Consider the following 71213-nt stretch of genomic DNA (forward strand, 5'->3'; position numbering starts at 1 on the left):
CTGAAGCTCACCATTAATACAGTAGAAGGCCTTCACGAATAACACAGGTGAATGGTGCTTTAACACCCCTCACCCCAGAGCGTTGCTACAACCTGCTGTGTCTCCTGAGGCACTGTCTGATCACGTAAGAATAAAACGGCAATACTGCTTGTGGTTATTGGGGCATTTTTGCGCGTACAGCTGGGGAGATTTGAAGACCACGTGGGAAACATCCTTACACTGTATGTAGGGATATTAGGCTACGCCATTCTACATGAATTAATACACTTTTTATGAGAAAGCTTAATAAATGTGTTCCAAACCAGGGGGTCTTCCATAACATAATTTGCATGGAACAGAATTGACCCAGAAAATTTTAATCTAAATCCCAATCTGATTAGTATGAAGTAATTTAATTTCCTCCAGAGTAGTTATATGGATTTTATCAATTATACCAATTAAATTGTCAAGCAGATTTATTGACCAGTCATCTACAAGACACTTTCTTTGATGTACTATTCTGGTATCATCAACTGGTCATGCATGTCTAGCCTTAGTTTTTGGTGTCATTATGTGCAGCTGAATACTCAAACGAGAAGGTTCTAATAAATGAGTGGTGTGAACCAAATCTTGACATGAGGATGGAAAGCTCCTTCTTCTGAATTACAGACACAAAATTACAGGTAACGGCAGAAGCAATAATTTAGATGCTTAGCCATCCTATGTGGAAAACACGTTTGATATCTGATCGCAGAGTTGGACCTCAGTTAGAGATCTCCATGTTAATAGCTATTATCTAAACATAATCATTCTTGCAAAACGCACAGCCAGCTAATTTTAAATATAAAAACTGAGGCATAAAATTAAAGGTTGGTTTTGAACTTGGCAACCTGTGTTTTTCAGTACACTGGATTTTCTCTATTGCCTGCATTCCAGACAAGTGGCAAATCTTCCTGAAATAACCTTATTATCCATCTTGAATAATTTCATTATTAAAATAGATTTTAATTTGTCAGAAGAGATTACTAGAAGCAGACACCTTGCTTCCATTGAGTGAGTCACAGTGCAACTTCTGATTTCTTTGTAACCTTTTTCTAATTTCCTTCTACAAGTTTGCCAAGAAAATGAGAATAATACTGGAAAAAGAGTCAAGAAGTTACAGATCTTTGTCGTCGAGGAAAAACCAGAAGTATGCAGTTGCTAAATAAGGGGATCACTGTGGAACAGATTCAAAAGTCTAAAGAAAAGAAGCAAATGCAAATAATGAACTGGACACCCACTGGAGTGTTTTGGTCCCCCTTTGGTTACTGCAGCTGGACAAGGTACAATGGCACGCGGCCTCCTCTCCCATTAGAGATTCAGAGAATATACACCATAGCCCATAGCTTGTTTGATCTAGAATATTCTTCTATAACTAAGGTTTTTTTAGAAATACTAGGCACCCAGCACGAATAAGAGAAGATAGAGTTGTCTGCCATCAATAAAACTAAGCCCTGTGGTGTTGGTTGCAGGGAACCACAAATCTGGTGGTTGGTATTATCTCATATTACAAGTAAACCTACAATTTTTCTTCTCACCATTGACATAGGAAGTCTGAATCTTTGGTTCATGCCACGGTAATGCTTCAACTCTTGCCTTAAAATATTTTGAGAAGTTTGTAAAAAGCAATAAATGGCGTGAGATGGTAAACAGAGCTGATAAGTGAAAGACAAAGACCTTTTGGAAAGAAAATAGCTAGTCGAAGCATCGAGGAGCCACTTGGACTGTTTCAGAAATACTTGGCTACATGCACAACCTCAGTATTTTTGGTAAGCATGAATGTATGCTTTAGCCAACAGCTCTGTTATCAGTCTAGTGAATGATGTCATGAAAGATATTTCAAGATGAATATGAAAGATAAATAGCAGCTAGCTATGTCAGTGCCAAATACAGACCAAATGCACCTCCTGAGCTGCTCAATGGCTCAGGGTTATTTCTCTGTCACACTTACCCTTTCCAATTCCATATCCGTGGTCCTTCCTTTTTCTCTTTGGAAGCCCAAACATTTCTTCAGCCTTTACGTACATTTGAAAAATAAAGAATAAGGGAACAAACAGGTTAACACACAAGCAAACAGCGTGGGAGAAATTTCTCCTTTGGACAGGTAGCTGGTTGCTGACTGTTGTGAAAACAGTCTGCTCGAGTCCAGGACAGCAAATACAGCTCCATCCAGGACTATGCTGAAGGCAGTAGCTCAGATGTTGAGCTGCATTAAAGCCACGCTAAGCTGGTCAGGAAACTGGAGGAAAAGTTGACCGCAGATGCATGGTTTCCCTTCCCAGGACTTCAACCACCAGTCTGGTCTCCAATGTAGAGTAGCTGTTTTACTCATGAAGCACCTGAAGGTGATGCTGGTGGGTGGAAGTGTGCAGGGCAGTGAGAAGCCACAGTTGTGCTTGAACAGAAGAGAGTCATTATAAAACATATATTCCACATGGTTCTCTCCACTTTGCCATCTGCTTTGCGTAGCTGGAGCAGCACAAAGCTGAAGAAGCAGAGGGCGACCTTTGGGCCTGCACTGGGGCACAACGCAGACACGATGTTGTGGAATTACTGATTGTTTTCAACCCCTCTGGGAATCTTTTATATATGTCAGGCTGCAGATTTTTCATCCCATCTAGGAATCTTTTATATATTTCAGGCTGCAGAAACTTAAAGTAGACAGATAGTGACTACAGCTCCCTGGTTCGTGAGTCAGACGTATCACCTTGAGTAAGGCAGCAGTGTTTTCACCAGTTAATTTTGTGGTGCTTTCCCATTGAAAACCAGGGGCAGAGAGCCAAAACATACACACCAAAATGCAGGGAGTAACTGAGCTCTTGTGGTGCAGAAATCCAGGCGCTGCAGCAGGGACAACAGGATCAAAAGTGTCATTAACCTAGCTGGAGGGTGCCCTGCCAGAAAAACAATACTTTTCATTACAAAGATGATACCATAACACCCTGCATCTTAGGGAATATTATTTTTTAGCTACAGTAATTGAATAGTCTGGGTTTGATTTCTGGCCTTCAGTGCTTAACCTAGCTGTAATTACCCAGGACTGTGATTTAAGGAGACAGTGTCTCGTTCCTTTCTCCTCATCTAAGAGTAGCTTGAAAAAAGTATGCATTATTTAAAATGGAGTCAAGAACATCCTGGTATCACCGGAATGACCCGAGGAGCAGATATGGCAGAGAAGAATGACCTATTATTAAATGGACTCTTTCATCAGGTGAGTCAGCATCAGGTGGGACACCGTGGGAGGAGGGAAGCGAGGTCAGGATAAAGGTCCTTACTTTGGCCATGAGATCCTAGTCCAGAAAAAGACTGACAGATCTCATTCAGTCCTGAACAAAGCCATGTGGGGGATATTCATTGGCAGCAATTCCCATCTCCTGCTCTGCCAGCTCCTTTCAACCAGGAACATGGGTGATGCCGAGCCTGCAGCACCTCGGTGGGTTACCCAGCAGATGTCTCTGCTCCCTGCACCGACCCACGGGCCCATGAGGGACAGTTTCTTTTTTCATTGCCTCCTGTGAAGGGCCGTGCCATTCAGACATTTAAAAACGTCCCTTTCCAGGTGACTGAAAAAAAGCTCCAGGTTCAAAACAGCGACAAGTTTTCGCTGATATATCCTTGCTTTAATTCTCTAAAGAAGGAGAAGGATTTTGAGAAGTGCTTAAGAAAGTGGTGGTTCTAACCTAATTATGGGCTTCAAAATCAATTTTATACTCAGGAGTAACTTTTAGTCTATTATTTCTATGGATTCAATACACACTGAGACACAAGAGAGTGATTCATCCAAGACAGCATTGGCACATAGATGCAGGTGGCAGCCTCCCTCTGCCACTAGCAGACCCTGTGTGCTTTGTTGGCTCTTCAAATATTACTGTTATTGCTATTGTTATCATTCTTGTTGGTATTTTAGCGATAGCAACCATGTTAAGGGTTTTAAAAGAAATATGAGGTGCAGGATCTCAGCAGATATAAGGGGGTTTAGCTTTTCATTTTGGCATGTATAGCTGGTGCCTTCCAACACACTCATCACTTGGTGGAATTGGTGCAGAAGATGTTTTGCAAAAGGTTTTCAATGTGGCAATGGTGAATTGTTTTGTGTAAGTCATCCCAACCACAAAGGACGCTATGGGAGAAGACAAACAGGTGCCTGAAAGAGATCGATACTGATGCTGAAAACATCAACAGAACATAAAAAAGAGATGCTACCCAAACAGTGTCCAGTTAAACATAATATTAGCAATGCCTCTGTTTGCAAACAGCTTCCAAGAGAAAAGGCAGTATGATATACATACGGCTTCAACATACATTATGTCTAATCACAGTGAAGATCCAGTCATTGCAAAGGTGACAGCTGTTGTACCAATCTAGATCAATATGACATTTTCTACCTTCTCCACCCTTTCTCTGGGAGCATCCCAAAGCCAAACAGGTTGGATACAGTGCATTGGTGGCACGTAGCAATCTAGTATGAGAGGTCCATGAGTCATACAGATTTAATATATTAAAAAGGAAAAAGAGACAGAAAGAGATTTAGGAACCTTTAGAATGTTTTAAAGATACAGGTAGAAAAAAATGTAAGCAGCAATAGGAACTGAATTAAGTTTCAAAAGTTACTCAGGCAACTAGCAAAAATATAAATGTAGCTTGAGTAAGAAACCTCAGAGCTGAAATCTTTTATTCCAGGGATAACAAAATATTTTGTGACAGATGTATTTTCCTAAATGTCTAAGAATCAATCTTTTGACCTGGCATAAGCCTCTGCCTAAGAGAAACTGCCATGTTCCAGTTGAAATCTCCAGCCTAAACTAAACTCCTAAAATTGCTAAACTATTTAAGACCGAAGTAAGTTTCAGAGCTATGTAACTCTTCCTGTTCCAGCAAATCCACCTGAGTCAAAAAGTATTTGTCATTTAGCCGTGAACTCTGTTGACAGCTGGATACTATCTTTCTAAATGCAGCAGCTGCAGAATACAATGCAATCTCCCCTTTCGCCTTGCACTATCTTGCCTTTCTATCCTGGGTTTCTACAGCCTCAGTGATAAATTGTGGCTGGCAAATCACTGCATCAATAAGTAAAGAGAACCCAAATATAAAAAGATTTATTTCTTCCAGGAGCTTTAGATGTACAGCAAACAGATCGTGAAAGCACCAAGAGCTCTGTCTTTCCTATTTTCCTTTACTGTGGTTGTTAGTAGCCAACAACAGCACAGCACTTCAGGCTATCAAGATTGTCAAGATACTGACTGCATCCAAAAAGTCAGGACCGCTTATCACGTCACATATCCTTGGATCCCACAGATGCCACTACCACAGAAGTGACAACTTCAACTGAAAAAGAAGTGGAAGTGTAGTCCTTTCTACCCATAAGTGCTAGCCCTGTGTAGTAGGCAATGGCTTTTGTCCTCTTCCCTTCCCAATTCCCAAACAAAGCCAACTCATTCCTGCTACCTGTGTCAAATTATTTTATTCTCTGCGTTTCAGTATATTTTGTTCTGCTTGAAATTGTTTAGAGGGCTTCCTCCCTGGATTTTTTTTTTTTTTTCATCTTCTTCTCCTTGGCTTTCAGCTGGTGTCCCTGCTGGGCTTTTTCTTGACGTCTTTTAGCTTTGGGTGTTGGGCTCTTTTTTTTTTTTTTTATATGGAAGGATCAATCACTTCTCATTTATCACCCTCTCCAGGAAGAAGGCAAGTGTTCCTCAGGTCACAACTGTTATTTCCACTAGCCCTGCGCTCTGAGTGTGTCTCTGTATGCGTGTGCCGTCTCCTGTTCTGGCACATGCCATTGTGACTGGGTTGGTAGGAGGAACTCCTGCTGAGCCACAGCCTCAGCTGGTCCCCAGCTACCTCTGAAGAAGGAAGAAAGCATTAAGGCACAGATACAAAATAAGCATCTAGGCACCCAACACCCATCTGTACAGGGCTGCTACCGACTGTCCTTGCACTGACATCCGTCGGTGTAACGAAAAGTTGCCCACAGAAGAACAAAGGGTGGATTTTCCTGAATGGAGGCTACTCGGCCAGGGCAACTGGCTTCCCTCGTGGAGGATGGAGAGGGAGCTGGATCCTACCCAGGCACATCTCAAAGAAGGCAATGCTGGACTCGGGAGGGCTGCTATCTTTTGAACTGTATGTCAAGGAAGGGAAACGATACCTTCCTGGTTTTAAAAGGAATTGATATTTATTTTCTTTTCTCTGGATGGTAGAGAGAAATACACTTAGTAGGTGGGCAAAGACATCGGTCAAAAGAGAAAACCTGAGTCCATCGCTTTCCTGTGGGAGCCTGCTGTGCGTACGCAGAGCACCAGCGAGGGGGGGGGGGGGGCAGTCCAGATGAGGGTTCGGAGAAGGAGAGTCAGCAGCTTGCTTAAGTTGTCAGGATGAATCCAGGGGTTGAGCTGCAGAAAGCACGTGAGTTGCAGCTTCCCATCACTTCTTGTTGCACGCTTAGCTAGTTGAATCTGCGAATGGCTGGCGCGATGTCCACAGGACACAGGACAAAGCTTTTTACATTTTCAGTGTCTTGAACCTAAGGTCTTTCTGTGTTAAGAAATAGTTGACTTTCTGTCCCTGAGTGTATATATCTGAATATATCCTCTGCAAGGGGATGTAGTGGGAGACGAGGCATGAGAGCATATACACGTTACAGACGTGTTTAGGAGGATTTAATGAGCCACTCTCCCATGATCTGTGTCCAGCTCTATAAACCGCAGCCTCAGCAGCACTAATGCAGCTATTTCGGAGCCCTGCCAAAGGATTTGTAGTAAGAGATGAATAAGATACATGATCCATCCAGGTATTTATATGACTATTTCACTGGTATAGTAGTATCTGTGTATCTGGCATAAGGGGAGTTGGTTCAAGCTATGTGATAAAAGTGTAGAAAATTGGGTCCCAGATGTGTGCCCAGCGTGTGCCATTTGATTCAGAATATGCCAGATCTGGCTACTGCAGATTCATTCTCTTTTTCTCATGTCTGTCTGCACAAACCTTTACTAAATTATTTTTACCAAAGCACAGAGCAAATATTTGACCAAAATTAAGAAAGGATATTTTTTTTCTATTTCTTTTATAGATAATACTGCTAGGACTGATAACTGAAGCTCCTTATGCACAGAAGGATTCGCAAGAGAGTGGTTAAAACCAATGCCAGTTGTAGGATCTCTTATGCAGCAAGAAGGATGAAAGTAAAATTAGAACAGGGGTACCCATTAGGAAAGTAATAAAAATATTGCTACTTGGTCACAGTCGGGATGACATACTAATGGGATGGCGCAAAAACAATCAGATAATGAAGTAGGGAAATGATTACAGTGTAAAACTAGGTGACAAATTCATGACATTCATATGTTTGTGACTCTCAGTACCTGTGTACTCCGAATACGGGTTCGAACCTAAACACTTGCATCATTGTAGATAGAGGCTGTGAGCATTTCTACTCTGTCACTTGGCCTCCACCATAAACGCTCTTATGCTAAAGAGCCTGTCCCTCCTTTTCAACGCTGGCATGAAGCACAAAGGCATGCTGGGGAACAGTGCACCCCTCTAACACAGCAGAATCAATACCAAGTAATTGAGTAACGTATTTATTAAAGCTGATGTTAATGCTTCTCTGAGAGAAGATTATCTATGAATTGCTTACTTTGATTAAAAGCATGTTTCACAAGAAGTAGGTTTATAAATTGAAATAATTAGAAATGATGCATGAAATGTCACATGGAAGAAACTTTGCTGATGTTTTATCGAATTGTTATCAGAATTTAGCAATAAGGAAAAAATGAACAGCTATTTCCCAGATTCACTGGATGTAAGACTAGCAGAGTACTTGAAACTATCAAGAGACTTCTCTGGAATGAATGACTACAGACCCATTTAGGAGCTGTAAACAGCTGAGATGTAATCTGAGCTCACCTGAAGCTCCGTATACAGACACATATGCAGCCCTTGTTCCCCAGTAATTCAGAGCAGGAGTCTGGTGAAAACACTGTGGCTCTTACCAGGCTGCACGCCCAGCTTTCCCTTCTGCGGAGACGCGTCTGGCGGACCGTATGCCACAGGGACCGACTCTCCTTTCCATTTGAGTCACTCAGGAGAAACTCTGCAAAGTCGCTCTATTGCAAATTGAGGGAAGAAAGGAGGCGGCCTTCATTTTCACCTCACAGCATTTTTCACAGACTCAGGTCAAGCCTTTAGTTAGGATTAGAGAAGTTGGTTGTCTCTTTTCCCTGATCAATGAGCCGCCAGAGCAGAGCAAACTGATATGAAGTGTCGCATTTGCTGTTGTGCTGAACTTGATTAAGAGGTTTGGGAAGATCTCTTGTTTAAGGGGTTCATGCTGAAAGAAGCGATCATGCTATGACACCATCTATGTAGTCGTCTTTGCATTGATTTATCAGCAAAGATGCACAGAAATAACACCGACTTTGCAGATCAGGATGAGGGGCCGAGTGCCTTTGTAGGCAGAGTGTCTGACATGCAAAACAGCCACAGCATTAACTGAGAGGGCACACGAGCTCTCTGGCACAGACACCTTCTCGGTGGGACACTGCTAACTGAACACACCCTCATTCATCACTCTTTGAGTGCAGGATTTTAAAGTCCCGAATACGGGTAGTGAGACACCTGAACAGGATCCCTAAATCTACCACTGTAGCATCTCTTGTGAGTGAAGGTTATCTCCAATTTAAGGTGACTGGTTCAGACAGAGGCTTCAGTCCCTCTCTAGTGGTCCATATGCACTGCTGAGGGTCTTAAGGACCACGATTCAAAACTTCGTTCAGATGAAAAACTAACAGCCAAAAGCAACTGCAACAGTGCAGAGCTTCAGTACCCTCTTAAAATACACCACCTTGTTTAAGGAGAGGACTAAGCGATTAAATGGTCCCGTTAAATGTACATCGTTGTAGTGGCCCACAGTGGCCACAAAGAGGCTCTTGTCTCCCTTGAGGAACGAGGTGTGCCAAGCTGCAGGCCAAGCACTGGGCCAGGCGGGAGAGTGCCCTGGGCTGTAATACAACATCTGTGCTTCAGGTAGTACTGGAGATACACTGGGCATCGTCACGGAAAAGTTAAAGGAAACATAACACTGGTTTCTAGCCCTGAGATGTGCTCAGACATCCCCCAAGGTCTTCTCCCACAGTATATCCACCAGCATCTCCAAAATACGTGCTCCTTTTTTTCTCCATCCCTTGCAAGAAAATCTATAGGCTATATTCAGTTATCATATATTTTCTTATGATTCAAAGATTTGATCTACAAGCTTAAAAATTATGTGCAAAGATTTTGATTGTGCTGCAACAACACCAAAAAACAGGGGTCAGCACCTGTCCTGATTTGAGCGACACACGACTAATTTCTCTTCTAATACTTGGGAAGACTGCGCTTTTAGAAGAATCTAGTGTCTAAATCTGTGAAAATATTTACTTTGTAGCAAGCTATGGTGTGCGGGTTTCAAGGTCTCAGTGTTTTCGAGCTTGCCAGGTGCAGGGATGAGGAGTGAGACCCGGGCACTTGGCCCAACATGGCCAACAGGATTATTTCATACCATGGACATCACATTCACTATAAATTAGAAAGTTTGATCTGAAGTTTCTCTCTCCCTTGATGGCTGCCATCCTGAGAACTTCGTGCCCTGGTGCCGGACCCCTGAGCCCTTCCCTTCCTCCTGAAGCTGTAACGCTCGTGGTGTCCCACATCTGCTGTCCACTGCTGGGAGTGCACAACTTCCTACTGATATAATTGGCTGAGTATAATCTTTGCATATTCTGCATTTGTATTGGGGTCAATATCGGTTCTTTAGTGCTATTAATGCTAGTTATCTAATCTTACTCTATTAAATCTGTTTATATTTCAACTCCCGGGTTTCCATGTTTTTTCTCCGATTCCCCTTCCCGGGTGGGGAGGGGTCACCAGGTGATAGAATGATTGTCTAAACAACAATAAATTGTTTTGGGTTTCTCAAACCATAACAACACCAATGAATAACATGGAATGTAAGGACTTGTGGTGGTCAAGATCTGTCTTGGCATTTGTGCAGTGAATCATAATGTGTAAATGTATTTAGCTTAAGAGAGATTTAATTTAATTTTGCAACAGCAAAATCAACATTGTTACCTTCAGTTACACTTCCACTTAGAAAGCCAGAGATCTTACCCTGGCGTGGAAAAAAAAAAAAAAAAAAGCTGGCAGCAGAAGACTGCATCAGGTTCCAGTTCATCTGGATTTTGGAAAGAAAACTGTTATTTTATTGGAATTCAAGAAACAAGGCACATGAAAACGCGAGGAGTATTGTAACACACCCATTGCATAGTATCACACTGGACACAACGAAAAATGGAAATGTCATCCCTGATAACAGAGAAATGAGAAACTGTACCCGTTACACACACGGTTATCACTGAAGAATTGACACTTTCAGGTCTGCACCAATAGCCTTATGCCTTGTAAATGCCAAAACAAGTCTGAAACACTCTGATAAGTAGAAAGTGATGAGGAGTGATAAAAGGCCTTTTCAGAGGACAGAGAGAACGAAACAGCTGGAAAAGATACCCCCAGGATGTGTGAGAGTAAGTTCGGGCAGCGCTAAGTGGATGCATTGAGGAAAATGCAGTTCAGTGGGTGGGAAAGCAAAGGCATTGGATAAAGGTTTAGACATCAGGTTGATTTGTGATTAAAACCTGTACCTGTATTTTTTTTTTTCTTTTCTTTGGGGATTCTTAAAACCGGGGGGGGTGGGTGGGGGTGGGGTAAGAATCTTTACTACCAGAGGCAGGCAGAGAATCCCTTTGCATAATTATATATTCACATATATAAATAGAATTATATTTATATTATAATTTATATTTTATAATTACATTATATAATTTATAATTACATTTATATTTATATTATATATAAACATATAATTGTAAATATATAATTATAATTTTTTAAAATTTATTTTATTTCCCCCCCCTATAGCTACCGTGCTTCCTAACTCGTCTCCTTTATTTCCAGCCCTCTCCGGCAACCGAAGGCTGTTACCCGCCCCGGGCCCGCAGGAAGCCCCCAGCACACAGGTGAGGGACGCCCGGCCCCGCGGAGCGGAGCTCGGTTGGGCGGCGGCGGGCTGCGGGGGGTGCCGGGGTGCCCACGTCCCCACGTCCCGCGTCCCCATCCCGCCCCGGCGCCGCCTCCCGCCCGAGGGGACGGGCCGGTGCGGCGGCAGGAGGAAGGGGGGGAGGATGGGGGATGGGGGGGGAATGGGGGATGGGGGGGGGGATGGGGGATGGGGGGATGTTCGCGGAACGGGGCCGGGGCGGAGGGACGGCTTTCTGCCCGGCTGCGAGAACCGGGGCGGCGGTCGGTCTCTCCCCCGGCCCGCCCCCACGCCCACGCGGCGCGTCGGCTGCGTGGGGACAACGGGACTGCCGCCGGGCAGCCGCGGCTCACTCACCCCACGAAGCCTCCTCGGGCTCCTCTGACAGCCCCGGCGGGTCCCTGTCCCGGTCCTCGGACCCGGGGAGGTCGGCGGCGCCCGGCGCTGCCCGCCCCGCCCGGGGGAGCCGCCCCCGGCCCCGCCGCGGGAGGAGGATGGGGCGGCGGCGGCCCTGCGCGGAGGCGGCTGCCCCATGGCGGAGGTAAGGACGGCCCCGGGACGGCCCCGGGGTCGGGGGAGGCGCGCACTATCCCGGCCGGGCACCGGCAGCGGCGCGGCGGGCGCCGGGTCTGCCCCGCCGCCCCGGCCGAGCGATGGGGGGGACCGGGGAGGGCGGGGATGCGCCCCGCGGCGGTCGGTCGGTCGGTCGGTCGGTCGGTCTGTCTGGGGGTGTAGGTGGGGGGCGAGCTGTGGGGACGCGAAGGGGGAGCCAGACTCCTCCCCCGCTCCAAAAATTGAGGGGTGACACCTCCAGAGATCTGCGGGTGGTCTCAGGGCTGGTCCCTGCCCCCCCGCCCCCACCTCCCCCGGGGGTCTCTGGTCCCCGGAGGGGGTCACGGGCAGCGGGGAGTGAACGCAAACTAAGGGGCCTGTTGGTGCTGCGCAGTAACGCCGAAGCCGTTTGCTAACGGAGCAACTGGTGGTGGCTCTCCAAGCCGCCAAAGCGGGGTGAACCCTTCAGAGGTGCCCTGGCCAGGGCCCACGCGTGGCCCCAGCACCGCTCGTCACCGGCAAGGCCGGGAACTGTCACTTCTGCTCAGCATTTCCTCCGGAATCGCCTCGGTTTTCTTCACGTGGGCGCACAGGCAGCTCCAGAATGTCACAGGGCTGCAGAAACGCAGCTTCTCCTCAAGTGCATCGCGATGAGGGGCAGAATGTCGTAGTCCGGTAACTACACGTGTCAGGAACATTCCTTACATCTTGGCGTCCTTAACCATGCCAGGGCTGATCTCCAGCCTCACTGTATCTGCCTCTGTTGTCAGTGTGGCACCTTACACGCTCGGGCAGTAAGTGGCCAGCAGCGATGGCTGGTTTCCCAATTTCGGTCATGCAGCACGCAGTCCTCACTGCGCATCTGTCCACGTACACCTGCTCAGACCCTCATCCCGCGCAAGAGCTGTGCACATCTGTAACTCGAAGATTGGCCAAGCCTTTTAGGTGCAAGGACTGCTTTTCTGAGTTTAAGTCGCTAGTGGGCATAGAGTTTCATTTCTCCTGAGCAGTTTGTGATCTGAGAGTTCTGTGATACGCTGTGCAGATAAAAAAGGTACAGTAAAGCCCAGGTGATGGTCCTGTGACTCAAATGTTCAGTACATTTTGAAATACAAAGTTGAATACCAACATTTTTCAAGTTGGTTTTGAACCATTATGAGTAGCTGGCTCTCATTTGACTTAAAGGACCAGCATCAAAACAATTATTAAATTTGTCTTGTATGTTAGTTTTTCTTTTTTTCTTTCTTCCTCTTCTTTTTCTTATTCATTTTTGGGGTGGTGGTGGTGTTTTTTTTGTTTGTTTGTGCATTTTTTGATATTTTTTTCTATTTCCCCATGTGTTAGCTAGCTTTTTTTTTTTTTTCTATTTTTTGTCAGGTAGTTGCAAAACTAGTTTCTACACCCAAACTACAGTTTCTGTGGAGAGAAGATGATTCATTTCTTTGCTAAACATAGGACTGGGTCTCCCTCTTAAGCACGTTTTATTTAAATGAAAGAATGATTGGAGCAAGATAAGGCAGTATAAAGTTCTTGACCTAAAATGTAAATGGACTTCTAAGTGAACACCCCCCCACCCCGTGTCTATTCCACCAGACTTCAAAAGAAGTGCATGACAAGTTGAAAACATGAAACAGAGGAAAAAGTTGATCTTTGTTTTAAAGGTGACCTCTGTAGGTTTGAATAAGTCCAATTGTGCTGTCAAAATGTTATTGTAACAGTATAATGGATTTCAAAGCGGTTCGGCTGATTTATAACCTTCATTTTGCCTTTTGTAAAAATAGAGCTGAGCTATTTTTAGCATTGGTCTTATCCACGCTAGATCAGGACGAGGAGTCTGTGTAAACAGATGAAAGTGATTGCTTTGTTCTGCTCAGTACTGTGGGATTGTGTGGCGTTGGGAAAAATTCACAGCTGGATTCACCCACCCCTGGATTAATTTTATTCATTGGGCTCCAGTCCTTGCCGAGAATGTTGTTGGCAACACGCTGCGAGCTGTTGATCCTTGTCCTTGGGGAACTGGTATTTATAACCACTCTGGAAGACAACCGCAGATGAGAAAGAAAATGAATTCAGTGGCTGGAGCACGCTGAACCCTGTGGGGCTGCCTGGCCTATTTTTCTGTTCTGCACCAAGAGGGGGTGTAGTGCAGCATTAGGACAGCCTGAGCACTTCGTCTCTGACAAGGACTAAAGCAAACTGGTGGGCTCCTACATTTAGCTTTCTGCGTGACAGACTGGGATCAGCCCGAATCTTTGTATTCAGTGTGTTCCCAGCGAACTATTTCATTCAGTCCATTTCTGTAACCAAACATAAGATTGCTGATGAAATGTAAACCCCACAATATTTTGTTGCCTTAGTAATAAAAATATATTTTTTTAAGTATTTCTTCCGAAATACACCTTTTATTGGAGAAAATAATCATATGATCTCAGAGTCTTGCTACCCGTTTTCTTAGATGGATGCAACAGGACCAGGGACAAAGAATGTTTGTATCGGAGCAGAGACTACATTTTAAAAAGTTATTTGTTCTGAATCCTATACATAATTCACTGTCCTGTATTACCTACAGCATGTCATAGCGGGTGGTTGGTAGAAGATGTGCTCATATGTGTTAGGATATTAGTGTAATGCCTCTGTGCTGTTCTAGTCTGGATCAGCTACAGCTTAACAACCCTTTCTGTGAAGAACTTTTTTCTAATGTTCGTCCTAAACCTCCCCTGGCGTAACTTGAGGCCATTTCCTCTTGTGCTATCACTTGTTACGGAAGAAGAGACCGACCCCCACCACTCTACAACCTCTTTTCAGGTAATTGTAGAGAACAATAAGGTCTCCCCTCAGCCTCCTTTTTTAATGGAGCAATTTAAAGCTTGAGAACTAAAATAAATAAACTGTAATGTAGAGTAATTAGAAGACAGCGTGTGAACAGCACACGGGAGTAATCAGCATGAAAAATTATGTTGCTTTGCAAATAATGGTGATCGTATACCTTTCCTCCAGTAATAAGATATTTGTAGAGATAACTGGGAGTCCGACTGCAGTGAAAGGGAGCTTTGCAGGGACCGGTACCCTCTGCCTCTCGGTGCTGTCTGTACACCCAGGCAAACCACCCTGTCTGATCTGTTCTGTGGCGGTGAGACCTTTCTGTTACTCCAGAGCTAATTCAGATCTCTCTGTGCATTAGTTGCCCTGAGCTGTGTAGTTTTAGCCCTGTTCGCCAACTGCACACTGATGGATAGCTGAAAACAGTTCGCCTACGCTTTCTGCTGCTCCTACAGAGGGGTCTTGTTTGCCTATCCAAGGCATCGCCGTAGACCTGTTACTCTTTTCATCTCATCATAGGTTCTGCTCCCCTGTTGTGGTTTGGGCTGAACCGGCCACCGGGCGAGCGACAGATGCTCCCCCACACCTCCCTTCAAAGAGAGAGGCGGAGGAGGGAAAAAGAGACTTAGGAGTTTAGAAGGGACTCAACTACTTTAATGAAAAATTAATAATAAAATAAAAAGAAAATAATGAAATAGATGCAAAACCTTATCAGGCTCCCTGGATGATGGCAGGCACTGGGGAAGTCCCAGACTGGACTCGGTGACGGATGGGAACTGGATTCTGGATCTGGATTCAGGATTGGGATCAAAGGCAGACGAACAGAAAGAGTAGATGCCGACCATTAAAGAAAGGGCACTGACCCCTTTGATCCCTCAGCTTTTATACTGAGCATGAGGCAGATGGGGTGGAATACCCTGTTGGTCAGTTTGGGGTCACCTGTCCTGTCGGCTCCTCGCCGCAGGTGGGACCCCTCTGCACTTTTCCACTGCCGACCCTCCAACGGGGCCCATAACAGTGTTATCTGGCCTTGGGGGTTACAGCAATAAGTATAAGCTGGAGCCTCTCTGCATACCATGCCCTGGCATCAGCTATAAACGTAGGTCTTATCACTCTGAGAGCGAGCAGTGTCTGTACAATATGCTGTTCATTTCAGGAGTTAGAAGAAGCCCAGCTAAAAAGTAAAGTTATTGAACAAAATTGGTCCTGTTTTACCTCAAACCAGGACATCCCTACGTGTTTTTTTATCGATAACAGATAATACATGGGTGGGGAAAGCAAGGGGAAGGGGTATGTGGAGGGATAGTTTGATGTACTGGCAGAAAAGGACCTGGGGGTGTTGGTGGACAACCGGCTGAGCATGAGCCAGCAGTGTGCCCAGGCAGCCAAGAAGGCCAACACCATCCTGGCCTGCATCAGGAATAGTGTGGTGAGCCGGACTAGGGAAGTAATCATCCCCCTGTACTCGGCACTGGTGAGACCTCACCTCGAGTACTGTGTTCAGTTTTGGGCCCCTCACTACAAGAAGGACATTGAGGTGTTGGAGCGTGTCCAGAGAAGGGCTACAAAGCTGGTGAAGGGTCTGGAGGACAAACCTTATGAGGAACGACTGAGGGATCTGGGGTTGTTTAGCCTGGAGAAGAGGAGGCTGAGGGGAGACCTTATCACCCTCTACAACTACCTGAAAGGAGGTTTTAGAGAGATGGGAGCTGACCTCTTCTCCCTGGTGACAAGTGATAGGACAAGAGGAAATGGGTTCAAGTTATGTCAGGGCAGGTTTAGATTAGATGTTAGGAAGCATTTTTTCACTGAAAGGGTTATTAAACATTGGAATAAGCTGCCCAGAGAGGTGGTGGATTCACCATCCCTGGAGGTGTTTAAGAAAAGGGTAGATGAGCTGCTTAGGGACATGGTTTAGGAGTGGTGGTGTTTTTATCAGGGTAGGTTAATGGTTGGACTTGATGATCTTAAAGGTCCCTTCCAACCTCACTGATTCTATGATTCTATGATTTTATGTACGGCACACCCAATTTATGCTGAGATCTGTACTCCAAAGTACTTAATTGGAAACTGAAGGCTTTATTTTTTAATGTCATAAGAAAACTGCCAGAGCAAGCAACGTCCTTGCAATTAAACGTAGGGCAGGCCACCCACAAAATCATACTGTCTCTCACTTCTGCATTGATTCTTCAACCACTATAAGTAGATTTTACATAAATTACCATTTTTCATATGCCAAAGACTGACAAACTGAAGCTGATAGTTGACGTGTGGTAAGTTGTACCTTAGGGAAAGGGCAGATGCACGGTTAGAGCCCTGCTGCCTACAAGGCTGATGGATAATTCACTAAATCAGTCTCAGATTGTGTTCTCTAGCCTGACTGAAACTAGTAAATGGCAGAAGCAAGACTAGAATTTGAGATACTTTTTTTGGTCTGGGGGGTTTTTGTTTTGTTTGGTTTGTTGGTTTTTTTCTTTTTTTTTTTCGTGGGGGAGTTTTCGTGTAACTCTCCTGCCTTGTGCTTGTGCAGAGATCCTTCCAAACGCAATGGAAGGTTTTCTGCAGGTAGGGTTGCAGTTTACCGTTTGTAAACAGCCTGCTGTGGGAGGTGTGAACTTCCACACCCTCCAGTGGTGGAAGTGGAAAGGCTGCTGCAATAAATGGGTTTGGTGGTACCAGCAAGTCTCCTACAATGAGCGAGAGTCAGTCTTTTTCTCTGCACAGAGACCACCCACCTGTGGTCCTGATCTGGCTCTTGGGCTCACAGTGGTTTTATTATAACTCAATTACTGTTTCTTTTGCTACCGTTAATGCAAAACAAAGCACAGGACAGAAACACTGAGTGCGGCAGTGCAGTACTAGGTAAGTAGTATTTAACTAATCCCTTTTGTCTTTATATGTATATTCAAACTGCAAAATTAAGCTATCTTTAATGAAATGCCTTATTCAAAGACGTGGTTTGGCTGTTTCTGGGGGAGGCACCTCTCCTGTTCTCCCCATAGCAGTAGCCCAGCAATCAATCCCAAGTGATGCATGGGCATGGAAAGAAGTATTTGGCTGTTGAGCAGTATTTTTCAGCTGTTCTTCATTACTGGGAAGGACTAACAAGCTGGTGGGGAGTGTAATGTCAGAGAGTAAATCTTTAACAGCATAATCCAGGGCATTTTTGTTAAAAGCCAAAACCGAGAAATTAAGGGGGAAAGGTTCTGCCTGTGTTACAGGATTTCCACATAGAGCATTTCACTGAAATGGTCCCGTACATAGAAATTGGTGCTGTGAACAATCTTACGCACGCTATATCTGTATCACCACTGTTGTGAAAAGCTGGTCACAGGGCCACGCTCCTTCAGACACTGTCCTGGTAGCGGTGAAAACAGTTTTTTTAAAAGGATGGATAACTTACTGCAGTAATAATCAGTGCGAGCAGGCATGAGCGTATTTTAGTATCATCTGCTGGAGGAAGAAATGGTGATAGCAAGACTAATCTTCAAAGCCACACGGTGCAGCATTATTAAGCTCATTCAACGGAGACGATACATTCCCTTTGGTAAGTTACAGTGAGCGGTCATGATTGCAAATGTGAGCCCCTGCCTCCCTCCCATCCCCGCTGGCACCTCCGTTCACATCAGCAGGAGCTTTGTGCGAAGATCAGAGGGAGACTCTGATCTCTGTGCTACTCTAAAGCTAAAGGATTGTTAGGACAAAATGGCATGTGATGCTGTTAGTGCAGTTGGTGGCTCTCAGCCACACTGTCTATGGCTTAGCAGAGAAAATAGTCAAAGCCATTATTTTCTCTTAAAAGATACATAAAAATCAATGCAGACTCCAGATAAATTCTACAATTCATGGTCGGAAGTAGTCCCTGTCTCCTTAGTGGTCAACAGCTCTATGTATTGATAGGAAGAGACCAAAAAATTCAGTTGTCTCTGACTTCCCGCGGAAACTGAAGCCACAACACTCTTGCAAATTTCTATGAACTTTGGGAGCATTTAGTTTCTCTTAAGAAAGGAGCCGTCCCATCAGGCAAATCAGAAATTCAGTTGTCCTCACAATGGTGCTGGGAAGAACCATCTCCATCGTAGACTTCAGCAGACTGGTATCGTCAGCGGGCAGATACCCACCATAAGCAAATTGAACTGAGAGGGTTTCAAATGATCTGCAGGGCACACAGTGCGCTCTTCACAAAGTTACCGCAAGTTTTCTTTTCCCTGGCGGTAGGATGGGTTTGTACCCCTTGTAATTTTAATAGGAATCATTGAGTTCTCACCCATATACTTTCTGTATTCAAAACCAGTGCTTACAGTTGGGTTTTTTTGAGGCATCGCATTATGGATACCACATCTCTAACTGTTTCCTGCATTTGATTCTGCGTCAGCCGGTAGAGTAATGAATTTGCTGTGTTGTTCGGGAGCCGAATACTCTGCCATAGCAGCAGCGGCGTTCCAGGGCACTCAGCTCAAAAGGAGCTGCTTAAGGTCTTTAATAGTGACTCATTGACTTCTTACCTGCTTTTATGATGACGAATTTTATTAATTAGGATGTTAACAGATCATATTCCTTGGATAAATATTAGGTTGGTTCTTTGTAAAATTCAAGGCTGGCGCTGATCTTGCGAACGTGTAATTACGGGACTAACTTCATGCCTGTGAGTAGCTCCATTGGACTTGTTGGAGCGTTTGCACGCAGCTAGTTGCCGTGCTCTCAGGGTCCCGTACACTAAATTCCCTCTCCTGCTGTTTTACTATATAGAGGAAAACTGTGGGTTTGTGTGGGTGTTTCGAAAAGTAAATTTGTTTGCTCATATTTGGCAATAACAAGTCATCTGGTCATTTCCAACTGTAGCTGACAAAGAAGACACTATATTGGAATATAATTCTTAATAGCTAGAAATTGTGTTGGTCGTCATTGAAGGAAGGTACCTCTTCCATCAGAGTGATAGAAGAGTGCTCTGTATATCTATTTGTTGTTACAAATGACTGTTTATAAAGTTAAAGTTCCCTTCCAATGCTTGAAAAAAATTACAGAAAAATTGAAAGCCAAAAAAATTAATTTTCAGAATTTATAAATAAATTTTAATATAATTAATAAAAATGAAATTACTATTACTTTATTTTCAAATTACATTTAATTTTACTCCAGAATGCTATTTTTAAACCTTTTTACATTTAATTTTTAATGTTTTGTATGAAGCAATAATTAACAAAAAACTCTTCTACATTTTGATGACTATTACAACTGCAGTCTTTATAAAGTTTATGCTTTCATATAAAACCTATAAAGTGAATTTGTTGTGATTTTTAGAAGAGAACAGTAACTCATTACGTTTGCTGCTGTTGAGAGCTTGTCTTTTCTGCTCCTGCCATAGCCTTTTGCTGGGGATATATGGAACAAATGCAGTGCAGCCATTTGGTTTTCTGGCTTCCATTCCTCTGAGTTTCACATTTTAATAACTCAGACTTGCCCTATAGAAGCTGAAATAGCAAAGTTTTAAAAATTTTAAATATGCAAACCCCTTAGCAGTGATTTCTTCTTACCCTAGCAATACCCCAGCCCTATAATAAAAACTAAAAAAGTCTGATGATATGACTATAAATAAAAGATAACTGAGACCATTAAATCAGAACAATTTCATTGTTGGAGATTAAAAAAAATCCCATCATTGACTACATAGAAGTGATGGGGAAACAGAGCCGCTATTACAATACATGTTAATGTGATTGGTTTCCTGGAAGAAAAAGTGAGGGATTTTGCTATCTGGCCGTGTATAATTGCCTATTTTAAGATTTCATCACTGAGTATATGTCTGGCTTGTTGCGAAATGACATCCAAAAGACAGCAATAGCCAGGACTTCCTATGAAATCACATCACCATGTGTCTGTTTTAGAATAATTTTGTTTCCAGTGTTTATGAATGTCCATTTCTACTGCAGATGGGTTCAGTGCCTGGGCACCAAAAGAGGAGGAGGTGTTTGCGCTCCTGAACTGACATTGGTCTCATTCTGCCCCCAAAGTCTACACAGAGGCAGTTCCATCCACATGAATGAACCGTTCAGTGTATATTTTATTGGAAATCCTATACTGTAAAAAAATAAAAAAGGTGTGTTTTAAAGATTAATTTTGACAGCATAGAATCACAGAATCATTTAGGTTGGAAGAGACCTTTAAGATCATCAAGCCCAACCATAAACCTGGCACTGCCAAGTCCACCACTAAACCATGTCCCTAAGTCCCACATCTACACATCTTTTAAATACCTCCAGGGATGGGGACTCAACCACTTCCCTGGGCAGCCTGTTCCAACGGTTGATAACCCTTTCGACGAAGAAATTTTTCCTACTATCTAACCTCCCCTGGTGCATCTTGAGGCTGTTTCCCCTTGTCCCATCGCTTGTTACTTGAAGTTAGCATGTTAATAGCACTGTTATGTTTGTGTCTTTAGGATGTTGACCTGAAAACATGTCAGGAAACTTTGGATGACTGTCGTCCACACCAAGGAGATGATCAGCTGGAACTGCAAGAGGAGGAGGAGAAAGAAGACGTAAATCAAGTAAATGATGAAAAAAAGGGAAGAAGGAAAAAAAAATGGAGGAAATATGGGAGAACATAGGTCTTATCACTGACATAGAGAGTAGTGAAAGAAACAGAGTGAATGGTTTTGAAAAGAATATTTTATTTCCTCTTTTCATTTGGGCGTGTCCTTTACAAGGTGGTTCCAAGTTATTTCAGTTTCATTTTTCTGTTCCACCTTCAAAACTTTTGAAAGAGAGAAAGGGGAAAAGTACTTTAAAACCTCTCATCTATCCAGAATCACATAAACCAAATAATGACTTAATGTTTATTTAATCTTGTTACAGACATCATAAACGAGAATTTGTATCGCAAAAATCAGAGTAGCATTTTGTCTTTACTTGTTTCTATGACTTGTAAACTGAATGTGTTATAAACAACTGTGGATTGTGGTATTAATCAAGACTCAGTGCTGTGTATGTGACCCCTATAGAAAATCATGAAATTTTACTGTACATTATATGGATTGATTTCTAGTCCTTACTGCAGAGCTACAGTACCACTATAGTCTGCTAGTAGAAGGATGAAGGGAGTAATTTTGGTGTGGTGCAGTGTGTGCCGCATACATGTGTATATATATCTTTGTTCAGAAGAACACACTCATATAATTACTTTCCTCTTCACTAAAGTCTTACAAGTACCCATAAAGAATGTGCTTATAGCTGATGAAAAACATCTCCCTGATCCCCTTCTTGGCCTCCAGCTCCTGCTCCACTGCACCGCAGAAGTTCCCCAGGGGAACGCTGGTAGTTGATGCCACCAAGCAGGAAAGGAACACTGACTTCGGACGGTACTTTGTAAATGATGCCCTCATACACCATGAAAATTTCCCCCTCCGGTATAGTTTATGTAGTTGAAGTGTTCTAAAGTTTACAGAAATGACTTGCAACTAACCATTTTTCAACTGTTTTTTTTTTTTATTATTTTATTTTCTCCATTGCCACAGTATTGTGTTTGTGTGCAAGCATTTCCTTTTTGGCCACACTTGAGAGGTGGATGCTGAACCATGCTGCTTTCACATTAATGTAGAGATTGCTGCTCAGATGTAGAGTTGCATTTGGGAAACTGGATTGTTCAGATCTTAACACGTGCATTGTAACTAGAGAAATAATCTCAATGGGGTTAAACCAAAACGGGTGCACTTCGCCTTTTGTCCTCTCTGAGAGCTACAATGAAAAGAGCATTCATTGTTCTTGAGACCTGAGGAGAGCTGAGACCACCGGATCCAGGTTTCTTGCCAGCCCCTCTGTTCGCCACTGCCCTGGCAGCTGGCTTTCAAAAAATACTTGATTTTTCCACAATGGAGGTGCAGCCTCAGAGAGGCGGAAAGCCCAGTTCTGCTATTGTGGGGAAGAGTAGGGATGCTCCTCCTGTGGAGTTCTTCTGCTTCTTCTAGCAACGTGACATCTCCCGTCAGGATGAAGACTTGATGGTGGGGTCAGCAGCAGTATGTCACAGAGCTGTGCTCTATTTCCTCTCGGACTTTGATTTTTTGCCTCTTTTCACGTAAAATAACTGTGCTTTTCAAAGCGTTTCTGTTTCTTTTCTCACAGAGCAACCGCAACCATGTAGATTCCCTTCTCTCCTCAGAGGGCTATTTACAGCTTCTGTCGTCGCAGGTGGAAAACATGCTAGAGGTAAATGAGAAAACACATGTATCTCTAATAGATTGGGATACAGTCAGTGATTACTGGATAACGACTTACCCTGTTTTATCTAATGAAAAAACTTCAGGGAATATATCAGCAAATCAGTGTAGTAAAACTTACCTGAAGACGTTTAAAGATGCTACTGTCCACCTTTTACAGCAGCTGTCATTAGCTGTACTTGAAAAATTTTCCCCAGTAACATGTCTGGGATATGAAACTACAAAGTCCTGTCTTTCCTGTGACCTGGTGTTCAAAGCTGGATGGAGCCGCTGTACAACTTAATTGCTTCAATTAATAATTCCCTTTCTCAAACCTAATGCGGACTCATATTTATAGAGCAGCTTTTGGTATGTTTCTCTAGAGCAACACCGAGTTATTAAGCACTAGCAGCTATTAAGCATTTGTGGGTGAAGGGTTTACAAAGATACTACCCTCAAGAAGAACAGACCCCTCTTTGCTGCAAATCAGGTCAGTCAGCATTAGCAGCAAACTCATTTTGTTTTCTTTTGTTATCTTCTGGACTTCTGATACTATTGTTTACTTTCTGGGTGCTCCTCTTCACAAAAAAAAACCCCACAACAATTCTTATCTTAATTGGAGTCTCCCTCCTCTCCCACAGGTCATACCTGCAATCACTAACCATGAAACTACTCCCTATGTTATTTTTTTGCAATACTCCAAGGGCATCTTACATACGATTCCCATTGCAGGAGCCTTCCAGGGTCATTTGTGTTTTCTGTTTAACTTCATGTTTATCTCTGGAACACGTAGTTTTGGGGATCTCCAGGTTGGATAGTGCCTCCCAGCCCATAAATTAGCCCGCTCCTCTCTTCAGCTTTGGTAATGGATTCCACACTAACAAGGTTCAGAAGTTCATCAGTTTTTAGTTTTTTTCTGCTCTTTTCATAATTTGAAAGGAATTTGGCTGTAGCCTTTTTGTAGCTACAACAATACACGGTTGCATATTTTATTTGAGACTATTAATGCACTGCCATCTTGTGACAATCTATCGGTTGAAAAGGGATTGCTTGTTTTTTCCAGGTATCGAGTCTTTACCGTGTGGGGGATAGTTAACTAGCTAAAAATAGTTCTTTTCAAGGGCTTAATTGAAAATACCAGGTCTGTCTCACAGACTACAGGTTGTCTAGTACATGGTAACTCCCTAGAAGAAATAAAACAAGACCTGATCTCCCAGTAAGCATAGTAGGGAACTTAAGACATCCTGGTCTTTATGGTACATCATTCCTCCCCTGTGGAAACTGCTTTTTACACTGTTTGTTCAATGAACCACAGTCAGAAAAGTCCTTTCCCGCACCACAGTAGGGATGCTCAGCTACAGAGGCATCATATCACAGGCTTCATACTTGACGTATCTACATTCTTGATTTTTTTGTATCCGTGTATTTTATGACCGCTCTACTTGTCAGCAAGTGCCCTGACATATTCTTGCGCAGCGGCTTAGTACTTCTAGGACCCAGCAGATATAACCCAGGCCCACAAGAGGTGGGCCTTAACGCTACCGCAGCACTCGTTTATCATCTGAATTTCAGGGCTGAGGGATCATACAGCAGCTTTATTTTTGTAAAGAAAAACTGAGGAGTAGTTTAAAGTCAAAAGACATCCACAGGAGGTGTGATTTGGGAGGGGGATGTTTCATCCAAACTGATTAGTAAAGGAGTTGAAATCTGAACACGATAGACCTCAGTTAAGAAGGAACTAAGCCAAATGTGGCAGCTCACAGCCACCAAAGCCTTATAACCTGTGAAAGAAAAGCAGTGAGACTGCGACAGCACGACCTTAACATTCCTGTCCTTCCCCCTTTGTTTCTCACACCACTGGTTAACTCCTGCAGGTGAGCTATTTGTCTTCTTTACAAGATTAGTTTTCTAACAGTTTAGCACCCTGAACCAGCTCACCCTGGAATCAGATGATTATCAATACCAGGGAAGGGGCAGGACCATCCCACCTAGAAAGACGTTTTCTTAGACTAACTCAGACATAACACGCAGGCTGTAGTTTGATGCACACTTCGCATCAGTCCCATTTCCACCTCTTAACACTCAACACGCTGTCCTTCGTGAGTCCTCCTCCTCCCATCCCTTCAGTCGCTTTTCTTCTGCGCTCTTCCTGCTTCCTCTTGCCATATGCCAACACAGGTTATGCTTTGTACAAGTGGAAAACAGTATTCAGGATAGCTAGAAGAGCTTAACGTGTAAAATTTTGACTTTAATATATTCAAATAGTGGAATATTAAAAAATATATTGATCAAGACTGTGTAGGTGAGAAATGTAGAGGCATTCGTTTTATAAAAGATCCCATTTTTCCCCCCATCATCTTTTAGGTGAGTTTACTGGAAGACGTACGAGTTGCTACTTCTAGTAGAGGCCGAGACCCATCATCCTCACACCACAATATAAACTTGACGCAGACGTTTCGCCACTGTTTCAGTCCTCATGATGCCACGCTACTAAGAACAGACTACCCCACTCAATCAAATTCAGAAACAAGACATTTACAAAGCTCCAGTTTCACAAATCTGGGATCACTACCTCATGGGTCAGATTTGACAGGGCTGTTTTCAGCGGCTGACATTAGAAACCCAACGGCCCACGATGATAATTTTGATGAAATTAAACTCACGTCTTTGGGGGAAGGTTTTGATCCTATAGAAGTTTCTCAGCTCTTTCAAGAACCTGGCTCAGATTTGGGACTGTCTGTGAATTCAAGTCACAGCACCGCCTCTTACTCAGTCTGCAGTGAAGGTGCTGTTGGGTACAGCAGTGATATTGAATATGTTTCTTCGCATGGCTTAGGAGCTGTTGGTGGTCATTGCCAAGAACACACTAAATACGGCCATGCGGAATATCCAGGTGATTCAGAGTGTTCTAGAGAAGCCACACTTCAGCAGTTTCTTCATAACCCCACATATAATCAGCTGCCAAGTCAAGCAGCATCCACTCTGCAGCATCATCAACAGATGTGGATGGAGAAGCCAAGTGAAGTAAAAGATAGTTGCCACAATTCTACTGAGACAAACCTTAGTAGTGATGAATGCTGTGCCAAAGCTCCGAGAATACCATTTCCAGTTGATGAAATTGTGAGCATGCCTGTCGAGTCCTTCAACACCATGCTAGCAAAGAACCATCTGACACATACGCAGGTATCGGTCCTACGCGACATCAGACGAAGAGGGAAAAACAAAGTTGCTGCCCAGAATTGTCGTAAACGCAAACTAAATGCAATTCTTAACTTGGAAGAAGATGTGTGTAATCTTCAAACACAAAAGGAGAGCCTTAAAAAGGAGCACTCTCAGTGTAGCAGATCAATCAGCCGGATGAAGCAAAAGTTAAACAATTTGTACCGTGACATTTTCAGTAGATTGAGGGATGACCAGGGTAGACCTTTTAACCCACGCCAATATGTCATTCATTGCAGTAGCGATGGCAGCGTTTTCATAATGCCCAAACACTTAGTCAAATCACAACAGAAACAAGATAACAAAAAAGAGCAGAAGCAAAAATAAGATGTCTGAAGATCACTTAGGTTTTATTTTTCCTGAAAGAACGATAAGGATATTTGCATGAAGACTGGAGGTCAGCGACTACAGCAGTACAAGCAGGAAAGATTACAGCTGAGGAAGACTGTGGGTTCAAGGGTCTGGCAAACCATGCACATTGTGATCTGTTAGAAAGTCTACCAGCTGAGAAGCGAATGAAGAAATAGGTTTAGTTTTAGAACCAAAGGAGCTAGACCATCAGTATCAACAGAATTGCAAATATTGCATTTATAGGCCTGAGTAAAACCAGGACTTTAATTTCTGGGGAGGGGGGAAAGGACACATCAGTAGGGGAAAAAAGCAAGCTTTAGCTCAAACTTACAGATGGAAGAAAAACATGGTTTAGTTGCAAGCACTGGATTCTTCATATACGAAGTGACCTTATCATTCTTTTTTAGCACTGAAAGAAAAATTGTAGCTGAAGTTCATCTTTACCTTAAATTCACTGTGGATTCATGTATTCCTAAGAGATCTACCATGCTTTGCATTTGTTCAGAAGTGTTCTGCTTCTCCTGGTTTTCCTCTGAGGAGAGGCCCAGGAAGCCATTGCGTTCGTCTCACTACTTTCACCATCATAGCTCCAAGCAAACATAATGTACCAACTAATTTTACAGCTCATATGGTCAATATTGTCTTACCTTCATCCTCTGCACCCGAATCATTCCCAAGTTTCTTCCATAAAAGTGAATGATGGTCAAGGAGTTCCTATTGTTTCCTAGTCTGTGATACATGTACTTTTGTGCCCTCCCTTTCCACTTCCATTTGGATACCTTCCTCAAGGAGAACTACTAAAGATTTTCTTTTTATCTTTTAAAAATTGAGTATTTTCTAAGTATCTTTGACTTTATGGATTCTTTAAAGCAAATTATATTGTATTAAATTACTATTTATCTGTACTTGTGATAATGAGGTTACACGGTGGCTTTGAATGAAAAGAGCTTTCGGTTTATTTATTTATTTATTTGTGCTATTAAAAAGATACTCTATTCACTTACATGCTTATTCACAACAGTTTATCCTTTTCTATCTAATAACCTAAAAAAGGGTTTGCAAAAAAAAAAAAAAAATGGCCTAAAAGAGAAACAAGTATGTAACGATACAGAAGGAATGTTAAGAGGCGTACTAGTTTGTAAGGTATTAAAATAATTACTAATATTAACGACTAGATAGCAATAAATACTTTTCATATCTTTTATAAACAAAGTCTGTAAAAGCAGTATCAAAAAAGTAAATCTCATTGGTCACGGCATGATGACAATGTAGCAACTTTACGGTCGTGTATGTGAAAAGAAACACTTGCACCAAACATAAAAGCTACATATATATATGCAATACAAGTTGAAACGCCAAACGATACCTTTTGAAGAAATAAACTATGCCATTAGCATGTAAATGACGTTGTTTGCACTTGCGTTTACAGTAACCAGCAGCAGCAAGTGGTATTTTCTGAGAAGGAAGCGCTGCCTCAGAGTGCAAAATGCCCTCAATTAGTGAGACTGAAGTCAGCCATTTCGAACAATTTACTGTGGTTTATATTAAAAGATTTCTTTAAAATGCATGCAGCTGTTCTTTTATCTATCAGTTTTGCCACAGCCTCAAATTGCTAGCATAAATTCATAGCAGAAACTTTCACTGGTGAGCCTCTGAGATTTCTTGCTGTTGGTTAAGCATCGCTGTGAAGCGCATCTATCCCAACTGGTATCCACCAAGAATTTACCTAATCGCTGGTTCCTGAACTTCAACCAAAGCCTGCAACAGGTAACAGATACGTATGATGAACTGTAAACTTTATTTCTAGTTGCGGGGGCAGGGGGGGGAACCAAACAACGTTTGAGTCAGCGTGATTGTCATGTTTTAATTAAATGCTATAATAAGCAATTTGAAGTCCATGCATGTAGCCTTTGCAGGACCAGGGCTTTAGGTCTACTTCATGGCCCACATGCACAAATCCTGATAGATATTAAAATAAGCACGTAACTGATAAAAACCCAGAAACTCAAGTATTTCTGGTTTTAGGGCCTCACAACACAAGGTTTTATGGTCTGGGGGTGAAGCTACCCCCCCCCCCCCCAACACCCACTCCTTCAGTAGCAGCCAGAGTGAGCTGCGAGAACTCGCACAAAGCCAGCGACTGATGAAGCGCAGCACAATCCCATTGGGGTAAGGGCTACACGGTCAGATTTTGGCACATGCTGAAGATCAGAAAGCAGGTTGGCGCTCTCGGCAATGCCAGGGGAGAGCAGCGTACCTCAGCTGACAGTCCCAAACCCACCACATCTACTTCCCCTACCTGTAAACCTGCAGCTCGGACAGTGGCACGCACTGCCCTCAGCTCATTCCCCTCACACCGTCGTTCAACAACTGTTATTTCTTTAAGAGGGTTATATATGAGTCTCAACTAGCAACTATCCAAAACCTCTCAGGTGAATGAATAATTTTGGGTGGACCGTGAGTCACAGCAGTGCTGCTGACACTGACACTGAGCATTAGGTCTGAGCGTACTACATGGTTTTCTCAAACCTTCAGCTGCTTACCCACAGTTCACACAAAAATTGAGGGCAGAATTCAGAACTATGTTGTGTTTTTTTTCCCATTTTAGTAGACAACCATTAAATTTCACCTAAAAACTGTCGACACTTTTTGAAGTGTCTTCCCTTTCTGTGACTGGCCTACATCTGAAGAAAAACAAAACCCCCCAAACATTGCTTAGTCTTGGCTGTGCCTTACATTTTCACATCCTTACATTATTTGTGAGTTAGAGACAAGCCAGATAAGGAAAGAAGAGGTTTTCTAGCAAGCTTTCCTCACAAGACAAGGGGTTCCTGAAGCTACTTTTAATGTGCTTCATAGAATGGCCTTAGACTGTAGTTTCAACCTATATACAAAGAGGAGACACAGCAGAGTAGAGGCGCTATTCAGAAAAACAGCATTGTTAAAGAAAACTTGTAACCAGAACGGTTGTAAATGAGGGGAAACCCCTGACTGACGTCTATCTCATCTTTCTTATTGATAGACCGTAACTGTGACGAAACCAAATTCCTCAGTGTACAAATCAGGAACTGCACTGGGTTAAAAAGACATGATGTGGCACCAAACTTACTCTGGAGTGGGCCATCTAGTGAAAAAGCTGTTAGGGCTGCATCCTACCTTACTGAACAAAACATACATATACCACTAGCAAACTGCAAAGCTGAGGACTGTAGATTTAGCTGTTGATGCAGCAACAAAAAAAAGCAGATACCAATGTAGGAGTTCTCATCACTTCCCATGGTAAAGCCATTAAGTAGCCCCATAACATTTGAGTGGTAAACTGCAGTTGCGTTACACTAATAATGAAAAGTAAGATGTTATCTGCAAGAGGTTAGAAAAGGTCAGATTAAGCATAGAGAAAAAACACTGTGGTGGGGAAATCACCAAGCCTACAGATTACCTCCCCCATTATAGCTAGTAGCAACATGCAGAGGCATTAGCCACCACCTGCTCTTAAATCCATACCTTTTCTGGAGAAGCATCCATCAGAAACGAACACTGGTTTAGTACTTTATTATCCGTTAGGGCATGCCAAGGCTGAACACCCGCACACAGGCACACTGCGGCAACGCTACACACGCTTTGAACCACCACTCACAGCACCGCACTGAAGTGCGGCTTTAGCTTCACGTTTTGGTTTTATTCAATAGACCCGGCTTTTTACAGAAGGGAATTTTTACAAGCTAAGACTGTTCCTGCTCAAGAGCTTACAATCTAGTTTTAGATGGGGTAAACCAGAGTAATAAAGCTTCAAAGAGGAAACAACGGACAAAGCAACTTCATCAAGATCAGTTTGTCAGTGTCAACAGCTCAGTATTTGTCCCAAAATACAAGTGCTATGCTCGCATCTTATGGCAGTCAGATGTATGGTTCTAACAAGACTCTCGGAGGACACAGTAGTCAGAGGCCTATAAATGAGGCAACAGGACACTTGACACCAGGTTCTAGTGCAAATCTGTTTATTAAGTAAACCAGAGATGACACATGTAACCGCTTTATGTCTTATTACCATAGGGAACCTCATAAAAGCATTGCAACTCGATACCTGCCACACTGCTACTAGAACTCCATTAAGAGCATCAGCCTTTGATTTTTCACCCAAGAACACCTCAATACGGACCGTGAGTAAGCAACCCAAGAAAGAGGAAGCGAAAGGGTGGTGTGGGGGGGAAACCATGTGTTGGCAAGGGCTTAGGGGGAACAGCAATTTTCTAGGACTTGCCCACAAAGTCACCTTCTTCATACAATGAGCAGCATGGGAGGTAACACAAGGTCGTTTGTACACTACACAGTCCCCAGACGCTGTTGACCTAGTACGTTCATAGCCACCTGTCAGGCAAGTCACTTTTGCTGTTGATAAATAAACCCACCTCTTGCTACATTAACCGGGATAACTTCTGCTGCAATGCAAATCAACACTAGCTGCAAAGCAAGAACACAACTGTTAAAAGGGACAGGATGGTCTCTGGCAAAATGGATGAGCATTACCCAGAAAGCCCTGCTGTGTCACACTCCCATGCACTCCTACCCACATCGCTGTATCAACCAGAGAACCCGGCATCTCCCTTAGGAGGGGGAGGGGGGGAAGCAACAGCACTACTACAGATTTCACTTGCACCATGCACTCTGCTTCGAAAACAAACCCAAGCACTGAAGCTATGGGGAATGTACTGTTTATGTATGTTCTCAGCAAATCCTCCTCTTTCTCAAATGTGGTCAAGCTGCCAAAACAAACTGGGCTGACAGCTCCTTCAAAATTCAGATCTCTGTTGTTTCTTCCCCAGAAGCAGCATGACTTCACCCCCAACATAGTATGTACGTTCATCATAAAAGTGAAAGAATGCAATCTTCTTCCCCACATCACAAAGTTCAATTCCTGCTAGTTTTACAGTAATAAGAGCAATTTCTCACATTTTCCTGAACACTTTCCAGCACCTGAAGCACAATAGAGAGAAGTGAATGAAATTCAACTTTCATTGTAAATAATACAGAGAACACAAAGCCTGAGTGGCCAGAACCCTCATATTCACCTCTCTTCACCACTTCATAAACCCAAAGTCATCCACTGTGGGTTTTTGGGTTTGGGGTTTTTTTGAGCCCATACAGGTTACCGACAAGTTATGCTGTCTTTCGCATTCTTCCCTCAGTGTGCTGCAGAAAATGTTTGCTGGGGGCAAGCTGGGCCCAGTACTGACAACCTGGTCCTCAGTTCTTAGTACATGGTAACATACTGACAGGCAATGTTACCCTTACTTTGAAAACAGAAAGTCTGTAGTGACATAAACCCAACTTTTTAGAAATCAGAAGAGGAAAAATATACATTGTCTTTAAAATGAGGACCAGCAATTGACCACGCTCCGTTGTTTTTATTCAAAGTTGCTCGCTTTCAGCATCAGATTGACTCAAAACCGTGACTTCTCTCACTGAATTCATCAGTAAATATTGTGACTGTCACTTGCTTTAATTCTTAGGAACATACCAAGAAAAAGTCATGAGAGTTCAACAGTAAGACAACAGGAAACTTACTCAAATATTCCAAGTTTTCAAGACTTTAGTCAGTAACTTAGTGTTTTGCATACTGCTGTCCCCTATAAACTTCCTTCCCCGATCACCAGTAGATCAAAATTAAAACATCTTCATTATGGAAATATGTAATATACTTAATGCAATTAAATTTTAAACCTTGCTGTAAAACTACTGAAAGAGTGTAAATATCTCAAGAGAGAAGAATTACTCCCTTTGAAGTGCTGGGGCTTTTTTATGTTATAGGAATGTGGACTTGGCAACTGTAAAGAGAAAACTTCCATTAACTACATCTAAGTTCCAGGAAAGAAAGCAAATTCTTTATCAACTGGTCAACTCATTCTGTTGGAAAGAAGAAAGTAAAGCAGATTTTGTGCGTCTTCATGCTCTGCTTCTCTTGCAGCCCACCGGTTACCTATGCAAATATTTCAAAGTTCAACCGAAGAAACACAGGAAAAAAATAATCACATATGAATCCTTAAATAATACTTTTGAATTATATAAAAAAGGTTAAAGACATGATGATTCTGCCAAAGCTAAGCATATAAATTTCAAGTTTAGAATAAACCCTGTAGGTAACAGGGTAAAACACTACAGACTGAAGATACCTTCCCTCAAATACATTCCCAGCTGAAGCTTTCCCAAGCTCACACTTGAGTTTGGTTTGGGGGTTATTTTTTTGGTTTGTGTTGGTTTTGTTTTGTTTGTTTTTTTTCCCCAGAAGATACAGCTATCGGTAATACAGTTCTGGTACAGCAGGAACTCTACATTTCATTCAGTCTTTCTCTTTTGATGCTAAAAGCTCTTTACAGGTGAAAAGGATAAAGCTATTGTCCTATCACATTTTGACAAACTGTCTTAAGTGGTTAGTTGCATTAACAGGAAAGGAGGAGATATTTTTATGAAGTGATATAAAACACAGCCAAAATGCTATTTTAAAGCAATTGTGTCCAACAGCAAAAAGAACAGCGTTTTTAATCTGTAGCACTGTTTCTCCCAAAAGAGAACAGATGCCTACGGTCAGCAAAACAAGTTCTGTGAATACACTTGCCAAGTTGACTTTGTTTTAAATCCACCTCAAAATGGAATGTTTCAAATCATGAAACGGTCTAAAAGCTGCACATAAACATTATTTAATGTTAGACACACACTAAGTTTTATTAAGCATTACACTAGAACTACTTTGGTATAAAAAATACTTTATTTTAAAGCTATGAAAGTTATAAAAATATGTAGTTAAATTTTCTACTCACAGAATGTTTGCTATTTTAACATTAGTGATTTGTTTCTCCTAACGAATCTGAATTTTATTCGAAAGGTTTACAAGACATTATTACTATAATTTAAAAAACCCAGCATTACAGGGAGCTGTACTAATTGTGATGTTTTATCAGTATTCATTTAACCTCTAGATTTTTAATGAAGGCAGCAAAAACAACTATTTTCTGATGATACAGAATTTCTTATTTCTTGAAGCGTTTCTGTGGTTGACCACTTCTTCATTAGTTACCTGCAGCATGGCACCTTCCTGCCAAAGAAAAAAAAAGTGTATCTGAAGATGTTTATCACATATGTCTAAACCAAATTACCAATAGGGGAACTTCAGCCATTTTTTTTTTTTTTTAAAAAAAAGTATAAGCAGTTCACTGGTGTGTCTAACACAAAAGGAACAGGACTTTTGTTAGCTGAGTCCACGTTCTTCAGTGGGCTGCCTTTTAAAGGCAACGGAACTTTGAAATTAGGGCACTTTTTTGTTTTTGTGGTTGGTTTTCTTTTGGCGGGTTTTGTTGATTTTTATTTAAAAACCAAATCTAGTAGAGTATGCCACCCTTACTCTGATTAACTCATTACTTGATGAATTTTCATTAATTTGAGGTGCAAACATTCAATGCAGTGAGAGTAAGGCTGACTGAATTTGGCACTAAGGTTTATTAGCTGCAAGAACTATAAAAAATGGTGGAAACCTCAACATTCTAGCCAAATTCCAATTTCTGCAATTACATTGTACACTTATGAAATACCACCTGCAGTTTCATTTGAAGTTTTCACTTCCTCTCCTAAAGAACTGCTTATGCAGTTGTTAAAAGAATGGACGACAGATTCCTTCACAGAGGCAGATGTATTCTGTGGTGTAATTTTTTTTCCTTACACGTAAACAGTCTACAGTTACTTGGGAACCTTCAGGATGAAACGCGTTATATAAAACAGATTACAGTAGACAAGACACATAACAACAGAGTTCATTTTCAACAGCACAGAACTACCTTCATTGCATTACCTTGCAACCACCATAATGCATAGACTCCCAAGAAAAAATAAAATGTTGCAGGATGCAAAATTAAAGTTGTATGATTTAATTAACTTGTGACCTACCATTTTAACTACCAAGACCAGGGATGGAACCCTTGCAAAGCTTTACTAATGGACACTTGCAGGTCTCATTTGTTCAACTGTAGCAGTGTACAGTGGCAGCAGTCTATGCTTGTCCAGGGTTCATATCATAGCTAGATTCCAGTAGGAAAAAAATATGTTAAGTAGCTGAAATTAACAAAAATTTGTTTGTAAAAAATTTAATAATACAAGAAAACAGGATTCACAAATTTCTTTTCAATTGGTAATTGTTAACTCAATTCATTGCTATGTTAAAACTACATAACGATAATCACTATACTGAAAGAATACTGTCATACAATATTAGTTTCTTGGTTTTGGAACATTAAGAAAGAAAAGTAAATAAGATCTTACCTAAAGAAGTTTAACTGAAGCTTAGAACTATTTTGCTCTACACCCTCAGCCTTCGTTGGCATCCTTATAAACTACTGTAGTTAAAGCTTTGTAGAAATACAGCGCAGCTTTTTAAGACTGGCTGAACTTAGTGACGTTTTCAAGAGTTCTCTTGTACTAGACCTGTGTCCCTGGAAGAGTACCTCGCTGGGGATATTTCCTTTCCTTGCCATTGAAGAAGCAGCATCTAAAAGATCTAAAAAGGTGTTTCTCCTTGCAGAGATATCCCTTAAGTTATCTAGATATTTTAAACCTGATCATTTACAGACAACATACTTTTTTTCTGACCAGCATTTAATTTTACATGTACAACAATAGCTTTATATTATTTGTGGGACCTTATACTACCCACTCCTTGCCTTAGTTTACAATATTAAAAAAAAATCTAAAATTACACAATATTTCCTTTAGAATTATTTTATTAAATCATAAATGTACAACAGCTTCTTAACTCTACACACGCACTTAAATTTTTAAAAGGAAAACGTTATGTCTTATTACACCATGATCCTGGCTAATAGCTTTTCAAAACTTTGAGAAAAATCTTAAAAAAGGTTTCACATGTCACCTGAAACTTACAAATTTAACATTATCAAAGGAATGCTTCTACACTTACAAAGACCACTAGAAAGAAACAACAATTAAAAAGCTAAGAAACTGTCTCAAAGGCATTTTTACAATCCTTCCTCCACAGTAAGGTAATGTTATTAAATAATCCAAATCCATTCACAAAATGGCTCTCTGCATCTGCTCTGGTGTCTTCTGCCATATCACTGCATATTTATGCATGACTGAGATAAGTGTTTCCTTAACATTGTTATTTCGATAACCTGAAGCTGTTCTGTTACCTCTGGGCTCTCATCCTCTCCTATTTATACAGTGAAGCCTGTTTCAACAGAAGTAAAGAGTAAAAAAATAGGTTATGAAATTATTCATCTAACCATTTTTTAAAGGAAAGATAATACGATCCTAAAAAGCTTTTAACTCCTGCAGCTACTCTCAAGAATCACTGCAATTTTAACACTTAAAAACATACTTACCCATGGCATGCTTGCAGAAACTCAATAACGGCTCCTCCCTCCATATCCACCACTTCCTCCACTGCCCCCTGGACCATAGTTTCCTGCAATTGCAGAAAAACAAGAAACAGAACAATTACATCGGTACACTTTTTAAATCTAGGAATGCTTTTGATTCTGTATGAAGATTAACTTTACTTCCAGAAACGGCATATACAACCAAGATTAAACATTTCGCTCCAAATAACCTCCAAGAACTGCAACAAGAACTACATGTTGAGATCTTCGAAGATTCAACAGTGTCGCGTGTAATCTGATGCACTGTACTGTCTTGAACCTGCAAGGGCTGATTCTATTTGCATGCTACAACAAATGGCTTTGTGTTTCAGTTTCCTTTTCACGCAGTTTATATGCCTTAAATAACATTTAGAGAACAAACAGCAGAAAGTGTCAGAAAAAAAAGTGACACTACAACAAGAGGGGGGGGGGAAGGGAAATCCCAGCAAGTTTAGTGGATGTTAACTAGACTCTCTATAAATAGCATGAGCTGATAGCAAAGAACATGAAACTTGGCTAAAATCTTTAAATCTTTACAGACCAGGCACTGCAGTCCATCTATTGTAGAAGTTACACCATTTCTACATATCAATCCTAGAATCATAGGACGGTTTGGGTTGGAACGGACCTTTTAAGGTCATCTAGTTCCAACTCCCCTGCCATGGACAGGGATATCTTTCACTAGATCAGGTGGCTCAAAGCCCCATCCAACCTGACCTTAAACACTTCCAGGGATGGGGCATCCACAACCCCCTGAGCAACCTGTTCCCAGGGCCTCACCACCCTCATTGTAAAGAATTTCTTCCTTACATCTGATCTTAATCCACCCTCTTTTAGTACAAAACAGTTACCCCTTTGTCCTATCTTCCACCTCTCCAAACGGCTAAAGCCCACCCACTCTGGCTCCAAGACACATCAGAACATATACAATACCTCCACCATATGGTCCCCCCATGTTCCTGCTGCCACCAAAATTTCCACTTTTCATTGGACCATAATTTGAAGGTTGTTGGTTATAGTTTCCAAAATCATTATAGTTTCCGCTCCCGTAATTGCCTGCATTATCAATACAAAAGTGGAGACATACCTAGATGAGCTAAAAGCATGTGCCAAAGTTATCTCATTATTAGAATTTTAAATAAAGTACAAAATCACACAGGTATTCCAGCAGTGTGCAACAAAATGCTTTTTCATACTCATTCACACTATTTGGAAAACAAGAGCTTCCTCAAACAACATTTACAACACCCCCTCCTCCCCCAAATCTCAAATCGTGTTGCACTAATTTACAACTGAAATGCTTGGTCGTTTCAAGCCAGTAGGTTACCTCCTCCATAGTTGTCATAACCACCTCCATAGCCCCCACCCTGGTTGCCATATCCAGGTCCTCCTCCACCATATCCTCCTCTTCCTCCTCCGTAACCAGGACTGCCACCAAAGTTGCCACCTATGACAATATAATCCTTTAAAATAAACTTTTCAGTGTAAAAGGCAACCAAATTCTACAAAAACAGAGGGTATTTTTCTGTTTAGAAGTCTACAGGGCAAGAAAAGGGCAGGAGTTTTGTAAAAACATTTATATGAACACTATTTTTGAAGGCACATACCAACTCCCACCCTAACTGAATTGTGACCAAAACCCACCAGTCTGACTGTCTAAAAGCCTCAATTAAAAAGCTTAATTAAAATCTTGATTTTTCAGGAAATTTAAGAAACACTGCTATTCTAAAGAAAAGGCGTGGCTGTCCAAGAAAACAGCCATACCATTCGCAATATAAAGGTTTAATATAAGCCAAGAGCCATGTGTGCTTCTTAAAGCCAACAAAATTAACATAAATTAATATAAATTTTATGAAAATGGTAAGTGAATGTAAAAATGTTTCTGAATCAGAGAAAAACCACCACCACCACTGGAAACTAACCTCCAGGTCCTCCACCATATCCGTTATACCCATCACCAAATCCGCGGCCACTTCCATATCCATCTGTCGGAAAAAAAAGGTAAAAGTATTCCAATTCACTTGTAGCAAACTAACTGAATGCTCAAACCCCTGTGACCTTAGTGACCAAATCTGAAGAGATTATTGATTAAGCACATGTACACTTGAATTTAGAAAAACATGTGAAATAACACATCCAATCATTGCTCTACATCTTCTACTTCCTTGCATTTGTAAGGTACCCAGTTTTACTTTTGGACACAGCCCTTCCACTGCAAAGGTCAGGCAAGTGCAGCATAGAAACCTCTGGATTCCTTAAGAAAATTTGTTAAGTTTAGGTAATTTTGCCGTTTGATAAGATCCTTAAAAAACCCCCCACTTAATTTACTGAATATCCACATAATCACTTTGGGTGCCACAGAAGAGGTTTGCAAGTTGTTTTTTACCCAAAATTCTCTAACTGCTTCAGCTGCATTTAAATTAAACAGCAGCAGCTTACAAAGTTACCCAGAACCAGAAAGACAGTATAAATAAAGAAAAAAAAATGCTACAAACATGCCTGTCTTACCGGCTCCCCCTCTGAAATTGCTCCCAGGTCCTGGACCAAAGTTGCCACCACCTCCACGTGCATCACCAAACCCAAAGTTCCCTGTAACAGTTCAACATTTATAAGCAGTGAGATCATGGAAAATGAACACAAATCAACAACAAACAATTAACCGTTACTTGTACATACCTCCTCTCCCACTTCTAGAATTTTGAACTTCCTGCATTTCCTGTCTAGAGAGCGCTTTCCTTACTTCTGCATTATGGCCATTGATGGTGTGATACTTCTGCACTGTAAACACATCAAATAAGATACCATCAGCATTTAAGCACTGATCTGGCAACAAATAAGAATATAAGGCTTCCAAAAATTAAGTATTTTCCCCAATTAATCCATACATATTCCATATAATTAAAAAAAAAATACTATTTTTATGCAAAGGGGCCAGTACTTATTTAAAACGTGTTCCCACACAATTCAAACTACAATGTAGCAAATATCCAAGCACGTAACTAATCCCATTATCTCTAAGTTTAGCTTTACACAATTACCATAACTGCAAGGATTAATACTATTAAATGAGAGAGTGAAATGAAGCTTACTTACATACAATTTTATCCACAGGATCATGGTCATCAAATGTAACAAATCCAAACCCCCTCTTTTTACCAGACTGTCTGTCAGTAATGATTTCAATAGTGTCGATTTTTCCATATTCCTCAAAGTAGTCACGAAGGTGGTGCTCTTCAGTGTCCTCTTTAATACCACCAACAAATAGTTTTTTCACAGTAACATGAGCACCAGGTTTTCCAGATTCCTGTTAAAAGAATCCTTTGAATTACCACCAAGAAAAACAAATTTCACAAATTGCTATTTTGCTAGGATTTCAGGAATGGAATACTGATAAACTAAGGTTTTTCAAGTACTGAGGTAGCCCTTATGATGCATGTCCCTTGTAACCTTGCTTAGGGGGGCCTTCACGGAGTGAAGTAACATGGGATAAACTGGAGGCTTTTCCTCCCTCCTTTATGTCAAAGCCTTAAAAAGCACTGAAGAAGATAGATACAGACACAAGTGCCATAAAATGCATAAAAGTAAATAAAAGAGAAAACGTTAAGATCAGCTGTTTGAGAGAACGGCAAGTATGTAGTAACTTAAACTACAGTATGATTTTTATAATTGAAACAAAGATGTGTCAGCTTCCTCTGCCCATTTTCGTAACAGCTGTGTGAAGCCCACATTCCACTCGTATCAACGCAAAGGTCCTTCAACCTCAGCAAATCCACAGTTACGCATTTTAACCCCTATTCAAAATATGAAGACAACGCATCACATTCAGGGTTGCTTTTACACTTTAGGAATGACTTCTTCCTATAGCATAGCAACAGCTTTGTGTGTATAAACAGTATGCACATATGCTCTTTAATTACCTTTTTCCAAATGCTAACCAACCCTGCATTCTTCAGGGAATGGAAAGAAAACTGGGATAGCTAACAGGGGTACCAGCAGTTATGATTTCCATTTCCCTTGACCTCTGGAACAGCTCATTCAATTCCAACTCATCAGTCCAAATCCCTGAAACATTTGGGTGCAACCACAAACTGGTAAATCCTCCCAGAGCTCCCACAACCTGCAGAAGTCACCTAAAATCTGCACTTGCTCCTCAAGTACCTCTGTACCCCAGTAACCTGGCTGAAAACCTTACAGATGCACTGCATTCCTGAGCACACACTGAATTTGTACCCTGAAGTTTAAAACCAGAGCAGTCCTAAGATGGTTTTGGACACAAGAAAAAAAGAACAATTTCCCTACTACATTCTCTATTTTTAGTAACTTCAGTTATATACCTTTTAGAAATACCCAAAAATATCTTGGAATAGAGTCAGGAGAGATTGAAAGGAGTTTATTAATTTGAGGTTTAGTAACAGCAACCATTCCAGAGACGAGTTAGTTTGGAATTTGCATAATTACAGGCAGTCAAGATGTTTTCACTAACAGTACTTTCAGACCCCAGCTGCATTGCTTGCAGACATGATTCTACAACCAGAATAACTTAGTAAGTAATAGACATTTATGTAATAGTGTCATTTAACAGACCAAAAGTGTGGGAAACAGTGCCCCAACTACAACCTTTTAACTACAGAATTTAAACCCAGGCAATTTCAAACAAGAACAAAGCATAACTGTCTGACCAAAACACAGATTCCTTTTTTTCAAAGCATGAAAAGTATCTGCTTTCAAAGCCATACTTACCTCTCTAGCCACAGCTCTCTTTGGCTCAACCACCCTTCCATCAATCGTGTGAGGTCTTGCAGCCATGGCTGCATCTACTTCAGCCATGGAGGAGAATGTCACAAAACCAAACCCCCTTGATCTTTTGCTTGCAGGATCTCTCATTACCTAAAAATAGTAAACACATTTAAACAATTTCTATCTGTCTCATGTTAAGCTTAACACTAACAACATTTGGAGAAAACATGTTAAATTGATTTCAATACATGATTATAATAAAATAGCAGGCCATGCTGATTAAGTACATGAACAGCACTGCTTGGCATCACAGAAATTCAAATCCTTGCTGTCCTCTTAGACCCTACCTGTAACTCATAAAGGCTGCTATATCAGTGACGTACATTTATATTTATGTTTGTTTTCTCAAAAAAAAAATCAAACACATCATTTTTATTAAGATTTCTGAAGACCACAGACTTTAAATTTATTACGAAATACGTATTTACTGCTCCCAAAACAAATCAATTAGAGGAACTTCTGCAAGAGTCACCGTCCTTGGAGATATTTAAAGATATACAGACATGGTTTAGTAGTGGACTTGGCAGTGTTAGGTTTACAGTTGGACTTTATGATCTTGAGGGTTTTCCAACCTAAATGATGAAAACATCACACAGAAAGATGTCCTTTTCCAGTTTTATTGAGGCTGCTTACCATGATACCAGCTTTCTGCCAAAGGTTACCAATCACACACATGTAGCAGGGCTCTGTGTAAGCACTCCCTAATGCACTTCAATGACACCTAATTTTAAATTTTGAACTGCTGAAATCAGTGATTAGACACAATCTGGGAGATTTTACAGGAAACATGTTGTGAATACTCCCTAAATCTATCAACAGAGATTGTAAGGACAAGTCCAGGCGTAGCTTCAATGGACTGAATTATGTATAAACCAACCAACTGTTCACTTAAGAAAATTTAATATTCCATATTTTCATTAAGCTATCCAGAAAATAAACTCACTACTTTTACAATTTCTAAACATTCTATGCCATCATTGTGTATTACTATGCCAAACTTACCACACAGTCTGTAAGCTTTCCCCATTGCTCGTAGTAACTCCTCAAGCTTTCCTCTGTTGTTTCAAAGCTTAAGCCGCCAATAAACAGTTTGCGGAACTGCTCCTTTTCCCTCTATCATAGAAAAGAACATTACATTAATATAATTAAAAATACCTCCTTTGCATCAGCATCATTAGACACCAAGTAAGATTGTCTAAAGTGTCAAAAAATTTAATTAAGACACATTTTTCAAAATGAGGCTTGGCTCTTCTAAATGTTCTAGCACTATTCAAGGAATTAAGCCATTTATGCAATTCTATGGGTCCACTTTTACAACACAGATTTATAATAATGTGCTTCTTCCCATCTCTCCCTCCCTGTTACTAGGAACAAGAGACCGCACTCAAGGACTTCCAGAATAGTCATCAGTCATCTCGAAGCTTTTTAAAGAAATACAAAACAAAACCAAACCCAAACGTTCTCATTACAGGTAACATGAATTTATTTATACTGTCTCATTCTATTCCAGATGGCATTTATTTTTAAAAACCCGTTCTGGCACAACTTGTTTTACAGTAACACTATCATGCTATTTACTCAAGGCATTAAAAATAAAACCAAATGAAGATATGGCTAAAGATGTTCTAAAATTGGTCACCAATTCATATTTTCTCATTAATTATTAAAACAAATGAAAGCCGAAGCACCTGTAAAATTAACCTGGGATCCTGCACCTTTGGATTTAGCAGTTAACCTATCCACCCTCAGCAGCAGCAGTACCAAAACTAAGTGGATTCTCTTTAAAACTGAAATTTAAATACGTATTCGCATACATAACCACTAATATAAATTATGCTTTCAGTAAGATTTTGTTCTATTACCTTTCAGAAAAGTTATCACTGCACTTGTTCAGCAGAAATTTCTGCTGTGATTACAAGTACGTCATTAAAAACCAAACAAACAAATCAGGACCAATAACAGTTACATTTACTATTTTGTACACACTATTGCACCAAAGCAGGAAGGACAACCTTACAACCTCAACAAGTTAAAAATATACTAACTTTTAATTGTAATTTTCTGCACACAAAAGCATCACTAGATAATATATTTTGCAGTTTCATATGTCAAAGGGCAACAATTAAAATGCATGAAGGAGTACTCCCCTTCCACAAAATTAAAGATTTCAGAATATTGTTTTGAAAGAAAACTGCCCTGCTATGGACAAGAGAACCCAAATGCAATGACTACTTCAGCTTCATACCGTTTAAGGTGGTGGCTGTTTTTTGAACAACCCAAACACTGCATAGGTAGCTGCAACTGACAAACATAACATGACAAACTATGCACTGGGTATCAAGATAAATGTAAAAAGGAAATTAGACAACCAATGTCAAACAATAATATTTGGAAAATAAGCAAAACAGTTCAGTGCACAAACACTCTTAAAAGCATTACACCAATCTGCATGTAGACCATGTTTTTCTGAGGTTTTCCAAGACAGGCCTGGATCTAGATGCATGTAACAGGAAGACAATTACCGTAGGTAGTATTGAATCAGCTTTTGTTCAAAACGCATCACCCTATTAGCAGTTTCAGATACTGCAGTCTGACAAGGAAGTCAAGCATTATAAACTTCCCTCCTCAATACTGTATTTGAGAACGATCAGTTTAAATGTCTTTGAAAAACACTTGTAATCTGCTGTTGGGTCTAGTATTTTTCACCTGAGGGAACACAAAGGAAACTAGTAGTCTCCTCCTGGTACAGACAGGCAAGATTAGACACAAGAGTTTAAAAGCAGCAAACCCATGTTGTGTCAAGTTTCCTTTCACCTCATCTCTTGATAGCAACAAAGGAAAGGATGCTGCATACTAGACTTGGACTGAAAAGGCATATGCTGCAAAGTCACACTATCATTTAGAATTTGAGTAGGCTAGCAGGGAAACCATTATAAGCAACAATACTGCCAAAAAAAATCCTCCTTTCAAATTACTTCAGTTCCGCTTGAAACCTAGGGACTACTTCCTACAGTTTCATAGGTCCACAAAAGACCCTCTTTCCTATATAACCGATTGTCATGCATCTAATAATGCACGTTTATGTTCTTATAAAAATACAAGAATTAAGCAAATTTAGTAGGCACATAAGATTTTTCCTAAGTGTTAGGTCTACCGTTAAAAAAAGTTATAAATATGTAAAAGAAACTCAAGGAAATAATGGAATCTACCAGCTGTAACAACTGTATTTGATTTTTAAAGGACAAACATATACCACACATTAGTAATAAACATTAAACAGAGTAATAACACGCTTTACAGATGTATGAATTCTTAGAAACTGTAACCTTCCATGTATTACATATCACGCAGTACATGCCCTACCCAGAACATCTAGGCACCACACATCAGGACACAGCAGTAACAAAATTCACTACCAGTTCTTCAATTAGAACCACTATGTGAAAGGGTCATGAACATGTTGTTCCACTAATACATGCACAGCCTTTGGACGCAGAGACACTATTTGTCTTAAATGTGTCTGTTTTAAGATGCTCTGGTTAGTCTAGCATTAACCTCCCACCAGGGTCCAGAGAGGTCTGACCATCTTAAGCTTATGCTGAAGCTGTAAAACTTATGATAAAAATTATTATCACTCCAGGCCCTTACAGAATCTTGATGAAAATCCTCATTTGGTAAAAGCAACCCCCCCTCAACACACATGACCCACCCCTGCCAAGGCCCACAATATAAAAGCTGGAGGCAAAACCTCTCTCAAGATTTCCATAGACCACCCTGTGGCAGGAACGGAGCACAAGAGGAAATCTTATGAGTTCTGTAGAATCTCCATTAGTGCTTATTTTAAGCCTTCCTTCACAGGCTTGAAGCAACACTTCAAAGGACTGGAAAATGCGTAGCCTTTGCTGGAAAATTCATCGTCAGAGCAAGGAAATGTGTTGCATATAGCAATAATGTGTGCATAAATACCCCAAGCTGACCGCAGACTTCTGCGGAGTTAAGACCCGAGTAGCAAAAACGGTTAACAGAGAGAAAGCGAGTGGGATCTCTGAACTACTGCGGCTAGGGTCGCCAAAAAACAAAGCTGGATTTAATGGTCCCAAACCAGAAAGACACTGCTCTCTCTCCCTATACGTTCTACAGGGCTTTCCAATCCCAACAGCCTGGTTCTTTCTCCCCCTCCCCCCGCCTGATGCTATCAGCAGCGAAGCGGTTACCGTGCCGGCTCCGCCATGTGGCGGACATCAGGAAAACAGGGGCCCCCGCAGCGAGAAGGGGAAAATGGCGCCCAGAGCAGCCGTCGCCTCCAGGGACAGCGATGCGGCGGGAAGGAAATAACTTCTGGAAGCACCGACCCCAGATGAAAAAAAAAAAAAAATTACATAAATGAATCAATGATAAATAACACCCGGGTCCTCGGGCTAAGAAGAAACTAAGTGCCGCAAACCGCTTCTGGCGTGCAGCTACACACAGGGCACCGGGAAGCGCCTGCGTAGCGCTCTTTCCCGCCCCCGCAGATACCAGACCACTACAGGTGCCTGCCCGCCTCGCAGCCCCCGCTGCCCTCCCGCCTTACTCGACTTTCTCGCCCTCAGAGTGATCCTCTCAGCCTCCCGCACAAACCAGCCTCGGCGCCGCCATTTTACCCCCTCCCCCTTCGCCACCGCCATTACCAGCAGCGCCGCCCCGGCCGGTCAGCACCTCGCAGGGGCAAAGGCGACTCCCCGGATGGCGCACGGACTGACCTCCGTAGCCGTGCGTCCCCCCTCCTCCAGCATCGCTTTCACAGCAGCTGGTCTAACGGGCACGTCAAGCGATTTAGGAACTCGCCATGCACGGCTACCGCAGCTTCCGCCTCTTCTCTCAGCTGCGCACCGGCCCCAACCGCCGCTTCCAGAACCTTCCTCCCCGCTAACGCTTCCTCTGCCGAAAGACATCCCGGCCCCCTCCCTACCCGCGGCAGCCAGACCTGCACTAACCGGGGGGGCTCAAGCCCGCTCGTAACGCCCAGACCCGGAAAAATTCACTCCTTCAACGCGTAACCCAAAGCACCACCCTCCTCTAAAAGCAAATTCTGAAATCTCCCTCTTCACGTACCATATTCTTCATGGTTTACGTATTCCTGCTCGGGAGTACCGTACAACTGGTCAGTAATGGCTGCCTTAACTGTTACGTAATTTAAAATTCAGCTCCACGTAGTGCTAGCGCCCTCCTTCTCCACCCCAGGCTCGCTTCCAAGGTTTTCGTTTAAAATAAAAAATATTAAAAAAAAAAAAAGCTTGAATCGGGAGCTTAAATATCTCCAGAGGGGCAGCGGCTCTGTATAACGCCCCTACGTGTTTTTATCACGTAATAAAAAGTCATCGACTCCGTTAGTAATGGCCGTCTCCGAAATGAGCCGAAGCAGCCGTCGTCGTCGAGCTTATCCGCTTCGACAGTCGCCGGAAAAAGCCGAAGGGTCGACGGAAGCCCATTCGTCTCCCTTCGGCAGTTTCCGGAATATGCCGAAAGCAACCGAGAGCGGTCCTCCGAACGCGCTCGGCAACTTCCGTAGAAAAAGACGCAGCATCCAACCTCTTCGGCAATTTCCGACAACGGAAGAGACTCGCAATGCGCGCCCGAGCACAGCCGAACCCTCCCCTCCCCCCGATCGCGACTGGCACCGCGTCGCGGTTTTTTTTTTTTTTTTTCCGGAAGTTGCCGAACGGCCCCGAAGGCTCAAGGTGGGGGGGTTATAATTAGCCTAAAGCGGCCCCGTATCGCCCCCGCTACGGCCACCTGTGGTACCGGCGGTGAGCGGGGCAAAGTGCACCCCCGAAATCTCTCCCCCGCCCCATTGTCGGCGGTCCTGGCCCCTTCCCCCTCCGCCCGGACAGGAGGAAGTGATAACCGCCCAGATTTTGGCGCCAGCGCCGACACACGGCGGGGGCCCGGCAGCCAGCCGAGAGAGGCGGACTTCGCTGTAGCCTGCTCCGCTCTGTCCCGTACCGCTGACATCGGGCGCGCCGCCCGCTTCGGCGCTCTCTTCTTCCTCTCCTCCTCCCTCCCTCCCCTCTCTCTCTCTCCCTCCCTCCCTTTTCCTCTCTTCGGCGGCCCCGCACGCACCGCGACAAAGGGTGAGTGCTGGCGCCCCGCGCACCAGGGAAATGGCGCTGGAGCTGCTCCTTTCTTCCCGCCCCCTCTTCTTCCCCCCTCCCCCCCCCCCTCCTCGCTCTCCTCCCCCCTACCAACACCCGGGCAAAGCCAGCGCGGATTCACCCGCAGCTCGTCACCCGGAGCGAAGCCTCCCCAAGCCAGCTCCGACCCCTTTCCCCGCTAATAAAGAGTTTCCGAGCCCCCTTCCCTCTCTGAGGACTAGGCCTCCCCGTCTATAACGCGGGAAATGGCCGCGCTCCAAACGCCATCCCCCTCCTCGGCTGTGCCGCAACGAGCTTCAAACCCACCCCCGGCCCTCCCTGCCCACCCTTCCCCCGCTCCAGGGGGCTCGCCGGGGCCGCCCTCCCGGCACCGACTGAGGGCCTCAGCTCCGCGCCGGGCGGCGCCCGCGCCGGCCCAACGCGCCCTCATGGCGGCGGTGGCCATCATGGCGGCTGCAGTTACCGGGCGCCGCGGGCCCGTTCCCCCGCCCGCCGCCCACCGGCTCACCCAGTCGCTTTCTCTGTCGCCGCGAGGCATCTTCCTTCTTTTGGACGCCTGGCGCGGTCCTGCGCTAGCCCCCCGTTGGAGAGACGTCTTGGCCCCCCTCCTGTGCTGGCGGCGACGACGGTAGGAGGTTGCAGCTCGCGCGTAGGCGGCGTCGTGCGCTCTGCCCCGTCAGCCGCCGGCGCGCAGTGCTCGGCCAGCCCAGCCCAGCCCCGCCAGCCGCCGCCGCGCCCGCCCTGCGCCGCGCCGCCGCCGCTCCCCACCCACCCCCTCTCTCCCTCCCGCCCTCCCTTCCCCCCACCCCCCGCCTCAACCCCCCTCCGTTGTCGCCGTTGCCGCCGTTGCTCAGTGCGCGCAGGGCGAGAGCGAGGAGGAGACGGGAGACCCGAGCGGCTGGGCACCATTGAAGTCTGTATCCTTCTCTCTCTCTCTCTCCCCCTCTTTTTCTCGCTCCAGCCGCCTCCTTCTCTTCCCCCCGCGACTCCCCTTCCCTCTGCGCCCCTGCGGAGCGGGCCGCGCCTGCGGGCCACCGCGGGGAAATGCGAGACGCAGTCGTCCCGGTTCCTCCCCCCCCCTCCCCCGCCCCGTCAATCCGCTGCCGCTTCCTTGGCGGCGGGGGGTTAACGGGTGGAGCGGGGGTCCGCGGCCCCGGCGGTTTCACGGCGCTTCGCGGCCCGGGAGGGAGGGCCCCGGAGCGAGCGGGCTTTGCCGCGGGGAAGGAGGGCTGCGCCAGGGGGGCGGGGGCAGCGGCAGCGGCACAGCGCGGCGGCGGCGGCCGCGCTTGGGGAGACAAAAGCCAGCCCGCCACCGCCGAGGGGCGGCCTCCGCCACCGGGCCTGCCCGCTCCGAGAGGTGGTGGTGGCGGCGGCGGCGGCGGTGGTGTGTGCCGGGCCCGGGGGAAACGTGGCGGGGTGGGGGAGGCGGCGTGGAAGGAGCCCTGGTGGCGGCGGGGGTTGCCCGGGGCGGGAGCGGCGGGTCCTACCCCCTCCCTGCCCCGACTCTCCCTGTGCCGCCTGGGGCAGTCCCGTTAGCTCGGCCGGGGACGTCCCCGCCGGCCTCACAGGCCCGAGGCACAGCCTCCCCCCCAGCAGGGCCTCCGCAGGGCTGCCCTTCTGATGGGGGTGGCACGGGGGTTTTGTTGTTGTTATCATCATTATTGTTATTGTTGTTGTTTCTTTTCCCCTTTTTCCTGCCTTTCAAACGGGGACAAGACAAGCCCCGCCGCGCTGGGGCAGGAGTTCCCTGCCCTTCTCCCACCTCACCTACCCCCACCGCCCATGGGACTGCCAAAATCCACCTCCCGTGTCAGGGGAGAATTGGGCGGGATTGACGAGCCCGGGAGGTTTTCTGGCCTTGAAGGACTCTCTTTTGCCTTGCCCAGGCATATAGGGAATTGTAACTGTTCTATAGTTTGCAGTGGGGCGGGGACAATACATGCCTAAGGAGGTGGTATGAGAAATGACATGGAAAAGGGGATGGATTGTGTTCAGCAGCATTTGCGTAGGTTAAATACGTAGCGTATACAGCTTAGCTGAGTTAATATTGCTCTAGGACCTTAACTCTTGCAAACTTGAGAATCAGAAGGCAACGTTATAGTTGCATTAAGATAAATATTTGCTGTTTATAAGCATTTATTACAATGTAAGAGTAACGGGTCACTCATTATTACACCGCAGATATGTAGCTGCTCCCCACCAGATTCGCAGTTAATATACCTAGGTATATCTCGATTAACTGCTAGAATCTGAACTCCTGTTCTATTGGGTTTAAGGAAATAAGCATCCCTGATGGTCCTCCCCCTTTTCCCTAGAAATGTCTCTGTGCCTTAGAAGGCCTTGGAAAAAACCTTTTTTCAATCCTGTATACCACTTTGTCAGTATCGTTTGTCCTGGCTAGCATAATGGTGCGTTATTGGGTTATGCCGGACAAAGTAGTAACCTACTTTTTTGTTCTGGATTTAATCCATATTAGAAATGTTATATGCAGTGAATACATGGGGGTTGGAACAAGGACCATGCTTGTATTGGGATGCCTTTCTTTGAGTAATGTAAACTTCCTTTTAATTGTCATGCATTTTTCTAGTAAAAGCTCTGCAAGTCTGCAATAAAAATGGCCTCCAATAAAACTACATTGGTAAGTTCATGCACACCTAAAGTATATAAGGATTTAATCGACATATTTTTCTTCAAACTTATAACTTGGCATCTTCATCTAAAAGATACATCCACATCTCCCCTCCCCAGCATTATTCTGACCAAAATTTCAGATCCAGAAAGTAAGGCTACTAGAAAGGACATTGTCTTTGGCTTTAATAAATCTGCCATTTCTAAAGAGACTTGTTGGGAAAAAAATAAATATTAAAGGACTCTGCACTATTTCATCTGTCCTACAAGAGAAAACACTAAGGATTTTTTTAGCCTCCTTTCAGCACACCATGTAATTCATCATATATGTAAAAAATGAAATCCAAATCACATATTCATTTAATTTTTCCCAGTGTATTTGGGGAAAGCTAACTGCCTGAGAAAAGGCAGTCTTTACAGATGAAAAATAACATTATTGGGAAGTGATGTGGCGTAGTTAAGATGCCTTTTGAAATTATTTTAAACAAATAACAGTTTCTTTGAATTTCGTAGGAGCAGAGATTATCAGATGTCAACCCCTCCTGGACGGTTTTAATGATGCATTCATGGATCTCAAGTCCTGTAAAGCTTTGCTTGACATTAAAATGTGGATTTCTAAGGGCAGTTGGTTGCTGGCAACCATTCGACTAGTAACGATACGTAGTTTTGTGAAAGACAGAACTGAAAAAGTGTAGCATGAGATGCATCTGAGGTTGAGGTGGGGAAGTAAGCAAAAAAACACTTGTATAATTCAAAATTTGGATAGCAGAATGACTGATTTATAATGCACTCAAAAGGCCTGTTCTTAGCTTTACTGAAATGATTATTGGTTGACCCAGATCGAGATACATTAAAAATACTCCTGGATTAGAAGTGCAATGGAGTGCTTCCTTTATATTGTACAATAACAAACTATTTTAAAACATTTCACCTAGGTGAATGTCTGAACTTGCTGTTAGTAATTGATTGCCCACTTTTCCCTAATTTGAGGAAGAGAAGGAGTTAGCCCTGGGAGGGGGTGCCTCAGGGAGAGGAAAGAATCTGTGAAGGCAGTATTTTTAATCTTTTGATGTTGTTGTGAATTTTGATGCACAGGTCAGGAAAATCAGTTATGGTTCCCATGGGAACTGTAACTAATTCTGCTTCATTATGTGTTTGCATGGAAAAACTAAATGTATTAAGGGATAGCGTAGCTCTGGAACTGTAATTCCGATTTTGTTACCTCTTGTATGTTAAAACCCTTCACCACAGTGTCGCATCAATCTTGCCCCTCAAAGATAGAGTGATTATCCACAGATCAGTACCTGTCTTATGTGACTCAAATCCAGAAAAGGAGATGAGCTATAGATGAGCATTCAGGGGTCAAATGCCAATTTTACAGCTTACAACATGCAACCCTAGAGAAGGGAGCTTCAGTGGTCTAGTGGACATTTAGTACCCTTTAACTTCAGTCAGGTACCACATTCACTTGTGGGCCGAGATTTACATTGGTTTGTGTAAGCTTGATATGTACAGGTTTTTAACAAATGTTCAGTATTTCTGCAGGCTCTGCAATCAAGTGTTATTTTAATAGGTTGGAAAGGCTCAAGAGTTTGGAACGCAGTGCTGATGCACACAAGACCTAATTAAACCTCTAATATTTCAAACAAAAAGCAACATACTCTCAATTGTGTTATTTCTTACTGCACTTCAAGAAAAAAATACAAAACTCCCTGACATTGATTTTCTTCTGTGGAAGATTATATAGATACTTAAGTCTTAGAAAATAAAAAGAAATTGTTGCTTTGATACAGAAATCAAAAACATTTATCTTTAAGTGACAAGAATTAGTGAAGCCGAAAAGAGTACCAGAAAACAGTCTTCCATTGAAACAAAGACTTTTAGTCCAACGGAGAACACAGATGGAGATGTTCCCCGCTTGTAGCCTGCTTGCCTCATCACCAGTAATTATAATGTTATTACTATGGTATAGTGAGTCTGTATCTTTTTTTTTCCCCTTCTGCTTTTTTTTTTTTGTTTTGTTTGTTTTCCTCATCTGTACCCCCTTCTCTTTTTCACACTTCCATTATTTGAAAGAAGCTGCCTTCATAGAAGCGTTGGACATCTTCATGTTTTTATTTTCCTTCAATTTCAGTCTTACGTTCTTTTTCCTGTGGAGGCAAAAAAAGCCAGTGTGCTTAAGTTGACACTTTTCAGTCATGAATGCTGTGGTCAAAATACACCTGGGATATGCAGGCAGTTAAAATCTAATTGGAAATACATGCTCTGTTTTAGATAATCTCTCTTCTATGCTTCCAAATCAAAACAAATGTCACATGAGATATGATCATATACAGAAACTTTCTGTTTGAAAGAGAACTTGTTACTTTACCTTCTCTTTGTTGTTTGCACCTTCAATTTATGGATTGCTAATAGAGTAAAGTTGTTTGGGGAGGGAGGGAAAATTATTTATGAAAAATAAGGGGCGCAAAGACAGGGGCTTTGGAAAGAAAGAACTGGCATCAAATCTTCAGTTTACAAAAAGAAGACAGTTTTTCTTGTGTCTAACGTACATTTCTTTTTTACTTTTCACCACATCAAGACAAAATTCTACAAAGTCTAAAAATTTGACAGTTTCAAAATTGCTTCACAATATTCTCAAACTAACCCACATTAATTCTAGAGAGGTCTAGAGAAAGGCCATCAAGCAAATAGAGGTGCCCTATGATTTTTGCTTCTCTGTTTTCTGTTCTATAGGAAGTGCATTAGTGAGGAATTAGTTCTGTCCACTTTGATTTAGGGTGCTGCGTGACTATATGTTTTAGGAGCTTAATACTGCTCCCGTTAGTTTATGGCTGCCACTTTAACAATTTCCTTATAAGGTGCGGTCCAAAATGGCAAGCAAACTGCTTTTGGTCTGCTAGTGCTCCAGAAATGTGATGTGACAACATGTTAGGCTTGTTCCAACCTTTTTAAGATTACAAACAAGGAAATTCTGAAATGTGTCCTTCTATTACTATTTAATTGTGCCTTATTAAACTGGGAATGCCTTGAGGATGATGTGGATGTAATATTTATTTTAAGAATTTAAGAATATTATTTGAAGTATCAAATGTAAACTTAAAACACTTATAAAGTTTTTTAAGTTAGCAAAATTTCATTTACATGTTACATGCTGTACTTAAGTGTAGCTGTCTTAAATTTTTGCACCTTTGTGACATCTGTTTGAATGTAAGTTACATTGGTGCGTGGCTAAGAATGAGAAGGGACTGCAGTAATGGAATGCTACTCGCATGCATCCTGTTCAATAGTTACGGGTTATTGTTGGGTATTTTGCTTATTGTAGCAATACATCATAAACTTTACTCCCATCAGCTTCTCCTTTTTTTTTTTTTTTTTTAGAAAAGGTAGTAACCACATTTTTTTGAGTACCATCCCTTTTCTGTTTTATGCTTTTTCACAGTTCCCTTATTACTTTTCTTTACTTCTGCCTTATGCTGTTTCTTGCCCTCTGCCTTTTCACAGGCATAGAGTTAACTTTTAGAAGCTTCATAAATTTTTGAGCATGTAGCACTGAGAATTAAATTTATAATGGGAGTAGAGGCACTGAGTGTATGCACAAAAATATTTCACCTTTTTAAAAACAAACTGGTGTTGGGTATCTCATTAAGCAACTGAAAAAAACCCAAAACATTAACATGTCTTGCTCAGGTTACCTGACCACATGCACTAACGTAAAAGGAGTCTGAGCTTCTGGCTTTAGTGTGAATAAGTACATGATTCTTTGCTGTTTACTGAGCAAAGTTGGATTTGGCCAGTGAAGTAACTGTGTAAAGCAAAAGAATGAATAATGTCATCTGAATTTCTTTTGTAGCACAAAATGGGAAAGAAACAGAATGGCAAAGGTAAAAAAGTTGAAGAGGCAGAGCCTGAAGAATTTGTTGTGGAGAAAGTCTTGGACAGACGTGTTGTAAATGGAAAGGTGGAATACTACTTGAAGTGGAAAGGATTTACAGAGTAAGGCATTACTTTTTTTTTTTTTCCTGATAGAATGCTAAATACTAACCATTTATTTGAAATAACTATGCAGAGAGGGGATTGGATGATGGGGATACATTTTAAAGAACCTAGAAGGACATCCATAAATGTGTATTCAAGTAGGGCAATCAAGTATGAAAATAAAATAGAAGATATGTAGCTTAGTGTTTGTGCTACATAAAATGTTGTAAAACTTTTACGAAGTCCTTAGTGATTTTTCTTTTACCACTGTTCTTTGATTTAGCTTGTGTCAGTAAGTTAAGTAAGTCAGTCAGGTAAGTAAGGTAAGCTAGACTGACAGTTATATATGTGGTGGGATGAATGTTACTTCTAAGTAAGAAATTTTGCAGGGATTTATACCGTAGGCAGCTCTGAAGCGGTGAATTTGAAGCAGATAGTTTGCTTATTCACTTTTCTGAACTGCTCTCAAATTAGATGAATTTGCATAAGGAATTCTGTGGCATGGTTGCCTTCATTAGGCATACCCGAAAGGTATCTTTTGAGTCTTTTTCCCAGGTCTTAGGGAAGCACAAGAAAATCTTAAAGTGGACTTAAAAAGTTGATTGTTAAAGAAGGCACATACTTGTGCCTCCTCACTCCCTCCTGTGACACTTTCTCGCAGACTACTGGCTGAAAAAAGGTGATGTGCCTAGCATTTGAACATAAGTAATTACATATGCAGTCTTATTGTTGCATACCTCCCAAAGCAATTGCATTGCAACATTCTGCATTCTAGCACCTGGAATTTGTTTAATGATAAGTGCATAAACGTAAACCACGATGTGTTTAGTATTTGATGGTCTGATTTGAAGTTGTAGAAATATGTAAAAAATAATCTGTAGGCATCCTGCTTGTGCGGTAGCGCTGTGGCAGTGTTTGTGCATGAGGACTTTAACGCGGTGCTTAGTTGTAGGGAACATTCATGGACTTTTTAAAATTTGAGTTAACAAAATGCACTCACTGGAACATTTGCAGGGCCCAGCTCTGGACATGGAAGCTTTGTTCCCTCCTGTAGTCAACTGAAGGAGGGACATAGTTCTAGGTATAGTTGATCTCAGTGCTTGGAGACAACTTTTGAAAGCATTCCTCATATATAGAAGCTTAGACATATACTTCCATGGTTTGTAGTGAGTGTTGTGTACATTCTGTTCTCTGTAAGTCTTAGTGCTCATATCATATAGTGTGTTTGCAAGGACAATCTTTAGAGGAACTGTGGAAGGGAGTCAGTTTAAATGGGCAAGTGGGTTTTGGTAGGGTGAGGATTGCTTGTTGTAACTCCTATGATCCCACCCGGATCATAGGAATTAATAGAGCTGCTTATTTTATACCTTCAGTTTAAGAAAATTGTTTTTCAACAATAGCAGAGCATACTTCTTTCAGTCATCAAATGGAGTACATGAAGGTTACTAAAGATGGCACAAAAAGCAGCCTTAAGTTTAGGAAACCTGCCTTGCATAATGAGAAGAAAATTAATTTGCTTAAGATGAGCCATTTGGCTAGTTATTTAAGTTTTTCTTCTTTTCCTGTTTTTTCATAAATGTGTGTATATTTCAGTGCTGACAACACATGGGAACCTGAAGAAAACTTAGACTGTCCAGAGCTAATTGAAGCTTTTCTGAACTCTCAGAAAGCTGGTAAAGAAAAAACAGATGGTGCCAAAAGAAAATCTTTGTCAGATAGCGAATCTGATGATAGCAAATCAAAGAAAAAGCGTGATTCTGTAAGTATATGTTCATGTGCCAAGCTTTGTTTTTCTTGTGTCTCTTCCCTAACTCTCCATCCCCACCCACCCAAAATCCTGTTGTGACTTTGAGAATGGGACCAAACATGGGTTTAAAACTGTAAAAATTGCACAGCATCTGGAACTGTGGTTTGAAAAGGGCAATCATTCATGGTGGTTAATGAGATTGTCCAAATGGCAGGTAAAAGATGATTGATTGACATAATAAAGTTCTTGCATTGTCCCATGATGCTTACTGAATAATTGAAAGTAAGATGGGTTAAGAGTTATTAATGAATAATACTAAGTGGTCAGTTTGTATTGGAGCAAAAGGTTCATGAATGGAAGAAAGATGAAGTTTTGTTTTGGCTTTTGTCTTTAGAATATGATTTTGAATAGGTAAGTGACAAGATGGCAGAATGTGAAGACCAGGCAGTTACTTAGACTAGGACCAGACACGATGATGGAGAGGGAGTAGGAAGGGTGAATGAAGAAAACCTGCATTTTCTTAAAGATCTGGGTTTTTCTTACAATTTGAATGAATGAACAACATGACAAATTTAGTGCACAAAATAGTTCACATAAAATAATGTGTCCAATAGTTCACATTTTTCTCTGTAAACTTTCAAACTCACATTTTGAAACAAAACTGGTTGGCAATGTCAGTGGTTTGCTGAAGACAGCTGTTGGATGTGTGGTTACTGTCAAAAAGTTGGAAGACCTCAGAAGGAATAGTTGATGAATAATACAAAGAATATTTTAGTTTTTGTATAAAATTAATTGTGTGGCTTCATCTGGTACAGAAGTGGCCACTGTCTCAGAAATTATACTGTGAACCTAGAGGAGCTAATACAGGAAATAGTCGTGATATTCCTTACCACCAGTGCTATCTCAGTAAGCCAAGAAGGGTTGAGGTATTCCCCAAGGGTGCAGTTTCACGGTTGGCTTAAGCCAACTCAAGCCTGTTTTGCTGGAAAGGATGATGTGTTTTTCCCTCTTCCAGGAGTGCATTTTTGCTTTGCCACTTTTGTTGCTTTTACTGGTCATGCACGTTTGTTTATCTGCTCTAAGGGGTTTTAGATCACTTGTTTCATCTATTGAGTTTTTGGAAATAAATGCTAGAAACATTGATGTAAAATTCCTTCATTGTTACTCTGCATCTAAATGACTTGGCCTGAAGATCAGTTATGAAAAAATAAAATTAATGTCATCTTCAGGCAATTATATGTCATTATAGCTTTTATAATTATGTAAGGCTATATTTTTTGTTCTGATATACATACACACACAGGAATGCGTATATCTAGCTCTAATGCCAAAACAGAATTTTATCTTAAACTAGATAACAATCTTCTAACTTACTCAATAGGTTGATAAACCAAGAGGGTTTGCAAGGGGTCTTGATCCTGAGCGGATAATTGGGGCTACGGATAGCAGTGGAGAGCTTATGTTCCTCATGAAATGGTAAGTCTTACATGCATAGTTCTTATCCATATTAAGGCAGGGCAGGCAGTTGCATTTAGGCTAATGAGGCAATGTCATTTCAGGAGTAAGACAGCTGGTGATGTCCTTATTAACCTTGTATTCTTAGAAAGACAAAGCTTGTATAACCAATTCGTACTTATTCTCTCTTCCTTCCAAAACCAGAATAACTTTAGGTTCTATTGGTTTTACAGAAGTAGAAATTTGAAAGGTAAATTCTGATAAGATACGGAAAAATTGGCATTTGTATGGAAAAGCTGGTTCTCGGTTGCGTTCTTGCTGAGGGAATGGCAGGCAGAACTCTGGCTTTACACGTTTCAATAAGCAGAAGCCAGCTGCTCGATAGCCAACCTTTTAACCAACTGTAGTGCCAGCTGTTCTGCATGCAGCCAAGTGTCAGAGAATCACAATGAAGTAGTGGAGGAGGCTGAGGTTGAGATGAAGAACAAACAGTATGGAGGCTGAGGTTGAGATGAAGAACAAACCGTATGGAGGCTGAGGTTGAGATGAAGAACAAACCGTATGGAGGCTGAGGTTGAGATGAAGAACAAACCGTATGGAGGCTGAGGTTGAGATGAAGAACAAACCGTATGGAGGCTGAGGTTGAGATGAAGAACAAACCGTATGGAGGCTGAGGTTGAGATGAAGAACAAACAGTATGGAGGCTGAGGTTGAGATGAAGAACAAACAGTATGGAGGCTGAGAGAGTTGTGGTGGTTCAGCCTGGAGAAGAGAAGGCTCCGGGGAGGCATTATAGCAGCCTTCCAGTGCTTAAAGGGGGGGCTACTGGAAAGATGGGGAGGGACTCTTTATGAGGGGATTGTAGCAGTAGGACGAGGGGTAGTGGTTTTAAACTGAAAGAGGGTAGATTTAGGTTAGATATTAAGAAGAAATTCTGTATTCTGAGGGTGGTGAGACACTGGAACAGATTGCCCAGGGAAGTTGTGGATGCCCCATCTCTTGAAGTGTTCAAGGCCAGGTTGGATGGGGCTTTGAGCAACCTGGTCTAGTGGAGAGTGTCCCTGCCCAGGGCAGGGGGGTTGGAACTAGATGATCTTCAAGGTCCCTTCCAACCTGAACCATTCTATGATTCTATGAAGGAGAGGTTTATCGATATGGGCTAGTAAGAGGGCAGAATGATAGGGGGAGTTTGCATTGTTGGCAGGGTAGGGGGAGACCAACTTCATTAGCTACAGCCTTGATGGAAGACTTCTTGTTTCTCCTCAGTGAACGAGTAGGATAAAATTAGTATCTTTTTTTTTTTCCAGTGTTAAGAATACAAGAGATTGAATTAACGGTTTCTGGGGGTCAGATTTCTTATGGTGGTGGGATGAAAAGAATGATAGCTTTCCACAGCCTTTGAGAAGGGCATAATTTTCTGAGTGGAGTCAAACTGAGTGGACTCTAGAGAAATTATTTGTCATGTGATGTGCCTGGACTGCTGAAGATTAGTGCTTTGGAAGATCCTGTCTCCCTTCTGCCTTTTCGAATTCTCTATAAATTTTATGTAAAATTTAGAAGACTTGCAAAGTACAGATCATGACTATTTGCATTTCTGTAGTCATAATTGACAAAATCAAACAGAACAGAAATGTACAAAAAGAAGCTTTTTTTTAGTTGCAGTTGATTAGTTTTCCATAATTGATTGTAGGCAACAAACATAAAGGTGAATGTGTCCACAAAACTGAGTTGTAAAGGCAGCATACACTTTAAAATGGAATCTGAAGCATGTCAGACTGGAAGTTTGGTTTTTTTTTATTACCCCAAGACAGCTTCGAGTAGAAGTACAAAGTACAGCAAGTTACTTGCATAAACAGTAAATATAATTTGGATGTAAATACCATCTCTTAAGACTACTTCTATTGATTTTTAAAAGTCTCACTTTGAAGTTTTAATTATGCTTTAAAAGACAAAATTATCAAAGTTTTACTTCTTTCATTACATACTGCAATATTTAACTGTATAAATGGTTCCCTTTGAGTAGTATTTTCCTTTCAAACAGAAAAAAAAAAAAATACGTAAAGGAAAGGAAGATGCAGCTATGACGCCTTGCCATTAGCATGGAAATTCTTGGTAGCTATAGCGAAAGGTATACCAAAACCCGATTTCTAGTGACATTCTTTTCAGAATTTATGACCTTTCAAGAGCTGCTAAATTTACTGAATTAATGATTATGCATTTTTCTTAAATCCCACTCTCTTCTACATCAGGAAAGACTCTGATGAGGCAGATCTGGTGCTGGCCAAAGAAGCTAACGTGAAGTGTCCTCAGATCGTAATCGCTTTTTATGAAGAGCGACTAACTTGGCATTCATGCCCAGAAGATGAAGCACAATAATTGTTTGCATTGCTTTTTTATATATATGAATATTAAAACCTGAAATTTGATTTATTAGCAATGTGAGAAGCATACATTCTAACAAGAATCAAATTTGATATTTTTTTGAAGTAGTATGTTTTGCATCAACAGCAAGTAAATAAAAGCTTTCTGCAACTCGTTTCATTTATCACAAGAGAGCATTTGATACTACTACTTCCTCCATATTAGGTAAAAGCTTTTATAAAACATTCATAAACTTCCATAGTTATTACAGAATCATAATGAATGTCTAAACAAACTCACAGATGTTTTGTAGTCTTCTATACTATTGATGTGCATGTATCTTCTTTACCCAAACCTAGCCCTTTAAACCTGTAGAATCATTCTTTTTAGTATTTGGGATCACTTGGTCACAAGAAGACCAGGTGAAAACTAACTTTGTAGTAATTTGAATGTTATCAGACTGTATATTGTTTACTTTATTGTAAATACTGGTGAACAGTGGTCAATAAAATAGTTTTATATTCTTCCTTTATACTGATAGGCTGTGACTCTTTTGAAGCGGTATATTTCTGAACTTTTGATATGTTAAGCTCTCAATTCGTAATATACTTAACTGTAAGTTGGTTTTGGGGGGTAGGTTGATTCATTAATATTACTCTATTGCTACTCTGTAATCACAATATGAGACAAACACCAGGCTCCGATTCTTTATATTTTTTCAGTAAACAATGCCTGAGACAGTTTTTCTCAGTCAGGAAGGGCCAGTGAAATGAATGTGCTTTGGGTACTTGTTTAAGTCACAGGTAGCAACCATACTGCCTAGGTATGGCTGCTGGTCACACGGCCAGTGGCCTCTGCAGGAATACTAGGAAATATTTGACATGTGTTAACAGTATTAGCCTTTGCTTTAATTTCAGGTGTTAATATAAGGCTATAGTGTAACTACTGGTGGTTCAGATGGAATTATAGCTTTATCTTTGAAGTGGAATATTTTAATGAAGATACTTTAGTCATATACTTTAAACAAAAGACATTGTTTCTATTTCAGAATGAATTTTAAAATGAGTCCTATAATCAGCTGCTTGGAGAAAGCCTTCAGAAGGGCAGAAGTAAGGGGTGGGAGACTCAGGAGGAGAAAAGTTGCCTTTTTCCATTCTTCAATTACCATTCCTCTTTTCACTTGCTTTCATCTACAGACCTTCTTTTCTGACTACCATGGTATACTTTTCCTTGAGCTGTGCCTCTCTATGTGTCAATGGCCAAGCTTGTTTCAGAATTCCCCTTAATTTAGAATTTTGGAAAAAAAAAAAAAAAAATCCTGTAATACGCTACTGTCAGAGTCCTAGGTGAGACAGTTAAGATTGCCCAGCTATGTTTTCTTAGGAGGTTAAAAAAAGATGGGTGTTCCTGGAAACTTATATGGTGTGCTGAGGAGCCGTGAAGGAATTCAGCCTGTGCTTGATGTTCTTTACGGTTTCACAAGTCATTACTATAACTATTTGTCCTCACGTAGTTTCAAAAGCCATTTACATTGTGACTCAGAACTTGTCATTGTAAAACAATTATTGTTAAACACTGGGGTGGCTAAACTGATGCTGAATTACCTTTTTATGGGTAACCGCTTTGTCTTGTCAAGGTTTTTTACTACTGGGTTTGGTGAAAATTCAGTCACCATCTGTTTGTGGCTCTAGGAAAAATCTGATATCCCTGTTAGTGTGGGGGTTTCCTTGCACCTGGTAGTGATCATTTCAGAGCTTAGCTAGTTTGTCTTGCCTGTTCTTATACAAATCACCCCAAATAAGTCATATGGGTAAGTCTTCTACCGAGTTCATGTCTTATTTCTTTGGGGTCTATAATAGTAATATTTATATACCTGTAGGATTCTGAAAGACTTGGGTTTTTTTACCTAGTAGCTTGAGAAACACATGGGCTAAACAAGAATTCCAAAGCAGCATGCGTTCTCCTGCCTGCTTCTTCAGTGTGGAGTGCTTTTTAAAGAGTCTTAAAACTTTTATTCTACAGTTTGCGTTTTATTGTCTGAAACTTTGCAGTTTCTATACTTTGTTTCAAGTGTGGATATCCAGTTTACATGAAGTTACTGATTTGAAGCGATACAGGTTAAGCAGTTGATTTAAATTATCAGTATTGTAAGTGGTAGATATAGAGATTTTTGTTGAAAAGTTGATTCTCCTCAATTTGTAACCCATAAAATATAGATTTGCAACTAGATACGGCTTTTACATTGTATTTGGTTCTTCCTTCTGACTATCCATAAGAGTGCACTGTATTCACATTTAAACAACTTTACAGCTTGTTAGACAATTATTTAGATTTCTAACTTTTTACATTATGACGGTAGAAATGCTGACTGGTATTTGTTTCCCTTTTTTTCTTTCCTCCTCACCTTGTGTTAAACTGCATTTTGATAGTAATGAAATGCAACACTTTAAAGTTACAAGTTATGTAAAATTATACTGAATGTGCTGCATACATATGCAAAAAGTTAACAAATGTTATTAATTTAAAAATAACTGATTAAATAAATGAGATATCTTCTGTAGTTAGTGAGTTGTGCAGAGGTTTCTGGTCATTGTCCTTTCTTATACCAAAATAAATAGGTTTCAGGCTGTCATTTCATGATCACTCTGTTTTGATGCTGCTGTCCTCAAAAAAAAAATCCCCAAACCAAAAAAAAAAAAAAAAACAACCACAAGTTGTGCTTGCTCGAATACTACTCCTCACCCTGGCTGAAGAAAATACTCTTGAGTTAAATGTAACCAGGTAGTGCTGGTTTATGCAAAATTCAAATCATGATCAGTTAGGGCATTGTCCTCTCACAGCCTGGTTCTTACTTCTTTGCTAGGAAAGAATAAACTCCTGATTTGTTCATTAGCATTGAATTAATTGCTAATTAATTAAAGAGCAATTGCTGTTAAATGGAATAAAACAAATATTCTTAGCACCTGCAGAAAAAGCTGTCAGCATTGCAAGTTAGTTTTTTCAGTTCAGCACAAACAGATTCTACATGCTTTGTGGTAATTCTTCTAGATTTATGGTCTGGTTCTCTTTAAAACTTCTTGACAGTTTCTTAATGATAAATTATAGTACATTTAGGACTCAACATGTGTTGCCATCATTTCAAATGTAATTAGAAGTACATTTCTCCTTTAACTGCAAATTATTTATCTTATTTACTCACTAGGCTCTTGAGCTATGAAAGATTGTCCTCTTTCCTGTTCTAAGAGCTTTCTCCACCATCCTCAGTGTTTTCCTTACCGTTGGTGTCCTCCTGTTTGGAATTTCTTCTTAAAATGCCACCTTTTATTCAACTTCTGAATTTAGCTGCTTAGGTTAAGTCACGTCTGTTCTGCTGACAGAGGCCTCTAAAGTTGGACTAGCAGCCAAACCAGATGCCCCCAAATTTGTTTCTGAGGTGCCTCCCTGAAAATCAAAAGTCTTACTGCACCAACTTACTGCTCCTTACAAGCTGAAGTGCAATACCATGGAAATAATGGCTGTATGGTTCCTGGACCAAAGTGTTGTGGGGTCAAACAGAGCCACGTTTTTCCCTGCAGATTTATGAAGCTGTGTCTCCACCAGCTCAAGGAATCATAGAATCATAGAATGGTTTAGGTTGGAAAGGACCTTGAAGATCATCGGGTTCCAACCCCCCTGCCATAGGCAGGGACACCACCCACTAGACCAGGTTGTTCAAAGCCCCATCCAGCCTGGCCTTGAACACCTCTAGGGATGGGGTCTCAACAACCTCTCTGGGCAACCTGTTCCGGTGCCTTGCCACCCTCAAAGTGAAAAACTTCTTCCTAATGTTTAATCTGAACCTGCCCTCTTCCAGTTTAAAGCCATTCCCCCTCGTCCTATTGCTACATGCCCTTGTAAAAAGTCCTTCCCCAGCTCTCCTGTAGGTCCCCTTTAGGTACTGGAAGGCCGCAATAAGATCTTCCTGGACCCTTCTCTTCTCCAGGCTGAACAGCCCCGACTCTTTCAGCCTCTCCTCATAGGAGAGGTGCTCTAGCCCTCAGATCATCCTTGTGGCTCTCCTCTGGACGCACTCCAGCAGGTCCATGTCCTTCTTATGTTGGGGACTCCAGACCTGGATGGAGTACTCCAGGTGGGGTCTCACGAGAGTGGGAGTAGAGGGGCAGAATCACCTCCTTTGACCTGCTGGCCATGCTACTTTTGATGCAACCCACAATACAGTTGGCCTTCTGGGCTGTGATCACACACTGCTGGCTCATGTTGAGCTTCTTGTCAGTCAGCACCCCCAGGTCCTTCTCCTCAGGGCTGCTCTCCAGCCATTCCCCACCGAGCCTGTATTTGTGCTTGGGATCGCCCTGACCCAGATGTAGGACCTTGCACTTGGCCTTGTTGAACTGCATGAGATTGACTTGGGCCCAACTCTGCAGCCTGTCCAGGTCCCTGTGGATGGCAGACTCCTCCCTCAAGTTGTGCTTTGTTTTGCAGAGTGAATATGCCAACTAGCTGTTGTGGGGTTTATCTGTCTCAGATGTATACTCTTCACCAGCAGTTTCCTCCTGATAGTGTTTTGCTGTTCTCCCAGCCTTTACTTGTGACAACACTTGAGAGAGTGTGCAGCGGCTGAGGTAAAAGTGTTTTGGTGGTACCTTCATCTCAGCAGGACCTCAAAAGATCTGCAGAACCTTTGAGCTTTGCTCCTGCACCTTCCTGTTGGGACAATCCTAGCTGTCAGCTTGGGTAACATCAGATCCTTTTGAAGTTCAAATGGAGAGTTCCATCTCCCAAAATCCCTTTGAGGGACACCTGTCAAAGTACTCTGGGCTCTCATTTCAAATAAATAGATGGTTTAAGCTAAAAAAAAAATAATAAATTATGCCAAGCAAAATTGAAGCACTTGTCCCAGAGAAAGAGCCTGCAATTGATCCACCCCCGTGCAAGCAGGAATGGTGCTTTTCTTCCTTGTAAAGTGCTGTGGGATTTATTAACATGGTGAGAGAATTGGATGTGATTCCCAGGGCTCCAGATGGCACCTGCCAGATGGGAGCTCATATTCTTATGTCTAAAGATGCTGGGCATTGATGGCGTGGCGTTTGAGAATGCAATAACCTTTTGTGATGGATTTTCTTACTAGATAATAGTTTTAGTAAGGGGTCAGGTACTCCTGTTCATTGCAGTGTCTGCAAAATGATTTCAATCTGTTGAAAAGAGAGACCTTCTGGGCATGGTATTGGATGGCAGGGTTTGGTTTGTGTCCTTGGTTGAATGTATAAATCCCTTAGATTTGCTAGAGCAGCAGAGGCATCATTGGCTTCTACGTCTGATTCCTCCTTCCCAAAAATGGTTTTCTTTTTCAGGTGCACTGCTCTGCACAGAGTTCCCATTTGAAATCTCTATGTATTTTTGCTTCAAAATCTTTTTTCAAAAAAACACTGGGCCTTGTTGCCTGACTTTTTAAAAGCAGGGTCAAATATCAGGAAATTCTGCCTTTGTAAAGAAAATGCATGTTAAAGAAACCTAGAATCATAGAATCAAGAGTCATATAGGTTGGAAAAGACCTTTAAGATCATTGAGTCCAACCGTAAACCTAACACTGAAGTCCACCGCTAAACCATGTCCCTAAGTGCCACGTCTGCCCATCTTTTAAATACCTACAGGGATGGGGACTCAACCACTTCCCTGGGCAGCCTGTTCCAATGTTTGATAACTTTTTTGGTGAAGAAATTTTCCTAATATCCAATCTAAACCTCCCCTGGCACAACTTGAGGCCATTTCCTCTTGTGCTATCACTTGTTACGTGGGAGAAGAGACTGACCCCCACCTTACTACAACCTCCTTTCAGGTAGTTGTAGAGAGCGATAAGGTCTCCTCTCAGCCTCCTTTTCTCCAGGTTAAACAACCCCAGTTTCCTCAGCTGCTCCTCATAAGACTTGTTCTCTAGACCCTTCACCAGCTTCATTGCCATTCTCTGGACACGCTCCAGCACCTCAATGTCTTTCTTGTAAGGAGGGGCCCTAAACTGAACACAGTACTCAAGATGGGGCCTCACCAGTGCCAAGTACAGGGGGACAAACACTTCCCTAGTCCTGCTGGCCACACTATTCCTTATACAAGCCAGGATGCCATTGGCTTTCTTGGCCACCTGGGCACACTGGCAGCTCATATTCAGCTGGCTGTCAACCAACACACCCAGGTCCTTCGCCACCGTGCAGCTTATGTTGGGGACTCCAGACCTGGATGGAGTACTCCAGGTGGGGTCTCACAAGAGTGGAGTAGAGGGGCAGAATCACCTTCTTTGACCTGCTGGCCACACTTCTTTTGATGCAGCCCAGGATACTGTTGGCCTTCTGGGCTGAGATCGCACACTGCTGGCTCACGTTGAGCTTCTTGTCAGTCAGCACCCCCAGGTCCTTCTCCTCAGGGCTGCTCTCCAGCCATTCCCCGCCGAGCCTGTATTTGTGCTTGGGATCACCCCGACCCAGATGTGAGACCCTGCACTTGGCCTTGTTGAACTGCATGAGATTGGCTTGGGCCCAACTCTGCAGCCTGTCCAGGTCCCTGTGGATGGCATCCCTCCCTTCCAGCGTGTCAACCTCACCAAACAGCTTGGTATCATTGGCAAACTTGCTGAGGGTGCACTTGACCCCACTGTCCATGTCACCGACAAAGATTTTGAACAGTACAGGCCCCAGTACCAACCCTTGAGGAATGCCACTTGTCACTGCTCTCCACTTGGACATCGAGCCGTTGACCACAACTGTTTGAGTGCGGCCGTCCAGCCAGTTATTTATCCACCAAGTGGTCCATTTGTCAAATCCATGTCTCTTCAATTTAGAGACCAGGATATCGTGTGGGACAGTGTCAAATGCTTTGCACAAATCCAAGTAGATGACATCAGTTGGTCTTCCCTTGTCCACTGCCACAGTAACCCCTTCATTGGAGGCCACCAAATTTGTCAGGCATGACTTGCCCTTGGTGAAGCCATGCTGGCCGTCACCAATCATCTCCTTGTTTTCTATGTGCCTCAGCAGAGTTTCCAGGAGGATCTGCTCCATGATCTTGCCAGGCACAGTGGTGAGACTGACTGGCCTGTAGTTCCCTGGGTCTTCCTTGTTTCCCTTTTTGAAAACTGGGGTTATGTTTCCCCTTTTCCAGTCGGCAGGAACCTTGCCAGACCGCCACAACTTCTCAAATATGATGGCTAGTGGCTTAGTGACCCTATCTGCTAGCTCCCTCAGGACCTGCGGATGTATCTCATCAGGTCCCATGGACTTATGCACCTTCAGGTTCCTCAGGTGGTCTTGCACTTGATCTTCACCTACAGTGGGCGGTTCTCCATTTTCCCAATCCTCGCCTTTGCATTCTGCGTCATGGGCAGTGTGGCTGCAGTCCTTGCTAGTGAAGACTGAGGCAAAAAAGTCATTGAGTACCTCAGCTCTGTCTCTGTCCCGGCTAACTAGTTCTTGTGTTTCCTTCCGGAGAGGGCCCACAGTTTCCTTAGTCTTTCTTTTCTCACTGACATACTTAAAGAAGGATTTTTTGTTTGTCTTAATGTCCCTGGCCAAATTTAGTTCTAGCTGCACTTTAGCTTGTCTAACCCGATCCCTGGCTGCTCGAACGATTCCTCTGTATACCTCCCAGGCTACCTGCCCCTGTTTCCACTCCTTATAGGCCTCCTTTTTCCTTTTGGGCATCTCCAGGAGCTCCTTGTTCATCCATGCAGGCCTCTCGGCTTTTCTGCCTGCCTTCCTCTTCATAGGGATGCATCGCTCCTGAGCTTGGAGGAGTTAGTCCTTGAATATTAACCAACTTTCTTGGACCCCCCTGCCCTCCAGCGCTTCATCCCATCGCACCACACCAAGCAGATTCTTCAAGAGGCCAACATCAGCTCTCCCAAAGTCCATGGTGGTCAGCCTGCTGCACACCTTCCTCGCTGCCTCGAGGATCTCAAACTCGACCATTTCATGGTCACTACAGCCCAGGCTACCCTTGAGTTTGACACTGTCTATCAGCCCCTCCTTGTTGGTAAGAACAAGGTCCAGCATAGCTCCTCTCCTCATTGGCTCCTCAACCACTTGGAGAAGGAAGTTGTTGTCGATGCAATCCAAGAACCTCCTGGATTGCCTATGCCTGGCTGTGTTACCCTCCAACAGATGTCGGGGTGGTTGAAGTCACCCATGAGAACCAGGGTCTGTGAACGTGATGCTGCCCCTGTCTGTCTATAGAGGGCTTCATCCACTCAGTCTTCTTGGTACGGTGGCCTGTAGCAGACCCCCACTGTAATGTCCCCTGCTCCCAATTTCCCTTTAATCCTGACCCATAGGCTCTCAGTTGGCTCTTTATCCATCCCTAGGCTGAGCTCCATGCATTCCAGCTGCTCCTTCACATATAAGGCAACACCACCTCCTTGTTTCCCCTGCCTGTCTCTCCTGAAGAGCCTGTAGCCTTCCATGCCAACACTCCAGTCATAGGAGTCATCCCACCAAGTTTCTATGATGCCAATGAGATCGTAGCCTTGGAGGCGTGCACACATCTCTAGCTCCTCCTGATTGTTCCCCATGGTCCGTGCATTTGCATAGAGACACTTCAGCCGTATCTTCATTGAGGCTGACTTGGCTGGAGCAGCTGTAATTACTTTGCGCTGCTCTCCAGGTGGCATTCCTATGCCGTGTATTAACAGTGCCTCCCCATTGACTCCTGTTGGTCCAGGAGCTCCTGGCTTTTCTATGTAAGTCTTTGAGCATGCTGCAGCGTAGCCAGCACATTTTGGAGCAAATGGCTGCAGGCCCTCACCAACACCCCACTCCTCTATCCGTGGTTCAACATCCCTTGGTTGGTCACGGGCAAACCCGATAATACCTCCTTCCCCCATCGAATCTAGTTTAAAGCCTTGTTAATAAACCTTGCTAATTTTGGGGCAAAAACCCTTCTCCCCCTTTGAGTGAGCCAACCACCATCTGCTGCCAGCAGGCCTGGTGCTGTATAGGTCATTCCATTGTTGAAAAACCCAAAATTGTGGCGGTGACACCAGCCACGGAGCCACGTATTAACAGACTGAGCTCGGCTGTTCCTTTCAATGTCATTGCCTGCAACAGGAAGTAGGGATGAAAAAATAACCTGTGCTCCGGATCCCCTTAGTGACTGTCCCAAGGCCCTGATGTCTCTTAATCATCCTTGCACTCCGATCTGCACATTCATCATACCCCACATGGAACAGGAACAGTGGGTAGTAGTCCAAGGGCTGAACCAGGCTAGGGAGTCTCTTTGTGATGTCCCTGACCCGTGCCCCAGGGAGGCAGCAGACTTCCCTGAGAGTGGAGTCTGCCCTACATATTGGGCCCTCTGTCCCCCTCAGAGCTGAATCGCCCACGACTATAGCCCTCCTTTTCTTCCTTGTAGAGGTGGTCTTAATGTGGTGAGTAGGCCTTCCTGGTCCTGGCAGCTCCTGTGATGTATTAGGACTGTCAGCCTTATTGTCCTTAGGCTGTTCTACCACACCCAGGGTACCTGTTGTATAGTGGTACAAGGGGAGGGGAGGCAGGCAAGGAGGGGGCTCGCTTGCTGCCCCTACCACAGACTTGCCTCCAATCACCATTTTCTGGCAGGCCACTGCCTTCTGTCCCTTCAGCCCTACAGGGCAAGGAGAGGATATCTCTGTGGTCTTTTTTTTATTTCCGGTGTCTGGGCTGGACTCTCTTTCAAGGAGCTCAAGGCCTGGGACCACCAGTCTATTTCCTTCTCACTCTCCCTGATACTCCTTAGGAATGTTAAGAAGAGGGGTGGTTTGCATGGTCAGGAAAACAGATGATACCTGAAAAGCTCTCTGAAATGTAGCCTATGCTGCAGAAACGACTGCCAATCCCTTTTTCATATTTGTGGTGTGAGTCCATGGGTAACTATGACAGTGACAGGAGCTCTAGCAGCTCATGGGATGTTAGAGGCTGTGAAGTGAGCTCTTTCTGTAAAGAGAGTGTTGATACAGGGCTGACATTGGGGCCCATGAATGGACATGCCAGTTAGTGCCAAAGGACACCAGTCCTTCACATGGCAGAGCAAAACTCATCAGTACTGCCCTTTACCGAGCATGCCACGTGTTTCTTTAACACAGATTTCAATCCCTTCCCCCATGGCCCAGCTCTTCTCCCACCTAGGGAGGTCACTATTTCTTGATACTTTCCTTCTAGAGCCCACCCTTCCCTTTGGGTACCAACTCAGGATATCGCATGAGTAAGCAACAGGCTGTGCCTTCATGGCTTCTCCTGTTTCCTGCCTTTGTTGATGAACAGCTCTTGCAACAGCATTCCTGCTGCAGTTCCCTCCAGCTTGTCTCCCTGTTCCTTGGCTGCAGCTCTGGTGTTTTGAACTGGTGTCCTCATGACATGCCCTCCATTGGACTTACCAGTACTGCTGTGATGTGAGCGTTTATTTCTACTAACCCAGGAGATACGTATAGACATAGAGATACAGAGATAGAGATGTAGATGTAGATAGGTATAGGTATAGGTATAGGTATAGGTATAGGTATAGGTATAGGTATAGGTATAGGTATACATATATGTATACGTACAGAAACAGAGTGTGGTTGTGTGTGTGTGTATAAGAAGGACATGGACCTGTTGGAGCGGGTCCAGAGGAGGGCCATGAAGATGATCAGAGGGCTTGGAGCACCTCTCCTGTGAAGACAGGCTGAGAGAGCTGGGATTGTTCAGCCTGGAGAAGAGAAGGCTCTGGGGAGACCTTATTGCAGCTTTCCAATATCTGAAGGGTGCCTACAAGAAAGCTGGAGAGGGACTTTTTACAAGGACATGTAGTGATAGGATGAGGGGTAATGGCTTCAAACTAGAAGAGGGTAGATTTAGCATAGATATTAGGAAAAAAATTTTCACTATGAGGGTGGTGAGACACTGGAACAAATTGCCCAGGGAAGTTGTGGGTGCCCCATCCCTGGAGGTGTTCAAGGCCAGGCTGGATGGGGCTTTGAACAACCTGGTCTAGTGGGAGGTGTCCCTGCCCATGGCAGGGGGTTTGGAACTAGGTGATCTCTAAGGTCACTTCCAACTTAAACCATTCTATGATTCTATGATTATGTTCATTTTGTACCAGGCAAGGCAGTAGCATTTTCTGCTGTTGTTTTCAATGTGAATAATGGTGTTTTGCCTAAAAGGATGGTTTGTTCAGGCAGACACAAAAATTTCCTCATTTCAGATAGGAACCCAGCTGGGGCCGTCTTCTGCAGCCTACAGCAACATCTCCAATAACAAACTTGGTGAGTTTCCCTTTTCCACTCATAGACCCCCACTCAAGAAAAAAGCCTTATGGGAGAGACGCCAACAGTCATTCTGCATTTCAAGGATGTGAACAAGCTTGCTGAGGTGATATCTTGTCTATTTCTAAATCTCTACCCTCTGTACAGTACCCTTTCCTGAAGTGATATTTAGCTGAGTTTTTTTAAACTATTCTACAGAACTGAGTCAGTCACTTGTTTTTCCTGAGTGTTGCAGGGAAAACCAGCTCAGTCCACGCCGCTTAAACCAAATTGGGATCAAAGCGCTTTATTGATCTGTCAACAACATGAAATTAAACAGCAATCAATGAAGTATTGCATTGAAGATTGATAGTAGTAATAAAACAGGTAAACCCCCAAACTAGGCACTTATTAACATTAATAGACACCAGCAAATTTCTAAACAGCCTCTTTAACAAATGCAAAAGAGATTTCTTAAATGCTACAAGCCTTTCCATGGGAAAGGCAAACATTGTGCAAAGCCCTGGTGAGAACTCAGCTGTACCACTATGGACATTTCTCATTACTGGGGTTCAAGAAAAATAAATTCCATCTAGGGTGAAGGCAAACAAAGACTAAGCAGTTGATTGATTAGGAGCATGGAGTGCCTAAAGAAGAAAACAACTAGAAAGAGCAAGACAAAGGCTGACAGAGCTGCAATCACTTTCAAGAAAGATACCAAGGATGAAGACCAAAGAAGGAAAAGAGCTATTGAAATGCAAGGGAAAATATGATCAAGAACACAAAACAATTCAAGACTTCTTTCCAAGAAGACCTCACCATGAGCAGTGTAGTAGCAAATGACATTTGGTGCACTGATAAGGAATGGTGAGGAAGTCCTGCATGCTCTCTACGTCTTTGCAGAGTTCATGCAGAGGGAACTGAAACCCTTTCTTTCACCTCTGGCATTGCCACAATCAAGTGAAGGTATATTTACATAGTCTGAACGTCCAGCAGCTCTGCCCAGTACCTGACCACTACGGGCAGAGACAGCCCCCTGGGTCTCCTGGGCACAGGGACTGCCTTGGGGCCAGCACCTCGAAGACTTTCCTCTGGGTGATGCTGAGCAGAGGGGTGGCCGGTAGGGCCACAGTGGCTGGGGCTGCAGGGGGCCCCGTCAACCCCATGTCACAGTGCCACCACCTGGCAACGCAGCGGTCACAATGCCCCGGGGCAATTTAAAGGGCG

At 42.8% G+C, this 71213-nt stretch overlaps 3 protein-coding genes across 16 annotated transcripts; 2 read left to right on the plus strand and 1 right to left on the minus strand.

Annotated features, from left to right (window-relative positions):
• Positions 1 to 3166: 3166 nt before the first annotated feature.
• NFE2L3 (NFE2 like bZIP transcription factor 3) lies at positions 3167 to 26201 on the plus strand (the record flags this gene model as incomplete). Its single annotated transcript, XM_082499158.1, has 4 exons — positions 3167 to 3229; positions 20901 to 21008; positions 22582 to 22665; positions 25020 to 26201. 4 exons carry the CDS (start codon positions 3167 to 3169, stop codon positions 26199 to 26201), a joined length of 1437 nt encoding a protein of 478 aa, XP_082355284.1.
• Positions 26202 to 32969: 6768 nt separating this feature from the next.
• Positions 32970 to 47275, minus strand: HNRNPA2B1 (heterogeneous nuclear ribonucleoprotein A2/B1). Of its 10 annotated transcripts, XR_014270577.1 has the most exons (14): positions 47087 to 47275; positions 41447 to 41557; positions 40388 to 40534; positions 38741 to 38951; positions 38324 to 38425; positions 38147 to 38236; positions 37570 to 37632; positions 36975 to 37094; positions 36581 to 36703; positions 35612 to 35694; positions 35420 to 35457; positions 34533 to 34767; positions 34161 to 34291; positions 32970 to 33315 (listed from the first exon to the last, which is right to left on the minus strand). XR_014270577.1 is itself a non-coding variant. In XM_082499498.1 (11 exons), exons 1-10 carry the CDS (start codon positions 47114 to 47116, stop codon positions 35633 to 35635), a joined length of 1059 nt encoding a protein of 352 aa, XP_082355624.1. In that variant the 5' UTR covers positions 47117 to 47275; the 3' UTR covers positions 32970 to 33315; positions 35612 to 35632. The 10 variants fall into 10 exon arrangements, 7 of the variants coding, with proteins under 7 accessions (XP_082355624.1, XP_082355625.1, XP_082355627.1 ...); XR_014270576.1 differs by lacking the exon at positions 34533 to 34767; XR_014270575.1 differs by lacking the exons at positions 34533 to 34767; positions 35420 to 35457.
• Positions 46252 to 59279, plus strand: CBX3 (chromobox 3). Of its 5 annotated transcripts, none has more exons than XM_082499504.1 (6): positions 47411 to 47491; positions 49166 to 49216; positions 53060 to 53202; positions 54778 to 54943; positions 56313 to 56407; positions 58636 to 59279. In XM_082499504.1, the coding sequence occupies exons 2-6, from the start codon at positions 49193 to 49195 to the stop codon at positions 58760 to 58762; spliced, it is 555 nt and encodes a 184-aa protein (XP_082355630.1). In that variant the 5' UTR covers positions 47411 to 47491; positions 49166 to 49192; the 3' UTR covers positions 58763 to 59279. The 5 variants fall into 5 exon arrangements, with proteins under 5 accessions (XP_082355633.1, XP_082355632.1, XP_082355630.1 ...); XM_082499503.1 differs by lacking the exon at positions 49166 to 49216 and adding an exon at positions 51037 to 51149 and having other exon boundaries at positions 47470 to 47495; XM_082499507.1 differs by lacking the exons at positions 47411 to 47491; positions 49166 to 49216 and adding an exon at positions 46252 to 46557.
• The last annotated feature ends 11934 nt before the right edge of the window (positions 59280 to 71213 follow it).

Source organism: Vanellus vanellus (assembly GCF_965231255.1).
Source record: "Vanellus vanellus genome assembly, chromosome: 2".
Taxonomy (NCBI): domain Eukaryota; kingdom Metazoa; phylum Chordata; class Aves; order Charadriiformes; family Charadriidae; genus Vanellus; species Vanellus vanellus.

What these genes read in the sequence shown, in the direction of transcription:
- HNRNPA2B1 (XM_082499498.1), bottom strand. Translation starts at nt 47,116, where the DNA reads ATGCCTCGCGGCGACAGAGAAAGCGACTGG. An exon ending in GCGACAGAGAAAGCGACTGG is followed by an intron (nt 41,558 to 47,086) that starts GTGAGCCGGTGG and finishes TTTCTATGATAG; the next exon opens with AGGGAAAAGGAGCAGTTCCG. An exon ending in TTATGACAACTATGGAGGAG is followed by an intron (nt 36,704 to 36,974) that starts GTAACCTACTGG and finishes TTGATAATGCAG; the next exon opens with GCAATTACGGGAGCGGAAAC.
- CBX3 (XM_082499503.1), top strand. Translation starts at nt 51,108, where the DNA reads ATGGAGATGTTCCCCGCTTGTAGCCTGCTTGCCTCATCACCA. An exon ending in GCCTGCTTGCCTCATCACCA is followed by an intron (nt 51,150 to 53,059) that starts GTAATTATAATG and finishes TTTCTTTTGTAG; the next exon opens with CACAAAATGGGAAAGAAACA. An exon ending in AAGTGGAAAGGATTTACAGA is followed by an intron (nt 53,203 to 54,777) that starts GTAAGGCATTAC and finishes TGTATATTTCAG; the next exon opens with TGCTGACAACACATGGGAAC.